This window comes from Anabas testudineus, chromosome 8 (genome assembly GCF_900324465.2).
Source record: "Anabas testudineus chromosome 8, fAnaTes1.2, whole genome shotgun sequence".
NCBI lineage: Eukaryota > Metazoa > Chordata > Actinopteri > Anabantiformes > Anabantidae > Anabas > Anabas testudineus.
This window is the reverse complement of record NC_046617.1, coordinates 10,951,466-11,012,413: the sequence shown is the minus strand read 5'-3', so window position 1 is coordinate 11,012,413 and position 60,948 is coordinate 10,951,466. Positions and strand designations below refer to the sequence as shown.

Below are 60,948 nucleotides of genomic sequence, written 5' to 3'. Positions count from 1 at the left end.
TCATTTCAGGCAAATTACACATATCTGCACTGTCCTGTTCTCAAGGAATCTTACTGAGTTCTGTCTTAAAGAAGCTTCTGTCAGAGTTCTGGTTTTAGAGGACCCAATTATAATGCCCAAAACGAAGAGCAAGAGAGTTTATTATAACGAAACTTACAAGAGCAAGGCTAAGGTACAATGTCCGTGATCCAAGGGGGAATCCAGAAGTGAGCAAAAAGGTCCAAATCATGGACAGACAGGAAAGGTCGTGGCTGGAAAGTGGAGCGAAAGCAGAATCAAAGCTGGCGAAATAACAAGGTGATGAAGACAGATGATGCGATCAAAGTGAGTGAGCAGATGACAGATGAGAGTGACGTTAATCGACATCGTAGAAGTGATTAGTGGCAGGAGAGTACAGGTACAATCCATGAGGGATGATGACGTGTGGCTGGAAAAGTGAGGACAGAGCTAGGAAATGAATAGAAAGTCCAAATAAAAGCATGGGCCAGGAAATGAGGAGGATCATGACAGCTTCAGTCATAATAAACAGTATCTAGTCCTTAAGGCATCTTCATATGCATTTAAAAACCATGTTGATCCTGAACTACTGGCATTTATTGAAATGAGGTTCAGCCTCAGTTTGCTCCGCATCTGTAATGACCACAAAACAATGGGAGTTTTGACTCGTATAAAGACCTCATTTTTATGAGCTCAAATACAAATAGTTAATAATTATTAATAATAATATTTTAATGTAGCTTCGCCCAAACTGGAGCTATGTCAAAATTTTGGATGAATTGGAACAAAATTATAAATGTTACAAACTGCCCTGAGATATTGCCAGTAAAGTTTGTAGAGCTGTGGTCTATGAACCCCAGGGTCAGTGGTTTGATTCACAGTTCCTCCAGCTATTTAGTGGATTTACTTGTTGTTTGATACATGTGCCCCCTTTAGGATCATTACAATATTCTCCAAGTTTAGATGAAGAAATGACTGATAAAGTAGACTTGACTTGCATCCGGAAAGCTTAGCTCATATCATGCATGATATCAAATATAGCCCACAGCACATACTGACTCAGCTCACATGTACTGAGGAAATGGCCCAGAGTGGGTTTCAGAGAAGTGCTGGGGGATTGAACGTTTCTCAACACTGTGGCATGCAGCCTGAACCCTTAGTGGGGAATCTGTGCAGTGTGAGGTCTACTGTGTTGAAACTACAATCAAACTTCATTTGATTACAGAGACAAGCTTTTGCGCAATGTGTGGAAATACAGTGTCGTATTACTATGAAATTCCTCTGAGTTTTTTGGCAAAGCCAGGAGGTGAAAAGCCTGGGATAAGAGATGTGGTTGTGAGGTAGATAAATCTATGTCAGCAGAAAAACAATGAAAGATATGTGTAAAAACTCATGAAATTCAGTCCACATAATGCTTCCAGTCTCTCTAACACTGGAATCATGTGTCTTGCACAAATTAAACAAAAGGGTCTTAAATGCCAGCAGAGACACAGAGAATCTGTGGACACAGAGGGACCTCTGTTAGACGCTTGCATTTTCCATGATCACATTACAGTAAGCTTTGGTCCAGTAAGTAAATGGACCACGCTCGTATTGATTCAAAGTGAATGTCTCATGCTGTTCTCCATTTTCTACTGGTTGTTTAAATTCCTGCTCAGTTTTGTGACACAGGTACAGAGAGAGTGAGAAATGGCATCTGTTCACCAAAGCAAACATTTCTAAAAGTACAAGGTCGCCTTATTTACTGTCCCAAAGAGTGATCGCGCTAGAGGGCACTAGGCCAACAATCATGTGGTTATATTTTCACAGCTATTTCCTCTTTGTTCCAGGAAAAGGTTTAAAGAAAATGCAATTTCTCTCCTCTAATCCCAGATATCCTTTTTGTCACTTGTCGTCCAGGCAACTCATTCCTTTCACTCAGCGCCCCATGAAATGTTTTGTATCCTGGCAAGTCCACAAAGAGCACATAGATAAGCATCGACCATTATTTACAAAGACTGAGTTACTCTCAGTTTTAAAAGAATGGTCTTGATTTAACCATTAGTATTTATCTTGCTTTCAGTTTTGTTTCTGTGATGAGCGGAGTTTCCATTCTTATGCAACTGCTCTCTTTAGCCTCACAGCAGACTTAAAGGCTGAGCAAGCACTGAGTGACAGAGGAGAGGAAAAACTCCCTTTAACAGAAGAAACCTTCAGCAGGACCAGGCTCGGGGAGGATGGCCATATGCCTTGACCGGTTGAGGGGAGTGGAAAGGGGAGGGAGAATAGAAGAGCACATGAGAACAAACAAACAAAAAAAAAACATGTTGTGTTCCACATATGACTCATAAATAATGTTTCTGCAAAAATCAAAGTTGTTCAGGTATTGTTATGTTTAATTAATGCGGATGTCTTCTCATTCTTCTGTGGCAAGGTTATTGCATTTATTCAAAAGGACAGAAAAGGAATATAAAGTATGTAAATTTATGTAAAGTCCACTGACTTTGGTACCTCAGCCTCAAAAACAACCTAAAACCATCTGTTCTGCTGGAAAAGTATCAACACTGTCACATCATCTCCACACATAGTGTGAGAAACCAGTGATCATGAAGGAAAAAATCCCGGCAGCAGACCTGCCATTTTTAACACCATTAATCATCCTGTGACTCACTTACATAACCATCGGTGCTCAGTAAATCCAAATAGGTGGAAATGCATTAAAGGTAACTGATAAAGCTTTTGCACCCTGCATGTCCATAGAGTACCTGTAGAAAGTGAAGTTAACTGTGATCACGGTGCAGACTGTGTTGTTTTAATGTGAGTCAAACACAAGTATTAGTCCTGTTTGGCGCCGGATTTGTTTAGTTTTCTGAATTTCCTTTCCTCTGAGAAGTACAGACCTCCGCTCAGAAGGGAAAAGCAGTCTACTGGCACCTAACCAGTAACAATTTATTGAAATTTTAATAGCGGCCCTTTATTTGATATAACCTCCTGAAGTGAGTCTGGAGAATAGTGCGTGTAGTGCCTGCTTGTATATTTTAGGAATAGGGAGTGTTTCAGCAACATGACTGGAATCTCCGTGCTTATTTTCTTAACTAAATCCCCCTGTTTGTCTTTCAGAGCCTCCCTTGCTGCGTATCTCTTCTGCTGCCATCTGATAGACTGTTCAAATAACCCTTGACCCTCACTGGATTAAAAGTGACTTGCTGTGTGCAGCTGTTTATTCTCAGCATTCACACTTTCACTTTTTTAAACTGCTAAGACATGGTTCTGGTTTCTATTCATCCTGCCTTTCTTTTTCTGGGAGGAGGAGACGATTATACTACGTGAGTCTTAACCTTCTTAGAGACATGTTTGTTCTCACATTCATCATTGCAAGATGACTCATCTTTAGCACTCCTACCTCTATTCTGCAGCTTCTGCCTTCTCAGGAATTCATTCCACATTCAGCAAAATGCTCCACTCCTGAAATTTTAAATTCAAAACAACTAAAACAGGATGTGATGGGATGCTGTGTTTTCTAGAAATTCAAATTGACTTCTTCCTGAAAGTGAAGAGTGTTACAATAATGGTGCCCAGGAATTTAAGGGCTTGACCGTTTCTATAGCCTTATCATTTATTACAGTGCTGACAGAACCTGGTGTCTAAAATCAATGCACGTCCTTAGTTTTAGTTACATTGAACTCAAGGAAGGATTCAGAGCACCATTTAATAACTTCATCCACCACGGGACAATGAGACGACTTGTTATTGCTCAGCAGGCTGACTATGACTGTGCAAATTTCAAGATAGGATTATATTTAAACCTGCTGATACCATCATTTGTGTATAAGATGTATGAGACAGGAGAGAGAACACAGCTCTGTGGTAAAGCAGCTGATATTGCAGTTTGGTCTGAGAAGTGTCCTGCAGTCCACAAACAGCAGTCTAGCATGATTTCCACTATTTCCAGCTGTTTATAGACGGAGTTAAGGAGCGTTATGCACTCTCTTATTGGTTCTACCTGCAAGGGGTCCAAAATGGGACCTGTGTGGCTTAATGTGACCTTTCTAATTAATTCCTCAAAGGATTTCATAACCAGACCTTCTAACTTTGCAGTGCTTGAAAGTCTGCACAACCTGTTGTTCCTCAAGGACAGGACTTGTGTGAAAAGAAGTGCTCAGATCATGTTTCGAAGCAGTTGTTTTCTTGCTGAAGTCATGCACATTAAAATTAATTGCACTCTTGGGCCAGTTCAGATGAAAACCCTTCCAGAGCCTCCTTCTTCCTATCGTTGTCGTTTGTTCCAACCATGGTCCTTATACTATCCCAGACAGACCCTAAGCTATTTATGCTGAGTTTATGTTTGCATTGCAGTTTGGCCTTGTGGATTTCAAATTTCATTCCTCTCTGCAGTATAACTCTGAAAAATGTCCCTACTTGAAAAGCAGTCTTTTCTTATTAAGCAGCACAAGCTGTTCTTTGCTCACACATGTTTACTGTCAGGATAGACCTTAGTCACCTTTTCAGGAACCATGGTTTACTCACAGTAAGACATCCACGAGCTGAGCACATCTGTTACTTCATCAATATCCCTGGATGATTCAATGAATTCATCCCACACAGTGCTGTCCAGGCAGCCTTCCAGTTCCAGCAGAGCTTCCTCTGACCAGATCTTTACTTTTCAAGTGGTCATCTTCCACCTCTGTAGACATGTGAGGTAGGCAGGGACGAGGTGCACGCAGTTGTGCGGTGGAAGAGGGACGAAGTTCTTTTTCATCTTTTATTACAAAGCTCCTTATATGGCTGACAGGATCATGACAGATCTTAATAAAACACATTATTCAGCTTACGCTTGAGTCATTGTTACATGAACAACTATCCAGAAATGAAAATAATGTTTTCAGATTTTAGCCAAACAACATCCTGTCTAAAATATGCAAACGCTGTGCTGGGCTGAGCTGAAAAAAATTCAATCTGTCTCCAAACGTGGGAGTGTGGGTGTGATTCTGTGCACTGGTGACCTTAAGTGTGGGCACGATAAAGTGATAAAGCCTGCCAGCACACACACAAAACATTTTTGACAGTTAAGCCTGAGACTGAGAAAAAGAACTCGACACTGTCACTGTTATCAAATCTGTTCTTTACTTTCGTGGCTTTGTTGTACAGTAAATATGTGTTTTAGTCGCATAGTGGAAATGCAGAAAACCCCTACTTAAATATGAGTTATAAATATGAGTTATAAATATGTGTTATAAATTGCTGCAAAGTCTACATTTAAGTTTACATTTCACATTAGGCTACTACTGACAAGTACAAACTGTGGCAGTGCATCAAACCTTATGAACTCATCTGTTTCGCTGTGACAACCCTATTCTGCAAACAAGCTGTTTTATTATAGTACATAATAATACATGTAGTGGAGTGCGTTAAGTACTCATAGGCTACTGTTTCCTCATATTTCAGAATATTTTTATTCTTTGAACTATGTTTGAAATAACCATCCATTTTGCAATATGATTTTTTTCTTAACTAACAATGCTTTTCTGATAAATGACATTGCATCTGTAACATTTCTTACCAGCTGTTAAACAAGGCAATGACTTTAACTGCAATAAGTTAAAAACCAAGTCAAGTTTGCTGGGTTGTTATATTTCAGATTACACTTTGACAATATAGTAAGAGAAATAGGCTTTGAAATAACACCAAGAATTACATCCTAGGGGTAAATCATAACACTGTCTGTTCTGTGGTATCCTAACTAATGAATAACTCCCACACAGAGAGTCACACACACACACACACACACACACACACACACTCACACACATAATGTGCTGGCTGTTTTCCTCTCTCCCTTTCGCTTCTTCAGATCGGGACAGAACAGACCCAGAAGAAGAGGAGCTGAACGGAGCTGGATCAAAACAGGGAGACACTGTTCAAACCAAATGAGTAAAAGAAGATCATTTGTCCGTCTTGTCGTGGGGTTCATTCTCACTGCGACAGGTAGGTGATGATCTGACTTAATTATGGATATGATGTATAATGCACATTTTCGTCTTGCCGTGTTTTTCCGCTGAACTCGTGTTTAAATGATAAACTCACATCTTCCATATGCTCTCACAATGTAATTTCGGTTTATTAACGTTTTCTTAATCAAGCGAGCGCGTCCTCATCAAACATTAACAAAAATTACGTCAAGTGAAACTGTTCAACATGCGAGGGAGCGGATTGGCCAGAAGGTGGCAGTGTAAGGTCTACATGAGAGCAGTCAGATCATCACCCCATGACTCAAGTAGTCAAGTATTATTAAAAAAGAAGAAATCATCTTTAAATAGACTGTAGGCTTCAAATGTGACACTCAAGCCTCAAAGTCAGAGGCTACTGCAAATGTAATGTTTCTTGTATGTAAATCTAACACGTGTCTGCCCTCTGTAGGTGCGCAAACCTTCTGTCCCATTGAGCTCAGCCCCTCCACTGTCGTGGTGAAATATGGAGACCCAGTCTCCATCAACTGCAGCACATCAGACAGCCTGGTTGAAACAATGGGCTGGGAGGTTTCACAAGGTGGCACCGGTATGCAGTCGGTCAACCATTTGACCTGGACCTTGGAGAGGCTAACAGAATGGACCATTGAACCCTCGTGCTTCATTAACCTATTACCAGGAGGTGCAACTGAACAGTGTGATAAGAAAGCAAAAGTTGTACTTTACAGTAAGTATTGTGAAGTGCAAGTACTCGCCTAAAAGCTACTACACTACAAGTAGAATTACCACTTCAAATACTTTACTACTGTGTCTTATAACCTCTGTTTTCTCCAGCATTCCCAGAAAACATCAGCATCAGCTCCAACAGTCCCTCTGATGGTGCCACTTTTGTTCTCAACGAAAACAAGACTTATAACTTTTCATGTAACGTCAAACAAGTAGCACCCGTTCAAAATCTCACTGTGAGATGGTACAAAGGCGATACGTTGATCTATACAGACACTTTTAAGGATCCTAATAGGAAACCCGTGAACCAGTCATCCTTCCTCAACTTTACAATGACTAGACGAGACAACGGAGTCACATTGAGATGTGAGGCACATATGGATCTGGAGCCAGAAGGGCCGCGACTTCATGTATCTTCACAGGAGTATGACATTACTGTTCAGTGTAAGTATTTTATATGTAGACTCATTTCTATTGTTTTAGTGTCTTCGCTGCTTTTCATCTGTTAAGAGAAGTTATACATTTTCTTTTCTTCATTGTAGTTGGACCAGATGTACAGTGTTCTCAGATAGAGGTATTGGAAGGGGAAACTTTGGAGAGTAAATGCCCTGTGGAAGGAAATCCTACCCCATTCGTCACTTGGCGGAAAGATGGAAAGTCCACAAACCTGAGCATCCCTCTGAGCAGGAAGGATGCAGGAGAGTACAGTGTCGAAGCTGAGGGCTTTTCAAGCATTCATGAGAAAGTCCAGGTTCTTGTTTTGTGTGAGTGTCATATTTAGTCAGTACTACTACAGTACTACCACAAGTGAACTTCAGATCCAGTGTTATGCACTTTGGTACCTTGCAAAACAAATGCCAAAACTATTACAATTAATGTGCCCTGTAGAGTTTCTTGTTTTTAAAATCCTGAATTACTTAGCTCTGTGTTTTAGGTCTTCTTTTCTGCCTTTGCTGGTACATGTATTTTTCTTCTTTCAATTCTTTAGGAGTATTTCCTTACTCACCTATAGACCAGGGAAATAGTGTAAACCATTGGTCAGATTGTGTACTCTGTTACCCACATGTGCACATGACATAGAAATACTTTAGTAAAGCACAACTATGTCAAAATTGTCTTTCACAAGTAGCTACAACGACTTTGTTTTACCATTGGACAAGCAATGTAGCGTTACGCCACTTAAAATCTTGACAGTGTGTCTTTGCTGTTAGACAAACCAGAGCTGAACTGTTCAAGCACTTACACTGCACCAGAGTACGCTCCTCACAACATCAGCTGCACTGTGGAAGGTTATCCTAAACCTGAGATAATCTGGTCCAAAGATGGCGAAGAGGTAGAATTTCCAAAGAACCTAACAAGAAGTGATGCTGGACAGTATGTGATCACAGTTTCAAACAAACTGGCAAATGTCAGTGCTACACTGGAGATTACAGTCACATGTAAGTTATTCTGATGATTGACACTCAGGATATTACATTCAGCATGAATTACTCAGTATGTTAAACAGGGTTTATTTGCTTTTTCTGACTTGCATTGTTAAATTTGTTGTCTTTAGATCCACCATCACAGATAGTTGAGCTCGAAGACTCTGAAGTTGACGCTGGGTCTGATGTTTGGCTGAAATGTTCCTCCATGGGTAATCCACGACCAAAATATATCTGGAGTTATTACCGTACGGACAACGTGAAGGAGGAAAGTGAAGATGGAGTGTCCCGTCTGCTCATCCACGATGCTAACGCATTCAACGTGGGCTCTTATACATGTCACGCCTCGAATGAAAGAGGACAAGTGTCCAAAACAGTCAGACTCACTGTAAGAGGTAAGTTCAACTTGTATCACATTAACATTATTACTTTACATAATTAATTATATCCTGTTGAATTGCAAATTTCAGCATCATTCATATGGAGGGGCTATATAGATGGCAAAATCAATTCAACCACATTAGTCCAGAGTGAAATGTGTCAGCAGCCATTAAATGGATTGCCATGAAAGATCTGATTAACCAGCTCACATTGCTGGTTGGATTTCCACTCTTTTTAAAAGTAGTCTTTAGAAAACACACACAAAATATACCAACAAATACATTAATGTGATATTCCCATTTCCTATTTTCAGTGACATTAAACGATGACAGAATAATGTAATGTTTCTTGTATGTAAATCTAACACGTGCCTGCCTTCTGTAGGTGCACAACCCTTCTGTCCCATTGAGCTCAACCCCTCTATTGTAGTTGTGAAATATGGAGACCCAGTCTCCATCAACTGCAGTACATCAAACAGCCTGGTTGAAACAATGGGCTGGGAAGCTCCACAAGGTGGCACAGGTATGAAGCCGACCAAGCATTTGACCTGGACCTTGGAGAGGCTAACAGAATGGACTATTGAACCCTCGTGCTTCATTAACCTATTACCAGGAGGTCCAACTGAACAGTGTGATAAGAAAGCAAAAGTTGTACTTTACAGTAAGTATTGTGAAGTGCAAGTACTCGCCTAAAAGCTACTACACTACAAGTAGAATTACCACTTCAAATACTTTACTACTGTGTCTTATAACCTCTGTTTTCTCCAGCATTCCCAGAAAACATCAGCATCAGCTCCAACAGTCTCTTTGATGGTGCCACTTTTGTTCTCAACGAAAACAAAACTTATAACTTTTCCTGTAACGTCAAACAAGTAGCACCCGTTCAAAATCTCACTGTGAGATGGTACAAAGGCGATACGTTGATCTATACAGACACTTTTAAGGATCCTAATATGAAACCAGTGAACCAGTCATCCTTCCTCAACTTTACAATGACTAGACGAGACAACGGAGTCACATTGAGATGTGAGGCACATATGGATCTGGAGCCAGAAGGGCCACAACTACTTGTATCTTCACAGGAGTATGACATTACTGTTCAGTGTAAGTATTTTATATGTAGACTCATTTCTAATGTTTTAGTGTCTTTGCTGCTTTTCATCTGTTAAGAGAAGTTATACATTTTCTTTTCTTCTTTATAGTTGGACCAGATGTACAGTGTTCTCAGATAGAGGTATTGGAAGGGGAAACTTTGGAGAGTAAATGCCCTGTGGAAGGAAATCCTACCCCATTCGTCACTTGGCGGAAAGATGGAAAGTCCACAAACCTGAGCATCCCTCTGAGCAGGAAGGATGCAGGAGAGTACAGTGTCGAAGCTGAGGGCTTTTCAAGCATTCATGAGAAAGTCCAGGTTCTTGTGTTGTGTGAGTGTCATATTTAGCCTTTATAACAGTACTACTACAGTACTACTACAAGTGAACTTCAGCGAAGTAAAACGATAATTATACATAATAAAAAACATCGATCCTCTGTTTTGAATGTAAATCTTAATCTGCAAAGTAACTAGAGCTGTAAGATAAATATAGAGAAGCACAAAGTGCATTTGCCACTGAAAAACAGTGGTGTGAAAATAGAAAGTAAGCTAAAATAGAAATACATCAGCAAAGTACGACTCCTTTGTTACATTTCATCGACACTCGTCAATGTAGTGCTATACCACTTGAAATCTTGACGGTGTGTCTTTGCTTTTAGACAAACCAGAGCTGAACTGTTCAAGCACTTACACTGCACCAGAGTACGCTCCTCACAACATCAGCTGCACTGTGGAAGGTTATCCTGAACCTGAGATAATCTGGTCCAAAGATGGCGAAGAGGTAGAATTTCCAAAGAACCTAACAAGAAGTGATGCTGGACAGTATGTGATCACAGTTTCAAACAAACTGGCAAATGTCAGTGCTACACTGGAGATTACAGTCACATGTAAGTTATTCTGATGATTGACACTCAGGATATTACATTCAGCATGAATTACTCAGTATGTTACACCAGGTTCATTTGCTTTTTCTGACTTGCATTGTTAAATTTGTTGTCTTTAGATCCACCATCACAGATAGTTGAGCTCGAAGACTCTGAAGTTGACGCTGGATCTGATGTTTGGCTGAAATGTTCCTCCATGGGTAATCCACGACCAAAATATATCTGGACTTATTACCGTATGGACAACGTGAAGGAGGAAAGTGAAGATGGAGTGTCCCGTCTGCTCATCCACGATGCTAACGCATTCAACGTGGGCTCTTATACATGTCACGCCTCGAATGAAAGAGGACAAGTGTCCAAAACAGTCAGACTCACTGTAAGAGGTAAGTTCAACTTGTATCACATTAATACCAAATTGATACAGATGTTCATATTCGTCTAGGTATGAGTGTGTTTTTGTGAAAACTGCTGATTACACACTCACACTACAATGTGGGAACTCCATTGGAGGTTAGGTTAAGGTTGTATGATGGTTAGAATTGCAACAAGTCCTCCATACATACATCATAGCAATAAATATAATAACAAGTTCATGTGTGCGTTTTATCCACACTCAGTCAAATTCCCACTCTCTCTAAACACTTTCAATAAGTGAAAAAGCAGAATGGTTACAGTTTTATATGAACATGTCCAGAAACAAAAAGTAGAAATAGCGACTCAAAAGTGACACAAATGTAAATGGAGCGTTTATTATTATAAAGTACCAGCAACTAGTTTAATACAAAACGACAGATGTTGGTTTTAGTGCGTTTGAGGTGGACAGTAGTTGTTAGTTTGAGGTAACCAGTGGTTATAGTTAAAGTTAATCTAATTCTCCAGGAGTTCTCCCAGAGGGAATAAAGACAAACGTGCGCGTACGTGCGCTGTGTTTTGGGGGAGGGCTGCGTTCCCGTTTCCTCTGCAGCCATGCAGCGCTGCCATAACCCAGCTCAGCTTCCTCCCAGAAAGTCAACAGGTCGCCTCGTCCCGTTTGCTGGAAGGACAGAAAGTTGCCCACAAGACTTTGTTCCGATGGAGGATTTAAACTCCCTTCGTCTCCTTTCAGTCTTTTTGGCTTTACAGTTGCTGTCGCTTTCTAACGGGACAGAGCCGAGTAAGTTGTGCCACTTGGAGACGCGTTGCAGCGCTCATGTTTTCTTTTTTTCGGTCGAGGTTAGGCCGTTAGACTTAAAGGTAAATAAAGAGCGGAACTGTATCAAGAAGTGTGGGTGGATTAGGAGGGAACTTAATGCAACGTGGTGCGTTCAATGAACCATTATAGCTGCGAGCTTTGAATGGGGATCAGAGGGTGACTGGGAGTGTGTGAACAGTTTGGAAGATCAGCAGGATTTCTGTGGTCCGCTAAAGTAGTAGCTGAAGTGTTGTGGCCTTTAAGATAAAACCTTTCCAAAATAGATCTATTCCTATTTAGTTTACGATAAACAAAATGAGATGGGTAGAAAGTGGTGCATTTTACATATAGCTACATTTTTCCCTAATGCCTGGCACAAAGAAAGGTGGGCAGCAAGTGCAGACCTTCCTAAGGGAGGGGTATATCCTTCCTGCGTCTTTTCCTGTTGCCTCTTGGAAAACAGCTTTTGTTCTGCAGGCCTGCGGCCTTTAAACACCACTTATCTACAGCACTGGGTGTGGAAATGTTAAGATCGTGGATTTGCAATTCGTTGAAATAACATTACTCACCCTCGCTCTGCATTCCACAGGTGCCAAGCCACAATGCCCTATTGAAATATCTCCAAACAGGATGGTGGTACGATACCAAAGCGCAAGACCGAATGCAACGTGCAAAGTGACTAATATCGACAGCAGAAACAAAATAAAAATCTCCTGGTGGGATAAGTCAGGCTTTACTATAGGGAATAGTGAAACCTGGCTTGTTGACACCCATAAGGAATGGGACCTGAGGCCTTTCTGTAAAGCAGAGTTTGTGGGAATGGAGCCATGTGAAAAACATTTGGACTTCACTCTCTACAGTATGTATTGGTAACTTTTTTTGTATTTTTCCTGGTCATCCATTTTAAACATGCTCCTCAGAAATTGTAACTATCCCAATTCCTCTTTTCCCCCATTAAAAATCACCTCTGCAGAAACACCAGACAGTGTCTCCATCTCTTCTAATGTGAGCTTAGTGATGGAGGACCAGTTGTTCCAGCTGCGCTGTGACATTACCAATGTTGCTCCTGCACGAAGTCTTGCTGTGTGGTGGTATCAGAGGAATGACACCTTCGAACAACGTATCAGTGGTGGGTACATGTCATTACACATGTTGTGCCTTGGCTGTGATGCCTTAATGTTTCAGTTTTAAAGCAGATGTGGTGACATCAAAGAATCATTCAATTTTCGTTAAGAGGAACCAAACTCACTACTCAATCTTGATTAGAGCCACTGGTTGGTCAGTTGTTATCAGCTGTCATCCACAAACCAAAGGGTCAGTGGTTCATTTCCTGGTTCATCTTGGCCACATGTTAACGTGTACCCTCAGCACGTTTCTTACCAGCTCGGCATCTTTGTTTGCCATTTTCATTATGTTTTTAGGTAAGGGGAAGGAATTTGTCACCAACGCTGAACTTTTTCTTGTCCCCTGCCACAACATTAAGACCAGAAGTTTCAACGATGTGATGAACAGATGTCAGCAGGGGCAACCCAAACACAAACTTCAGTGCACTGTGTGTTCTGAAATCTGATGATAATAACCAACATTAAATCTTTCCCACGCCTACCCCTGTTCACCACAAGATTGTGTGCAAACTAATGTGTCACGGCCACTACCAGTAGACTGGTAGCTTCCTGTGTCTGAGGAAGTTGATGTGGTGATAGCAAGTTTTTTTTTTTTTAATTCGTTTGTGGCTTAAAGCTGCTCGAATTTTCTTCTCTCCATCACTTTGAGTGTGAACTGGCACAGATGAATCACAAATAGTCATGCTAGTCTGCTTGATTTTTAAATATACAGGTTTTCCTTTTCAGTAGGTTACGGCCGGGTGAGGTTATAGTACAAAATACAACAACCACAAGAACAAGTGTTTAACCTCAAAAAAGTGCTTTAATCTCTGTCAACACTGACCAATACAGAAGGGAAATTCATACAAAATGAAACACTGTCTAATTGTTCTTTGATTTCTTTCATTTTATTTGTCCATCAGGGTCAATACAAGTGAGTGGCTGTCTGCCTGAGAAAAACACAAACTGCATCAGTATGATCCAATCTCCAGTTAATGTGTCGTCCACCATCAATATCACTCTGAACAGAAGCTACACCAATGTACAGTTCAGATGTGAGGCTGAGTTGAATCTAGGACTGGGGGGACCACAGCCTCCTCCCATCATGATATCCAGTCCTCTCAACATCACCGTTCACTGTGAGATCACATTTACTTTTTTTGTTAAGTTGTTGAAATAACACTGTAAGATAAAGTGATGACTCATTGAGATTATCAGACAAGAGCTTGTTACTTTCTCATACAGATATCAAAGGACAATACGTCCACACTGAATTAAAATATTAACAGTGTCACTGTAAATCGTCTCATACTGCTCTATTTGTCTCTGTCTCAACAGCTAAACCCGTCATTAATAGTAGTAAAATTCCAAAGACAATGCCAGTGTTCAGAGGTTATCCTGAGGAGCTGGTTTGTGAAGCGGATGGTCATCCGCATCCAGAGATTAAGTGGGTCTACAGCTCAGACAAAGTGGCCCGTGTGTCTGACAACATGCTTACTGTGTCTGAAGCAGGTCTCTACAACTGCACTGCCACGAATCCAGTTGGTTCAGACCACTATGTGGTCGAAGTGATTTTAAAAGGTACCAATCTCTTCTATCATCCTGTCTGAGTATTGGTTAAATTACATATGAAATGGTTGATTTTACCTGTGCACATCAAATTTTAATCATTAATGCATTGTCTTTTCTTATTTACAGAGGACTACCTGCCTCTGATAGCAGGATTTGTGGCCGTCACTGTAGTTGCCATCTCTGTCATCTTCCTCTTCATCTACTCGATCTACTACAAAAACACCAAGATGCGCCGCTACAGCCTTAAGAACCCCAGGTTCAGCAACCACACTGGGAATGTAGCTCACAACGGCTGGGACACCCAGTTTCCAATGACCAAACTGTCATAGCATCTGTGCATAGCACAGGATGGATCGCTGACCGCGCTGGACGAGCTGCATCTCTCTGCCAACAGAATCGACAGTATTTGAAAGTGTGACTATCGCTCAGCCGGCAGGCTCTCTCTGGAGTGTTTGGACGTCTGTAGTTCCTGGAAATTTCAGACACGGCATCTATTTCTCCACATATAACAGTATTTTATCCTTGATGAAGTAATCTAACTATAAAAATGAAGAGATGTACAACACTTCATTCACTACTGGATTTTCCTTTTACTGAACAAAATGAAGAGGTGGAGCAAGGAGCACAAACAACTCTAATGTAATTGTGAATGTTTTTGTTGGCCCTGGTTTTGTTACTCCACCCTGATATTCTGTTGAACCCTTCATCTGTCTTTCACAATATTTTTAGCAAGTATTTACAAAGTGGAGCCCCTGCGACTGCTGTGGTTTTACCACTCACAAACTAACAGGAACTAACTAACAGCGCAGTTATTGGCCTATGAAGTCGTGATGCCAAATGTGTGAAAACTAGACCAGCAGTGGTCAGTGTGTGTACACTGTCCATAGATCTATTGAGCCAGTTGTCTCTTCACTGTCTTCTTTCGCTTTGTAGCCTTCTCTCCGCCTGGCACTTTTCTGTGCCATACTGTGTCAGGCTCTCGCCTTTTGGGACAAATTGTCTTGTTCCACATTTATATGCTTTTGTATGAATGAATGAAGGCATTATAGCCTAATGCCTACCAGAACTCTATATTCAGGGTTTTTTTTTTTTGTTTTGTTTTTTGGTAAATGTAAAACTTATTTATTCATGAGAAAGAGTAAAGATGGAACAACCCAGTGTGGAGAATGGACTGGACACCTGTATGTATGGAATTGAAGTTCTACCTGTCTTTTAGTGACATGATTTTATTATAATGTATTTGTGAATACTGCTGTAAATATTTGTGACTGGTGTAAAACTATTTTATTATTAAAAAATATAAAAAGAAGATTTATCTTTAAACTTATTTAAAGTAATAGTATTTCTTTAAATTTCTTCAGTCAGTCAGTCAGATCTAACATGCAAACATCCAAACCAAGGTTACAATTACCCAAAATGAAACTGAAAAGCTTTATAAACTGAAAGTAAAATTAAAACTAAATTCAATAAAATTAATAATAAATTAAAATACAGAGGTAGCTTGTTTCAAAATGAAAAATAGTGTCTAAAAAAACACATGTGGGAGGAAAAGTAATTATTAATCCAGTCCTGGAGAGTAAGGGGGGAAATTTATTCCAAGTTAGTGCCTTAGTGGTAAAGTAAAATGTGGGTACTATGTAACAGAGTCTGTATAAGGTTTTGTTTGGTGGGTATTCCCTGAAAATAAATGAATCACACTAAGAAGGTAGACTGTGCTCTCACTGGCCACTTTACTAGCTTCACACATATGATACAACAGCACAACATTGTTTTGGCTAAAGAAGGGTGGCGGTGTTGGATTGCAGAGATGTTCCTAATAAGGTTGCCAGTGAGTGTAGTGTAAGCCCACATCCATGGGATATGTGGGGCATGCAATTCAGATTCCAGGCACTCAAGTAGATGTTTAAAAGTAAAAGGCCTTTATTAAATCTGGGCTAACACATCAAGAGAGTCGTTTATTTAACTCTCCAAGAGCACCAGTGTTTGTGAGTGATACAGAAACCTTGAATTCTCAAATGGTTTTTGCTTAAATAATGGTTTAATTTGAAGAACACGATGCATGATCACATAAAAACTAAACATGGGACTGTGCAGCAGGCATGAGGCCAAATGCTTGGGTTGTACAGGTTTTTCTAGAATAGCTTATGCTGCTTTTGAAACAGTTGGAAACATCACAGTTGTGGAAATTATTCTACATGTATAATGTAAACGGATGTATGCACATTTGTGTATCATATTAATATCCCAAGCATGTCGGACTATTGCTTTAAAGCCCGCTCTTGCTGAAGTCCAGCCTCCCCGTGGCTACAACAGACACGGTGAAGTGTATGAACAGAAGCTGAACAAGAGTTTACGGGAAACACTTTAACGCATCACTGTATCTTATTTTCACTTTCGGGACCTGTATGACGTCATTCACCAGGTGAAAAGGACGCGAGCTGCGGGAACAGGAGCGCTGGACCTGGAAAAGAAACTTTGAACCAGCTGGTTCCTTTTCTATGTGTTGAATTAAGTCTTGAGGTCGTTTTTCTGGTGAGAACAAGTCATGATGTGGCTTTTCATACTCAGCGGCTTCATAACGTGGACAGGTAAGCCTGTTTTCCGTCGTGCTCGTGGTTACAGTGCAGTTTACAGTGAGTCTCAGTGGCCGACGCCCAGTGTGTCCAACTGTATCCAACTTATCAGCTTCACTTTGGTTTTATCTTTGCTTTTATTTTCGCGTTACCGTTGCGTTGCAGCCATCTTCAGCCGATCTGTTGAATTGTTTATTATTGTGCACGCTTTACATTTTGAACTGTATTAAATTGTAACTGCACACCCGAGTAAAGGTGCACGTAGCTACTGAGAAGAACTGCGATTAAATACTTGTGTTTTTAGACAAACCAGTACGTTTGTCTTGTGGCTGCAACTAATTATGCAGCTTTATGGTTTTGCAGAAAAACATGGCAGCTAATGAAATTAATTAACTTGCACACGACTGCTGTGAAGATTTTCCGATACTTGGCTGCAGGATTGTACGAACATGTGCGCGACATGAGTCATGTCCTGGCTGTATAAATAGGCCCAATGCGTTTGTTCCCTTAATATCGAACTTTTCCTGTAAACCACTCTGTTTCTGTCCGGTTACAGTAACAAAAAGGGTGTTTGCCCCATAACCAGAACAACACGAATCTACTAATATAACAAGAGTTTACGAGCACCACGTTTGAAGTTGAAGTACTTGCTCTTTTCTGAATGGAGACACACCCCTCCTCTATTTTCGTATAGGAGACAAAGGGCGACCAAATGCAATCATAGTTTTTAATAGATTCTAGTAAATACATGTATAGATAACTGTGCTATGATCATATACAACTCATATTACTCATATCTCACCATAATCAATTTGTTGGCTGGATTTAAAGTTGAACATCTAGATTTACAGAGATGATTACAGATGCACATATGAAGTGTTGTCAACAGGAAACATATTTGCTTTTCTCACTATGGTGTTATATGTATTTTATGTATGACACAATAAGTCAGATACTCTTTTCAACTGGTTACTCCTCTGTAACTCTAGCACCACCACCGGGTCACAATACTAAAAATACAGTCAATCAGTGTTGTAATCCTGTGTGCAGTTTCGTACTGTGGGCTATAATCTGTACTGTTTGTAGTTCTAGGAAACGCTGAAGATGTCCCCTGTCCAATTCAGATGACCCCTCCTGCAATTGTGGTGAAATTTGGTGACGCCTTCTCAGTCAACTGCACCTCATTAGCCAGTAAGACAGAAGGAATAGGCTGGGAGTCTTCTGCTGGCGGAACAGGCATTATAGGAGGTGTCAGTTCTCTTCCCTTAAATATAAAGTCTGTAACAGATTGGAGCTTTTCCCCACAGTGCTTTGTCAACATCGACGGTCCTCCAGAGCAGTGTTCAGCAGATCTACCAGTCACAGTTTACAGTAAGTCACTCTTAATTTTACCAGGAGTTTCCAAGCAAAGCAAACTGATGAGGGAATCTGTTTAAGCGTGTTACTTCTTTCTACAGAAATGATGGACAGCGTGTCCCTGTCTCTGCCAAGTGACACAGGTCCGATGGTGGAGGGCAAAAAGTATCGCATGCAGTGTGATGTTGCTAACGTCGCACCAGCAAGTCACCTCACTGTCTACTGGCACAAAGGAAATAGCATAATTCACACCGAGACATTTAACGAATCCAGTATTACTCCAGTCAGTAAATTGTCTATCTATGAACTGACCGCGCACAGAGATGATGATGGAGCTCAGATCTGGTGTGAAGCTAAGCTGAATTTTTTGCAATCTGGACTAGATCTTCGCTCAATGCAAACAAGATCACATAAAATGACAGTATTGTGTGAGTTTTTAAGACAATCTTCCATGTAATCATCACAGTTTTTATAAACAACAGGATTCCTTTTTAAAAAGGGTACATTTTGCTTTTGTCTTACATTTCTCTCCACTTCTGTATCCTCAGACACACCAACCTTCAGCCAACCTGCAAATGTCACTGTGGAAATAACAGCTCAGAGCCAACTAATATTAAATTGCACTGCTAGAGGAAACCCAGTGCCAGTGTACAACTGGCAGTTCCCACATACAACCACACAGACGGCAGAGAATCAGATTGAGAATCAACCCACCTTCAAGCCATCTTTTCCTCTTCCGGGGACCTACATCTGCACAGCGACTAATAGCCAGGGCACCAGGGACAAATATTTCACTGTCATCCAAGATACAGGTAGGATATTGTTATTAAGTCATATGTTTTTTCAGCTTGTTTCCTGCAGTGTGAATCATTCCAGCCACTCTGAGACCACTGCAGGGATTTTAAGGGCTGTTCTCTTAGATTTCATTGTCTCATAACTAAGACCTGAGAAAGAAAATCTAACTAAAACTCTCATCTCCCACAGGGAATCGAACGACCTTTGTGGCCATTGTTGCAGTATTTGCGATTCTGGGGGTCCTGCTTGCCGCTGCTGGTTTATTTTTTGTGACGCCGAACGGTACATTTTCTTTCAACAGATGCAGCTACCAACCTACTTCATCTGGACCTGTATGAGGCTGGAGATGTTTTTTTTGTTTGTTTTGTTTTTAATTAAACTGCATTGAATTGGAACTACAGTTGTTTTGGTGCTTACAGAAACATGGCTGTTGAAGACCTAGAGGTATGGTCTGCTACTGTATATCTTAGAATGCATTTTCCTTCCTTATTTAGTTTCATTCATTTTAGTTTCTGTTTTAGCCTTGGTATGAATCTGCTTTCTGCTGTTGCTGTTTTTCCTTTCTGCAGCCTTTGTCCTGTTTGCACATGTAAAAACATACTGTAACGCATTCACTTACTTGCATGTAAACATACTGACAAAGTCTAAGAACACTGCAGCTGAACTTGAGATGTTCTTTTTAGATAAGTTTTGTGTTGATGATCAGACACACACTCTTTGTGTTACCTGTCCAACACCTGAACATGGATGAGAAATGTATTTTTTATCAAGAACCAGGTGACTGTAAAGAAGAATAGATTTAGGTAACATAAACAGGTTAACTAGACGCTTTCCTGATTTTTTGTATGATCATTAAAGGAATGTGGATTTGTCATTCTTGTGCTGTTAGTCTGCCTCCAAGTGGCCAGAAAGTTAGTACTTTGCACACAGAGTTAGAATTCCCTAAGATATTTCTATCCACTCAGGTATATTTTACACACAAACTAAGGTGCAGTAAAAACAATACAGCTGAGTTAATGCAGTGTTTCTGGTGAGTTTTTTTTAATTATAGGTCATTTTGATGTTTGAATTAAGCACAAGTTCTGTTGTTCATTTTTGTAAAATCGTTTTATTATTATTTTATTCTGTTTGCACTGAACGTATATGCTTTAAAAGAAAGGGAAAAATAATGTAAATAATGTGCGATGTGCCTCCGAGTTCATTTAACAGAAGCACAAATACAAGTTCAAAAAGCTCATTTGCATTTGTAAACACGATTGTTGTGTGAGAATGAACTGAAAATAAAATTAAAGTGAAAGACGTCATTTCAGAGGGGAATATGACAAATGATTGTGTGCATGTGCAACTTGTTCGTATATCAGTTGTTTAAAAAAAGCCAACGTCTCTGTCAGTGTGTTACTTAGGCAGAATACTGATTGAGGAAAAGTCAGACCAGCATCTTTCTTTACTATGTTTTCCTGCCACTCTGTGTCAACCGCCTTAACCTCACCCACCCCCATCCCCTCTCTCTTATTCGATCTGGCATACATTATACAGTGGTGACACCACCATACTAATTAGTACTGAACAAAGTGAATGTAAAGGAGTGTATTTGTCATCCTGCCTACAGGCCTATCTTTCTGAAACCATGTTCTTTATGTTCGGTTCCTGCTATTCCAACTAAATGTTTTGCCAGAAAGCACTGTTTGTGTATGCACTGACTGTGTTGCTATAACAACTTGGCAGAGTTGATACTGCTCAATTTGTCATGCAGTTAGAAAAAAAAAAAAAAAGTTTTGTTATACATACACAAGCTTAACATATTTCACTTGGGAACTTGAAGAAGGAGCAGGGTATTTACAATGAAGAGCGTACTTTCATTTCTGCATTAGGATTCCCAGCTGTGCGCTTTATAAATACACCAAAAAAGCATCCAGTTACTTGCACGGCAGTTGTGGCCAGAGCTGATATGCTGTACAGCATTCTGGTCACAGCGTGAGTCTTACAGGCTACATGCAGCACAACACCAATGCGCCTGCCTGCTGCGATTTCACAAGCAGAAGCAAAATGAGACAAGGGTTTAAGCAGAGCTGAAAACAGGAGGTAGTTCTGTGACATGAACCTAATAATGCTATACATTGTGGGTCATCTCAGTTATTGTAAATGTAATAAACTACATATTGCCTAAGCATGTTTCATCTGCTTAGACTGCAGTAAACCACATGTTGAAAATAAAAAGAGTTTAAGTTAATGCATTCATCACATGCTGGTGTTATTGTGCTGTGTGCCTTATTTATGTTGCAGCACAGTCTGTGGTATTTCTAGGCCTGTGACTGTATGAAGGTTGGTGCTGTGTTATTAGAGGCCTGCCACCTGTTAAATTTCCCTCTTTTCATTTTACCCCCCACCCCCAAAGTCAGCTGGGATGAGGGGGGGGGGGGCCTTTTGTCCCAGCATAGCTCCCTGCAGAGTTGCCAAAGCTTGTTCTTGTTGGAATTTTCTTTCTTTCGCCCCCTAATCGACGCCTCGGTGCACAGAATAACATGGCAAACAACTTTCTGAGATGGATTTTGACGTTTTGCATGATTTATTCAGGTAAGATGAAGCACAAATGCACTTTTTCTGTGCGTGGGATTATTGTTGATGTTCGGTGCACAAGCTGTAGTTGTGAAAAGCGTAGTTTTAGTTTAAATGAATAAACTTAAACTAGAAAAAAGGGCACATTTATAACACAATCACAGCATAAACACACATGATAATTATAGGTTAGATTAGTTCTATGAAGCCTAACAATGTAAATTAGCGCGTAGGGGCTCCGCTATATTCCGCAAATAAAACTATAACGAAGAAGCGACGGAGTGAACAGTGAAACAGAGCTATGTGAACTGTACATGTGTGTGTTGGGCTTTGTTGAGTGTTGAATAAACTTAGTAAATTTCTTAAATGATAAAAAATAAAGCGCAGCATTGTGAAGATGTCACTGCAGGCTGTGCGTTATAACATGGTTACATAATAAGTAGGCCTACTTAAAGCGCGTTTGTGCACAGTAAATATGAATGAATTGTACTGACTGTAATGATGCTGATTGCTGCGGCTGCTGTGTCTCAGTGTCAGGTGAAGGTTGCTCCCTAATCCTCAAACCCTCCAGGGTTGTGGTGGCCTTTGGGGAGCCGGTGTCAGTCAGCTGTGAAGCCGCTCGCCCAGTACGTGTCCTGGGTTGGGAATCGGCCATCAGTGCTGCTCACACCCAGCACGAAATGTCCGTCCAGTGGAAGGTGGACAGTCTCATCGACTGGATAGAGGAGCCAATCTGTTATGGGGTTTTCTTCACGGCTCCCAGGCAGTGTGAGGAGAAACTCAACCTTGTCCTCTACAGTGAGTCAACTCCTGTTTAATAGTCATTATAGAAATTGATGATTTATGTATTGGATTGACCTCAACTCCATTTATTATTCATTAAGAAACCCCAGATAGCGTCTCCATCAGGCCTGTGAACCACAATGGCCCCATGGTGGAAGGAAAGGAATACCAGCTGCTCTGTGAGGTTCAGAACATCGCTCCTGTTCAGTACCTCACCCTGAGGTGGTACAGAGGGCAGACCGAGGTGTATAACCACTCTTTCTCTGACCTCACGTCTTCCTCGCCTGTCCAAGTATCCTCTACACTCATCATCACCCCGACCAAAGCTGAGAATGGAGCACAGTACAGGTGCGTCGCAGAGCTAGATCTCGGTCCAGAGGGACCACAACCACCTCCCACGGTGACCTCGGAGCCTCTCAATGCGTCTGTGCACTGTGAGTTATGAAGCTTTTCCGAACTAAAAAGAAGTGTCATAAATTTAAAACACTGAAGCGCGATGTCAGCTGTATCTAATCCCCACGATCTTTTATTCTAGTTCCACCAGTGTTTCTGAGTCCTGAGACAGAAGTGTTGGACTTTATAGCAGGTGCTGAAATCACTTTGAACTGCACGGCCACAGGAAACCCCACACCTGTGTACAGCTGGCTATCATCCCATCCTGTTCACGAAAACAAGAGGTTAGAGGATGACTCTGTTCTTACCTCCTCCACACTGCTTCCAGGGACCTACACCTGCACGGCCTCTAATACACTGGAGAAGAAAAGCAAGCAGTTCATTGTCAAGGCCAAGAGCAAAGGTAGAGAAGATTGGCAAAGCATACACGTGCACGTTATTACCACACACTGCGCCCTAAACCATATATTTTTTTGCTTTTTCTTAGGTGTTTGAAACAAGCAATCTTGAGATGGATTCAGATGACAACACTGGACACATGAGGAGAAATCAACTAAAGGAATTTTACTGTTGCTGCTTTGCAGACAGAAATGACATGCATCAACAGATATTTATGAAGTTCTTGCTATTGTCTGAAATTAGATCTCAAAAAGAAAAAAGACCTGAATATATTATATTTGGTAACTGCCATTTAATTTGTCAGCATTTTAACATGAAAAAAGTCTCTGTGGTAGAATATTAGCTTGGAATATAGTTCTCTTCCTTTGCTTTCCATGTGATCCTGTATCTAATTTATATTTTTACTAGACTTATTTTCCAATTAATTAATTGATTTTGTACCATTGTAAATGTGTAGCTCATTTACTATAGCAATGGGACTACATTATTGTTAGTATGTGTTATAGAACCTTTACAGTGCAACTTTAGTACTGAATGTTAAAGCTCAGCTTGTCATTACTGTAAATAAGAACTGTTTCTCACTGTGCTTATCTTTATGAATAAATTTTAAATTAAAAACGTTGGTATATACACGGTTATCTATATTTTACTCATTATAATTTCCTTATAATTGTTCAATTTCCAAAAAACATGTATTTTCTGATTTAATCTAGTGGAAGTTGACAGTGTTATGGCGACCTTACACCACTAAGTGTCGCTGTTGCGCTTCGCAGAAATGATTTTATTGGCTATCGACGCGTCACGTGATCAAAACATTGCCTCACAAGAGGAAGTGGAGTTAGAGGCTAACATTAGCTTAACGACCTTCAATTCATGAACTGACTACTTATGCTTTCTATTTCAACTACTCTAAACCTACCGACAGATACTGGAGTAAGTCTTAATCCTTTGTGATTCTGTGCCTGATATGTAGTCGCCTTCTTCTGAAAATTGTCTGCTCTCTTTCAGGCATGCCACAAAAAGATCCGTGTCAAAAACAAGCATGTGCAATTCAAAAGTGTTTACAAGGTAACATAAAACAGCCACTCGGTGGACATGAGCTAGATGTTTTGGAGCAAATCCCACAATGTCCTTTAACTAACGCCAAATCCCTCCTGCAGCTAACAAATACGTGGAGAGCGTGTGTGCGGATGTGATCAAGGCGATGCGGCGGTGCTGTGAGACGCATGCTGCTAACTCGATTTGCTGCTCGGGATTCAAGAACTCAGAACCCACGGAGAACAAAAGTAGTACACATCCGAGTGGGATGCTTTGAGACAAACAGTAACAATGTGCCAATACTGTGATGATTGTATAATATATGTGTATTACAGACGTGAAAACAGTGGACTGTGTTTGAATTTGAATATGAATCTGTACAAATTAGGATTTGCTGAATTCACTCAAATGTAAAGGGCTGGACTAAACTCCCTGCTATAAGTATGAAGAGGCACACCTGTTTGGACATGTAAGCGGTGATATGACTTGTTAAAGCCTTTGCATACCAATGGTAAACAGATTAGACATCCGCCCACCGGTGCATTATTTCTTTCAGCTGTTAATTTGTCCATACGTAGGTTTTTGTTATCTCCTATAGGTTCATGTTGAGTTTCCAGCCCAATGATGGCAACCTTCATTTGCATTGAAATATATTTGTACTTTATATTGGTAGCTTCAGTCAAAATGCCAACTCAGTAACTGATAGCCACTCCAGACCTTTTATATGCTTCACTTGTAAGTAATGAGTGGATGGACAGCACCTGGTCAGTCGATTGTCCACATACTGCTGAGCCCCTGAAAATGGAGGTGCTTTGCATAATATGGCTTTAACTTCTAAATAGTAAATGCGTAATTTTGGTGAAACCAAAAATATGTGGTGAAGTAAAGCTGAAAGCACTGCACTTTTTAACCTTAAGCAGAAGTGTTACGTTTAAGAACTGAGAAGTTGCACTGCAAGAACGACTTGTTTTAAATAAACATGGTGTTTTATATTTGTGGTGTTCCACTCGATCTCTTCATAGTTGTAGCCATCTGTCTTATTTAGGCTATTTCAAGAAAGCAATGTGATATCTCTAATGCAGGATGTTGTCAATAACATTTATATGCAAAAGGTGAAAATACTACAGCTAGATGACTAGTGAGTTTAGAAACACACACTTTGCAGAATCTTCTCAGACCTCAAATGTAGCACAAAATGCACGTTATATATATATATATATATATAAAATTACAGTTTACATATGTAAACATAGTTTTATAAATGAAAGTGAATGTGGAACCATGTGAGGAGATGATCGCATGGTTGAAGTGCTTGTTTTAAACTTTTAAATGTCTTTTTCAAGTTTTATTGAATACATCAAGCTTCCTTAATGAACAAATTACTAGCAAGAGTAACATTAAAACTACAAAACCATCAGCAGGATTATAAAAAAAACATAAAGAGGGATAAAGAGAGGGATGAGAGGGATAAAATACATAAAAACATAGTATTCCAACAACAAATCCATGAATTAACTATTTCTACAGCCATTATTACAAGATTGTATAGACTGCAGTTAATAATTATATTCAACACTTTAAGATTAATAATGTAGGTCTGTTTAACATTGTTTCTGTTGAAATTCTAAAAAACCAAACCGATCTCACAAAAAAGCTAAATCATTTATTAATTTAGGATCAATAAAATCATTAAATACGTTGCTAAAGTATTTTAGAGTAGTGAGGATGCTAAGAGTAATGAGGTAAAGTTATAGACTGAGCAGATTAAACGATCATGAAACAACATGTCTCTCTTAATCTTTTAAAAAAGTGTTTGACATGATCCATTTTACGCACTATTTTAAATTAAACCTAATCTTAGTGGTGAATATTTATAATTGGTATTTATTTAATAAAAAAAATTAAACACATTTTCTTTATTTTTTTCTTCCTGCCGACGCAGTACGTCCATGTGGCGCACAGTAACGTGCTGACGTCAAGCGGAAATTTGCAGCAGTAGTTCTTTCTAGAATTCTGTAGCACTCTCTCGTTAGCCCGCGTTAGCTTGGATTATCTGAAGTAGTCTTGGAGAAACAGTCAGTTCCTGCGTTGAACGCAAATTCACATTGCTGAAAACAGCCGAGTCGTTTCGTTGCGTGTGTTTTCTATTCAGATTTGAGGTTCGCTCCGTTTATCTCACTAACTTAGTCGAGTCATAGTTCAAGCTAACGTTGTTAGCGTTAGATTCCTGGCATAATGTCTAGGATAGACTACAGCGTGTGGGACCACATTGAGGTCTCAGACGATGAAGATGACACCCACCCAAACATCGACACACCCAGCCTCTTCAGATGGAGACACCAGGTACAGCTCTGTTACACAGAAGTTACAAATATGCTTGTAGTTAGAAAAACTGGCGCACAGGACATTGTAGCCTTTAGCTGTTTAGCTTGTTTCCTGTGCCCACTTTGTTGTCTTATACCCTACAGTTACAGCTAAGAAATATTATAATAATATTTCACAGTAGGTAATAACTTAAAAAGTGTTAAACGTTTTGTAATTAGCCTTAGATTTGAGAAAAGTGCTACATGTTGGGGGTCCATTATAAACCACGATGGCCATAAAACTCAAGTAACAATGACTGATCGGCTGGTAGTGTAGTGGTTAGACCACCGCCCTCCATGCGGGAAACTGGGGTTCAAATTCTGCCTGTGGCCTACCTCCAGTGGGGGTCCTTATGCTTTCCCTGCCTTTGCCTTATAACTTGGAAGTAGCTTTGGATAAAAGCGTCTTCTAAATGTAAAGGATCTTGTAATTTTTGTACTTCAGGCACGTGTGGAACGAATGGAAGACTTTCAGAGAAAGGGTGAAGAACTGAACAAGGGACTTAAGGAATGCCAGCGTAGGCTGGCAGAGGCACAGAAGAAAGTACAAGAGCTGAGCATTTCAAAATCAGACGATGCCAAATCAGAGCTGACCAAGGCCCAGGCTGAAGAGAAGAAACTAAAAAAAGAAGAAAGAGAGTGGGACAAGAAGGTGGGCGACCATGCTCGGGAAGAGAAGAAGATGCCATGGAACGTAGACACGCTCAGCAAAGATGGTTTTAGCAAGGTGAGGTAGAATTGGGTGGCTGCAGGAGAACTATGGTTTCTGAAGCCATGCCCAAAAGTTTTCTTTTCTTTTAGACTATATATTGTGTAGCAAATTCTGGGAGTCATAATGTTTGTGTCTCTGACTTTCACTTTCACATTGTCTGTAATTATTATTCTTTGTCACCATCTATCTCATCCATAGAGCATTGTTAATGTCAAACCTGAGACTGAAGAGACTGAAGAAGAGAAGGAGCAAAAGCACAAAACCTTTGTCGAGAAATATGAGAAACAGATCAAACATTTCGGTAAAGATCGCCATCTTTTGTTAATTTACTGCATTTTGCTGTGTTGCTTTTTCAAAATAGTGATGGTCTGTCATTGCTGTCTTTGCTACAGGCATGTTGCGACGTTGGGATGACAGTCAGAAGTACCTTTCAGACAACCCTCATCTAGTATGTGAGGAGACTGCCAACTACCTGGTCATCATGTGCATTGACCTTGAAGTTGAGGAGGTGAACACAAAAATTTAGCTCTTTGTCTTATGAGAGTTCCCATTTTTCATGCTGCGTATTTATGAAAAACAAAATGTTGGCTTTATGAACTCCTGTTACTATAACTCCTGTTGAAACATATACAGTATTTTGAAACTGCTTCTTTCTTTTGTAGAAACACGCATTGATGGAGCAAGTGGCTCATCAGACCATCGTCATGCAGTTTATCCTAGAGCTGGCAAAAAGCCTCAAAATGGACCCTCGTGGTTGCTTTCGACAATTTTTCGCCAAGATTAAGGTAACAAACTTTAAAAACACAATATTAGTACTATATATAGTCCAATTATGCATTAAAAGGACATTGCAAGGTTACAACAGAGTAATCGTTTCTTTGTTTATGATGTGACTCTGATATATAAGTTGCATGGATTGAATTAATGGTCACCTGGGAAAAGTTCTGTGGTTGAGGCATCCTAATAAATGCATGTCTTCAAAATGTCTTCCCTCACAGACAGCAGATCAGCAATACCAGGAAGCCTTCAATGACGAGTTGGAGGCATTTAAGGAGCGAGTTCGTGGCAGGGCGAAGATCCGCATAGAAAAGGCCATGAAAGAATATGAGGAAGAAGAACGACAAAAGCGCATGGGACCTGGGGGCCTAGATCCTGTTGAGGTGTACGAGTCCCTGCCAGCTGTAAGTTGTTTAATTCTCAGGACAAGTCAGCACTCTCCTTTTCTTTTCTCTTGTGAGTTTAAATCACCTTACACCGTTTGTTCTCAATTGCAGGAGATGCAGAAGTGCTTTGATGAGAAGGATATCCAAATGTTACAGGATGTTATTAGTAAAATGGATCCAACGGTAGGTTTCTTCATTAAAAGCTATAGATTTTTTTCCTCTTAGTTAATATAAACCGTATTTCAGTAATATAAATGTATACATTGGTTATTTGATTTACTTGTATTTTGTCCTGTGTTGATACATGTTTTCCTCAATTTAGGAGGCAAAGGCTCACATGAAGAGGTGCATAGAATCGGGACTCTGGGTCCCCAACTCAAAGACAGATGATGGGGATGAAAAAGAGGAAGATGCTACTTATGCAGAGGTGAAACAGCAGCCGGAAGAAACTAAGACAGAGTGACATTGATCCAGTGTTGTGTTTTTTGTGCTAATGTACCTACCCACTGTATTGCAGCTCCACCATACATATGACTAGTTTGCCAATCAAGGAACTATGAAACTTTTTAAAATGTTTAGCTGAGATGTAAGGGATAAGCATTCACCTAACTACACAGCATTGCATCAGTAACTCCCGCTTGGAAGAGAAACTGCTGCATGTTTGTAGGTCTAATATTTGTTTCCACATCACTAAAGCTGTGTTCTTCCATTTATTTGTATACACCTGTTAATTTGTGTGGCTGTATAAGTAGCACATGCCCACCTTCTTCATCTTTCTTCATTTATGTTGGTGTATAGTTTAAAATAGTCTCTATATTTTCAGGTTATGCATTTAAGCATTTTTTTTTCCAGTTCAAAGATTTTTGTTTGACATGTTGGGCTTTAGCAAATGATATATTTGGACAGATATTTCACCTAAGTAACATTTTCTACAAACATGCTTAATTAAAGGTTGAAATATATCCAATTAATCAGAGCCAGCTAAGGTGTTGCGCTTGAATCTTTTGTGTCTGAGACGTTAAAATGTGGTTGACATGCACTTCGTAAAGTTAGACATCAGAAGTCTGAATCAAATCAGTATCTTAAACCCATTCTACAACACCTGTAGTTGTGGTATAGAAGATAAATAGATCGCTATGCTATGTTATGCTGTGATAAACATAGCAATTGTTCATTTCAGGCCTGAGGATGATTAGTGACATTGGCTCCGCTCATACTGTAGCATTATATGGTCCAACCGTTTATACAAAAATTAATACAAGTCATAGAGATGAGCTTTGTATGACTTTGATGTGATAGATCTGGTATATGGCCCCACTTTGTCACATCTAGTCTAAATTAAAGTCCTGATCTAATGAATAAAAGGCTTTGTGCAGGTTGTGAGAGTCATTGTTAGCCAATGTGACACAGTGTGAAATTGCTCAGTATGGCTGGATTCTGTACTTTTCTGTGCTTTTATAATGATATTGTGCTGCTAAAATAAAAAAAATGGAAGCAAGTGTTTGTGATACCAGGGCTATGTACCAGCTGAATTTAGAGTGGAAAAAAGGAGCTGACAAACTTAGTCCAACTGTGTTTGAAGACTTTCTTTAATTTTCTTCAACTGGAAGCATTCACACAGCTTATTATGTCAAGGAGCCGTTGCGGTAAGCATTATATGATTTATTTAATAGATGGACAACGAAGACGGAAGAAGTACTCACATCCCTCACCAAAGTAAAAGAAACAATACCAACAAACAAAAACAACAGAACAATAAACTTTAACAAAACAATACAGTGCAACCAATGAGCAACAAAAGTTACTCTTTAAAACTGGGTCATATAATGTAGGATTTGTCTGAGCAGAACTCTAGAAACTAAACTAAACCCACTCTTACCATGTATTTTACATCCACAATGTAAATATGACACTACTGATAACCAATTATCATCACTGCAAGCTGGCCAGGCCCTGATGCAGCAAAGCATCATGTTTCTCCCACTATACTTTTACGACTGTGATGATATGATGATGATACACTGTGCCCTTTTTATGCCAAATGTAGTGCTGTGTGTTTTTTCCATAAAGTTTAATCTTACTTTCACCAGTCCACAAAACATTTTGCTGCTTCAGTACTGCTGTGGAGTGTCAATGTGCTCTTTGACAAACTTCAGGCTTTCAGCAATGTTCTTTTTAGTAAGCAGCTTCCTTTGTGGTGTCCTGCCATAGACATCCTGCTTGTTCAATGTTTTACCTACTGTAGACTCATGAACACAGGTGTTAACCAGTTCCAAAGTAGACTGTTTGCCTGTGACTGATACATTTCTAAAGTATTTGACATCAATTTGTAACCCTTTCCAGCTTTATATGAATCACCAATTCTTGATTGTAGATTCTTTGGTGAGGCATAGCTCACATAAGTGTTGTGCTGAGCAAACTCAAAAAGTTAGTGGTTTTTGTCAGTTGAAGTAGCTCTAGTCCACACCCTTAAACAAATGTTCTTAACAAGATCCCAATTAAGTTAACACCTGACTCCTGTTGGCTTTTCTGAAGTCGTTATTCAAAGGTTTTTATGGTTTTTCTCAATAAAGACATGAAAGATCAGAATTTCGTTTGTTCACATACTTTTTTCTCTTTATGACAAATTGTTAACAAATGATATCATAGACAATACTATTATTTAGATATTTTAGGTTGCCCATCTAGCCCGTAAGGAAATCCACAATTGCATATTTATTTATAACCTAATTTGCCTCAAAGTGACAAGCAAGCTGAACAGGTCTGAACTGTAACATCTCACAATTTCCAGTACAACCATCATGTGATTTCCAAACGCTTTCACCGTCGTTTGTTATGAAAGCTCAGGTCGTGCGTCGTACGTAGCGTGTGCGCCGCGGCGCAGCGCTGCGCTCCTCTCCCCGGGTGGAGGGAGTGGTCTCGCTGGTTTCGGTCAGCAGCTGTCTTCCCTTCTCCTCCTCTGTGTGTGTGTCGACGCTCGCACACGGTTCGTGAGAACACACGAGAGGGGGCGATGGGGGAAATACGTTCACAAGAAAAAAGCCCGATCGTCACTTTATCTTATCGTGATAACTTTTGATGTAACATCCTCACAAGCTCGCTGCTGAACAGTAAGAGACGCGTCGCCGAGTTGACGGATCGGAGACCATAATAACATTTAACGCTCTTTAACCAGGCTTTTTATTTCCTCGTCGGGGAAATCGGATATATGGTGACATATTTGAGGACACATGTTTGTGGGCTGTTCGTGGACACAGTCGCTGTGTTTGTGTGTATAGGTTGGTATAAATTGTTGACCTGCTGTTGTGCTATGTAAATACTTTAATGTACTGTAAACAGGTTAGACGAGGTAAAATCCCCGGAAGGCCTTTTGACTAATAGACGCGAATTCCTGACGTCACTTTCTATGTTATTCACCCTTTTTTCGTTTGTTATTCTACAGACCTACATTTTCTAAAACTCATCATCGCGTATCGTTGGAAATATTGAGTATATTATTTTGGAGAGGTGTATCTTTAAAAGTTGCTCTTACGTTTGTCTGTGCGTAATGCGTACGTGACTGCAACCAACACAACAGCTGATTACAACAACACTCATATATCAAGATCACCTTTGGTGTGTGTATGTCTGTGTCTGTCTCAGTGTGTGTGTGTCAGTGATTTGACTGTCCTCGCCATGTCAAGAATTGGGTGGTCAAAGCGTTCAAGGAAGGGGGCATTTCCAGGCCTGAGTGACCCTCCTCAGGGTCAGGGCATCCATGTCTACCTCTTCTGGAGTAGGGAAGGGGAACGATATTTGTCCCACACAAGCGGAGATGTCACCGCTGAGGAGCTGTGCATTTCAGCTGGAGAGGCTGTAGGTGAGAGTGACAACCTGGACCAGATACACTCACACAGACCACAGTTATAGGACTTGGATATTTTGGTTTTTTTTTCATGTGGTATTTTTAAGTGGGTTTAACCTCAGTGTTTATTCCACAGGGATAACGCCTCTGTGCCATGTGCTGTTCGCACTGTACAACCCACTGTCGCACTGCTGGTACAGTCCAAATCACATTTTTAGTCCAGACGAGAAGTCGGGCCTTGTGTTGCAATATTGTATGAGGTTAGTGAGTGATTGTGTAACACTGAATTTGAAGGAAAGGCCGGGCATGTTCACATATGTTACGATGAATTGTTTTTTACGCAGGTTCTACTTCCAGAATTGGCATGGACTAAATGAAAAGGAGCCGACTGTATCCCGATATGTTCTCAGATCTGGGACAGATTTGGGTGGCTCCCCTCTGCTTGACATCACGTCCTTAGAGTATTTATTTTCTCAGGTCTGTATTTAAGAGTTTTATGCTTCATAGTGTATTAATGATATGACATTGCTGTATTTGTGACTCTCAAAACATTGCTAACCTATTTGCATCCTCTGTCTCCAAAAAGGCAAAGTATCAATTTGTCAATGAAGCAGTACCGATGGAGGAGATTCAGTCAGAGGAGGAGCTAAGCCGCTTCAAAAATGAGAGCCTGGGGATGGCTGTTCTTCACCTCTCACACCAGGCAATACAAACAGGCTGCAGCTTACAAGATGTGGCTGAAAAAATCAGGTAGTTACTTGGAGGGAGTAAGTATGAACTGAGAGCTATAGTTGGACAGTACAGTTGTGAATCGCTGTTGTAATTGCACCTAAATCTGTTCTGCTGCTATGTCAGTCCTCTTGACTGCTAAAACATCATTTAATTTCATTCAATAACTGGATCCTGGTAACATTGACATCCTCTTTTCCAGCTTCCAGCATTGCATTCCAAAGTCCTTTGCCAAACACATTTCCAAAGACAACTTCTTGACTAAAATTAGGATTCGCCGAGTGTTTGGAGACTTTGTGCGGACTTTCCAACAGCACACTGTGGATAAGGGGCGGCTGGGCACCCAGGAGATCATGTATAAGTACATCTCCACTCTTGAACACTTGGTGCCACGTTTTGGCACAGAGACTTTCCCAGTTTTTCACCTGGTACTGAGGGAAGATGGGGATGGAAGCAGCTCTTACTCCAACACCACCCATGCACAGGGTGATTCAAAAGATAGTTTCCGAGATCCTGCTACACATGAAATAATGGTGTCTGGCACCAAAGGGATTCAGTGGAGGAAGCTGTCCAGTCAGAAGGTTTGTCAGTCTGAAATGTCGAAATTGTACTGATTTGAATTCTGCTGGTGTTGCTTTTTTCTTCTTCTTCTTCTTAATTCAGCCTCTTTACTCAGGCACAGGCAAACACTTACTTCAGGAATGACTATATGAACTACATGGAGAAAACAAAGCAGCAGTCCAACCAACGAAATGCAGACTCTCCCAATAAATGGACCTCCTTCTGTTATTTCCCTGAAATAACTCACATAGCCATCACAGGAACTAATGTGTGCATTAGCACTCAGGACAATCACTGCATGGTGAGAGTTTATCCTTCTATGTAACAGCAGCAATACATTAATTTAATTGGTAAATGTGGTTGTGATGCATTAGTGCAATTGATATAATGTAGATTAGTCATTGTACTGATGAGATTGTGTCTGAATATACTAATAGTGTAACTAGACTCTCTTATATTATGTTATATTATTCTCTATGTGTGTGACAGTAAGAAATTCAGGTTTTGTTTTGTTATGCTTCTGGCATTTTATTGTGTTTTTAACTTGTGTTTATGTAGGTGGAAGTTCTGATTGTAAGATAGTGCTTCTGTTTGTGTATGTAGGTGGTTGAGATGCTCTCCAGCCAAGAGGCCCGTTCCTTCGTCTCCCTCCTAGATGGTTACTACCGGCTGACTGCAGACGCCCACCACTATCTTTGTCACGAAGTGGCTCCCCCAAGGGTAGTGCTGAGTGAAGCAAATGGACTGCATGGACCTATGCAGTGAGTTTTTCCTCTCACATGCACACATGCAGACACAAACAAAAGGTTATAAAAAGTATATTATATTGCATCTCTGGTATGTTTCCAGCGATGATTTTGTGCTACTGAAGCTGAAAAAAGAGGCAGCAGAGGATGGAGCTTTCCTGGTACGTTGGAGTGCTCTCGACTATCACCGCATCATCCTTGCAGTACTAAACAAAACGGAGGTAAGTGAACACCCACACCCCGCTCTGGGAATGATTGCAGTGCATTGATGCTGAACACAGTCAGCTACTGCGGGGACTCTATACCTGTACTTACGTGTACTTGTGGCCGACAGAATGGATCAACGCCAAGCCACAAACAATTTCGCATTCTGCACAAGGATTCGACGTTCTGTCTGGAGGGCTGGGATCAGGAATTCTCCAGTGTAAAGGAGCTCACAGACAGCCTCAAGACTTTTGTGCTGAAGTCTGGATCAGACAGCTTTACTGTGAAAAAGTGCTGTTTACCAAGACAAGCAGGTGTGTGTTCTTCTGACATTTCATGCTATATTACAGCTAAAATCCTGCAGTATTTTGTTCAGTTTGACACATCTTTTTGATCCAGTGGCTCATCTGTGGAATAGTTAGGTTTTTACAAAGGTTTGTTTATGTGTATTTGTGCGTTGTAGAGCTATCCAACCTTCTGGTGGTGAGGCAAGGCATCGATCATCGTGTTAACGCTGACTCCTTGTCTCTGAACATGACCCAGCTACGCTTCCACCAGATTAAGGACAAAGAGATCATACAGGTGAAGAAAGCCATGTGCCTCCTGTATTTTTCCCCATCACAAGTTTTGCATTTGCAGCTTTAGGACTGACTGGGTGTTGTGTTTATGAGCAGCAACAGCATTTGGGCCGTGGGACCAGAACTAACATCTATTCAGGACGTTTGCTGGTGCGGGGAGGAGGAGAGAATGATGACGATGAGTTCAACAACAACTTTGCTGACCGCAAAGGGATCCGAGTCATTCTGAAGATTCTGGACCGAAGCCATAAAGATATTGCACTAGTAAGTAAAAGAATAAGCGTGGGATAACACTGAATCCAAAATAATATTAAAATGTATGTTCACATACTGTGTCTCATATACAATTCAGTTGCTTGAAGAAGTCAGACCCCTTCATTTTTCTGCATGTTTTCTCTGAAATTGAAGTTCCCTATTTTTCCCCATAATCTACATGCAATAACCCACAGTGACTACATTTAAAAAACATATTCTTTTGAAATTTTAGCAAATTCTTTAAAAACCAAGAACTGAAAAATGTCTTTTGACAGTGCCTGGTGTTTGCCAGACATAATGCATGGAGTCCTGCCCAAAGAGTTTAATTTTTTCCTCATCAGATCACAAAATCTTCTTCCTTAAGCTCTCAAAGTTATTTCAATACAGTTTACTAAACTACAAATAGGCTGTGGCTTCTATCAAACTCCTCTCCCATAAACTCCTGATCGATAAAGTGCTCATTGGGGCAGTCGTCTTTGTGTCAGGTTTTCACATTCCTGCTGAGGACTTCTGAAGCTTTCTTAGTTGACTTTTGGTGTCTTGCTCACATCCCTGACCAAATCCTTTCTTGTGTGGTTACTAACTTCGGCCCAAGTGATGATAAGCACAAATTGCATTTTTCTTTTAAAGTAAAGGGGTGTTGTACTTTGTGAGATGACCATATTTGATGTTTACTTTTACGTTGGTCTTTCCTAGGCATTTTTTGAAACTGCAAGTCTGATGAGCCAGGTATCCCACAGCCACCTGGTGTTTGTACACGGCGTGTCTGTCAAAGGATCTGAAAGTAAGAGTTTTAACTTTATTTACCTTCACACACTCACTTCTTCTTTTTTACGTGTGTGACTTCCTTATTTGCTACTCCCCAATCACACATATGATTGGCGTTTGTAGTCAAATTTATTAATAAAGTACAGAGTGAACCATGAAGCAAATGCAAAACCACAGCCATTCTGTTCTGTTTTGAAGTGAGTGCTACTTGTTTATACCTGGTTTGTTGCTATATTAGACACTTGTCTCTACCTTTGCAGACATCATGGTGGAGGAATTTGTGGAGTTTGGGCCCTTGGATGTTTTCCTTCACAAAGAAAAGGCATCAGTAACCCCTCAGTGGAAGTTAATTGTTGCAAAGCAACTTGCCAGTGCCCTCAGTTATCTTGTGAGTTCCAACACTACTTTGTTTTTCTGTCTTCCACACAGTATAATACTATAGAACTCACTTTAATGGCTACACAGCTAAGTGGTCATTAAAGTACATTAAAGTAATATGACTGTTGTAGAATTTATCACCAGGGAGTCTTGCGGTCTATAATCAGCTGCCGTAGGTCAGTGTGTGAAATATTTTGAGTAACGGACACAAAGTATAGTTTGAGCTGCTGTACTCAGGAAATAAAAAAAAAATTAGAGCCTAAGCTGCAGGTTTTGTTCATTTATTACTCAAGTGATTGATTGTTAGTGTTAAACTTTACCACTCTTTAACATGTGGCCCTGCATCCAAAACGCATAAAACAAATGTACTTTTCATCATTATAGGAGACAAAGCGTCTGGTTCATGGAAATGTCTGTGCAAAAAATATTCTGGTGGCAAGACGAGGTCTCGAGCATGGTACTACTCCTTTTATCAAGCTGAGTGACCCAGGAATTGCCCTAAGTGTCCTTTCACGGGAAGGTTAGTACCAGAAACTCGTTTTACACAAACTCTCAGTTCAGTTCAGTTTTAAAGAAAGTCTCTCAGTTCAGTCAGCTTTAGGTTTTCAAGATTATGTACTGTTCTGCCTTATTTTGATCAGATTTAGGAAACAGGAAACTTTAACCAGACCATTTCCTTTGACTTATTTCCTGTTATCTTGCTGCTTTACATCTCAAGATATCATTAAAGATGGTCTAGAACTAAAAAACTCTCCTCAAAATGGAGCGAAGATATGATATAGTTAAGTACATTTTTGCAGCTGCGGTCATTGATTGCACATAGAAAACCAGCTGCAGATTTTTGCATTTGACTAATTCATTTTAATATAAATTACAGTAGAAGATTTTCTTTAACATTTGTGAATTCTTTTTTACCATTTTACCGGTTTAAAGCACCAGGAGTTAGAGGTCTTCTTTACATGATACATATAATGTCTGTCATTTTGAATGTTGCTTCATTCTACTGCAGAGCGTCTTGAGCGCATCCCGTGGATTGCTCCTGAGTGTATTGACAAAGGGGCTCCCATTGGCAGTGCTGCTGACCAGTGGAGCTTTGGTGCTACACTGCTTGAAATCTGCTACAACGGTGATCTTCCAATGAGCGGCAGCACATTGCCTGAGGTACCACATGTTTATCCTTTTCCACCTGCTCATTTATCCTTCAGATCTTCAGTAACAACAGACAACAGATGTAACAACAGAACCTTTCCCCCTCAACAGAAAGAACACTTTTATCAGCAAAAGGGCAGCTTAACTGCACCATCCTCCCAGGAACTCGCTAGCTTCATCAGCATGTGTTTGACCTACGAACCTGTGGAAAGGCCTTCGTTCCGCACCGTGCTCAGAAAGATCACAGAAATCATTATCAAAAGTGGGTTTTTAGATACTGAAATAGTTCATTTTGGTCTTTCTTTGCATCTATCTCTGTTCAAAACAGTTTTTTTTAATTCCTGCTCACAGATCCTGAGATATCTCCCAGTGAAACTCTCTGTAACACAGACCCTAGTGTGTATCATAAGCGCTACCTGAAAATGATCCGGCGCTTAGGAGAAGTAAGTTCTATTACCACATTATGAGTAGTTTTTGTTTTTATTAGCAAGTAATCCATGCTTTATTTTACTGTCTCCAGGGTCACTTTGGAGAGGTGACTCTCTGCAAGTACGACCCAGCCAATGATGGGACGGGAGAGTGTGTGGCAGTGAAGGCTTTAAAACAGGAAAACGGGCTCGTGCGTGATGGCTGGATGAAGGAAATTGAGATCCTGAAGTCCCTTTATCACGCTAACATTGTGAAGTACAAAGGTTGTTGTAGTGAACTGGGTAAGTACTCGGTTGTCTTCTGTCTGCTTCAAATATATTTAGTGACATTGATATACAGTCTGCATGTTGAAAGGAGTGTTTGCTCAGCTTTCTAACTTGCCTTGCTCAGTGGATGCTTCAAGGAATTGATTTTTGGTTCCTGCTATTCCACTGTAAATAATGAAAATCTATTCAAGGAGCAGCACTGTTTCCATTTTGTCGATATTTTGTGCTTTCAACACACAGAATGCTGAGCATCAATGCTTCTTCAGCACCACGATATACAACAGGCCCTTCGCACCTTTGAAAACCAATGGTAAAAGAGCAATAAAACACTTTTTTGTCCATTGACAGGAGGACAGGTGGTGCAACTGATAATGGAGTACCTGCCGCTGGGGAGTCTAAAAGATTACCTTCCTAAGCGTAAACAGGGTATGGCCCAATACCTGATGTTTGCTAAGCAAATCTGTCAGGTGGGTTGAGTGGTTTGGTAGTTCATGCTAATCATTTGCATTTGTTTTTTAATTATATAATATTGACAGATCTGTTGAGCTCTCCTTCCTATAGAAGCTTTTTTTTTTCATTCTATTTTATACAATATGAACTTTGCTCTCTCTCTTCTTCTCCATCCATTTAAGTTCAGTGGTTTATTTGAACTATTATTGCACACTTTTCTCTCAACAACAAGGAAAATGTCAACCAGGAAGTCAGTTTGCAATATTTGTCATTTGTTTCGCTTGTGACATTTTGATACATATTTTTATATTTAAAGTTTTTTTGTTTGAAATGTAGTCCTTCGCTGTAATTTTATTGGTATTTTCTTTCTGTTAAAGGGGATGGATTACTTGCACTCAAAGCGATACATCCATCGAGACCTAGCTGCCCGGAATGTCCTGGTGGAAAATGATAGTTTGGTAAAGATTGGAGACTTTGGCCTGACAAAATACATCCCTGAAGGTGACATCTACTATCGTGTTCGAGAAGATAGCCTCAGTCCAGTATACTGGTGAGTCCATGTATCATTTTTCCATGTTTTTCAGTGCTTTGTTCATGGCTTTGGCCATTAAAGAGTATTACTATAATGTTTATTCACTGTATAGGTATGCCATTGAGTGCCTGAAGGAGAGTAAATTTTCCTTTTCATCCGACATCTGGTCCTTTGGTATAACTTTGTATGAAATCTTTACCCACTGTGACTGGCACCAAAGTCCTCCAAGTGTAAGTTATTAACTTGCCTTCAACAATAAGCTCAAACCTGCATATATTTCCAAGTAAGGTTGAATTTGATTTAGATGCACAATATGTTTTATCCATGTTTTTTGTAGAAGTTTGATAAAATGATGGGGGATCAGAGGAGTGTGATGGAGCTCATAAAACTGTTGGAGAATAAAGTGCGTTTGCCGTGTCCCAAAGATTGCCCACATGAGGTAATATTACATGCTCATATAAAATATCTTTTTGACCTAATGAGTAGCTTGATAATGATTACTTCCTTTTATTTTTACCTACAGGTCAAGATATTGATGGAGCAGTGTTGGGCTGCAGATCCGGCACAACGGCCATCATTCAGCTTCCTCATTGAGAAGTTTGAGGCTATTCGCCAAACATTTGACTGGCAGTCAAACATAAACTTTTCCTTGGCTAAGATTTGCTGATGAGGATTCAACGAAGATCTGCTGTCTACATGTCATCATTATGTCCACTATATTACAGAGTAGCCATTAATGTGTGTTCTACTGTATAGTGCCGGCTGCCTCCATTTACATAGGCTTTATAGGCTCTTTTTGATAAAGGTAAACTGTTATCCTCTCATACTATCTCAATATTAACCTCAGAGCTGTGTATTTTTTCCTGGCTGATTGGTGTGCATATATCACAGTGAGTATTAAGAATTTCTGTAAGGTTGGGAAGTTACAGGTTTTCATTACATGTTTAATAGTTGTATGTTTCTGAGTATATGTTAATTTTGTGTTTTATTTTGTATAACTCGAAAGAACAGATTCAAAATCTAATAAAACATGCTCCTTTTTTTAAGACTGAGAAAAAAAACTGGCTGTGTCATAAAAAAAGTATTTAAAGATGCATTACCAAATTGGAGTCTTACGAGGTGTCATATATTTATATGGGAATTTGTTGATCACTATTCTATGGTTGTACTTGACGATGAAAGTAGCCTCGGCACCAGTTGTCACTAATCTAGGGAATAATCTTTCTTTCAATTGTGTCCTCCTTGTGAAAATGAAACAAGCTACATCACAGAGCAGCACGACCGATCAGTTATTGCTAATTATGCACCTGCTGTTCGTGCAGCAGAATGACATAAAATCAAGTCCTGACATTCTGATATTGGAGCAGTTTAATTTGTATGTTTGTGTACCTTGGGCCCAGTGATTTCGATGAGACTATAGTACTATTTGATCTACCTACGTATCATCATGTCAGGCAGAAGGTGAGAACCAGCTGAATGCATAAAATTAAATAAGTGGTCTTACTTTCTCAGTACTCAGAGACTTAGTCACAAAACCCCTGCAGCCATTTATTCCATGCATGACGCACTACAGTGAACAGGACCCTGCCTGCACTGTGGAGTCCCTTAGAGGAGCAAAAGGTTGTCAGTGGTCAAACATGACAATATTTCTGTAGAATAACTGCAAGTGGAAATTTTTACTGTCATGCCTATTATCCAATATGCTTTGAATTTATCTTGCATATTGGAGAAGCCTATTCAACTACCAAAATTAAATCTACAATAAACTAACATGTAGTTTCTTGTGAAGAACTGAATATCTGATTCTCTACCTAAGAGGCTATGGATAGAAAGAATATATAAACAGGGTATAAACACATTTCTGGTAGGGTGTTTCTATAATTGAACAGAAGCAATACTTCAGGGACTTGTTATTCTTTCGTTTCATCCAGGGTAGAAAATATTAATTTGCTGGTTTGGTATAGTTTCCATCGATCATAGTTGTATTGTTGATGTAGATGTAGTTCAACATTGTATGAACTACATCTGTTAACTAATCTGTTAATATATATTGTACAGTGGAAGAAGAAGTTACTGATAAAGTAGTAATTTTCTTTTTATTTTTACTTTCATTGATTAATTAATTACTTTTAGGTACTCGCAGAATAAATTTCTACTATAAGCAGATTTCACCCATCAAGCATCAAACTTTAGGCTTTCAACATTCTGTGCAGTGAAGTTTAAACATTTAAAAGTAGGCATACAATGACAAAAGACATTTTTGAGCAGAAGGGGACTAAATATAAAGGCTAAATAAACAAATATCTTAAACTCATAATTTATAACAGTGAACAAGATGAATATCTAAATATATAGCATATTTACATTTTTAATAGTATTTTTAAATGTATTTTCTCTGTGTCTATTCTATTAATCTAGTCAGATACTTGTGATGCTCTTAAACACGGGTTAAGAATGATTTAACTTCATATCCAGCGTCCAAACACCCGTGGCCCCGCCTCCAGCCTCCGTTACGTCGTAGTCATGGTGAATGCGACCGCTCTCGTCCAATGAGAAGCGTCGCTGCGGCCATGTGTGTATTGTTTAAACTGCTCAAATCAGCCCGAGTTTCCAGACCGAGTAAACTTCCACCAAGTCGAGTGATGGCGGCCGCCGTGTCTGTTAGTGCAGCCTCCAGAGATGAAAGCACAGACACAGAGCTCGGTGTCGCCTCTCGTCCGCTTCACGAAAACTACGACCTCGCTGCGGATCAGGAAAACTGGATGGCCGCTGACCGACGGCATTCCGAGCTCCAGCCCGGTGAGGAGGAGTCGGCACCGGGTCGCGAGTACCAGCGAAGGGGCGAGGAGGACTTGACATCGCTGAGCCCCGAAGAGATCGAGAGCCGCTTGGAACGAACCCGACGGGAGTTTTACAACCGCAGAAAAATTATTATAAAAAATCTGCCCTCCGACGTCAGCAATCAGGTATGGGTGTAGACTATCATCCAACGGGCGGTCTAAATTGTTGGATGATTGATTGATTGATTGATTGGGTCAGACTTGGCTAACGTTAGCCTAGCTCCAAAATGCCTGCCATGCTACCTGTGTTAGCCTGCTAGCAATTTAAGCCCTTAGTTGTCTTTAAGTTCGGCTCTACGATGTTTTCCTTTGAATGTATATAGGGATTTAAAGCGGGCACAGCTTTAATTGACATGCCGCTGAACGCCATGTTGAGCTACTTTGTTTGGATTAGCTGACTAGCACAGCTGACTCAACTGCTGTGCTCACATTAGTAACTGTCACTAGTGGTCCTCTGTGGCCTGTGTGACCTGCCAGTCCGGCCTCGTTGGTACCAATTGATTAACTTTGATATTCGTTGTGTAACTTTACAACTGAAGGTGCCAAGCCAAAGGTGGCAGGTAGGTGAGTCTACTGTGTGCGTGTTTTTTTTTTTTTTTCCAGGTACCTTGTCCAGCAGCCAGTGTGTTTATTAAAGCTGGCCTCTGCTCGTGTCCACCAGCCTCTGATTTTCCTCATGACGCCACATTTTTTTGGAACGTGCCTGACTCGTGGGGAGCGGTGGGCCTGCGGGCGCTACCATTGTTCAGAGTGGGGGTGGTGGTGGCGGCGGTGGCGGTTCGAGATGCGAGTTGCAGCATAACAAAAGGGGGAAGGCGTGCAGACAAAACGTTTCAGAAAATGCTGGACAGCATCGCCATTCGTTTGTGAATGGCCAAAAGCAGCATAGAACAATTTCTCCTTTCTCCCAACAATGAGTCACCCCCCACTCTCTCTCCCCACAGGTGCACTTGTTACTAGTTTCCCACTAGACATTAATGAGTTAATTACATGACGAGCAAAATCTGCAATTAAGCAGTTTACAATTCCATGATGGACACAGTCTACAACTTGGCAAAATATTTGATGTTTCATGTATATGCCTGGACATAATTATTGTCCTTTCTTATTTACAGGAGGTCCATGAGCTGTTGGGCAACTATGACCTGAAGTACTGCTTTGTTGACAAATACAAGGGCACAGGTTGGTCCTCTTGTCCACCATGTTAGGCATTGTCTGACCTCTCTGAAACAGTAAAGCTTATATGACAGATAATGCATAACTTAACAAAACATCTAGAAACATTGCTTCTTTGCACACAATTATGTTCCTCAAAAGGTGAAGTTTCCTGACTAAAACAATTCGGAACATTCTTACATTATTTTTAGTCATTTATTTTAAAATGGTTTTGCACATGCACCATATCCTTCTAAAATGTGAAAATGCTTGAGCCAACCATTAAATTCAAGGTTGCAGTGTTATTTACCAAACTGTTGGCAGATATAAAGTAATTTAGCGACACTTAAACGGGTAAACACATTACCTTTTTTATTGTGGTGTTCAGACATTACTGCAAAAGCCTGCCCCTCCTTCTGCTTCGCTTTCATAAACATGCGTAACAGGATGTTGGCTTCACATGTCACAGCACATTATTGGTAATGTCTGACCCACTGGTAGACAGTGGGTGCCAGTAACCTTCAAACTCAAAGGTCTAGATGTGACAAAGTGAAACACTGTCTGAAAAAGTGCCTTTGATTCTTGTGAGCCAACCAGGTATTACTCTAATACCTGGTTGGCTCACTACTCACTTTGCTCTCTATAAAATGTATCCATACTGAACAAATGCCACTACCTCTGTTTATTGTCTTTGCTTCTCTTCCTCCCTCTGTCCCCCATCGCTCAGCATTTGTGACACTGCTCAATGGGGAACAGGCACAGTGTGCCATCAAAGAGTTCCACCAGCATATGCTACGAGACAGGGAGATCTCTGTGCAGCTGCAGCCGACGGATGCCCTGCTGTGCATCGCCAACTTGCCCCGTGCTTTCACCCAGCAGCAGTTTGAGGATCTGGTTCGACCCTTCGGTAACCTCGAGCGATGCTTTCTGGTGTACAGCCCCTCCACTGGGCATTCAAAGGGCTATGGCTTTGTGGAGTACATGAAGAAGGACTCAGCAGCCAGGGCCAAGTCAGAGCTCTTAGGAAAGCAGCTGGGTTCCCGCATGCTGTATGTGCACTGGACTGAGGTGGGCTCCCTCACATACCCACTGCTCCACTCAAAGTGTCTGTGTGTGGACTGCCTTCCTCCAACCCTGCTGACTGCCCAAGATCTCCGCAGTGCTCTGGCTGACACCCATGCGCCAGTCTTCTGCCAGGTCAAATTCACCACACAGAAACACTGCTGCTTGTCAAATTAATTTGGTATCCAATATAGATTTAAACCAAGAATTATGTGTACAACTTTTCCATCTTCATTGATTTACAAGAACCATTTTGGTGGCTTCTTAATTGAATACTGCTATGTAAGGCCACAATAAAACTTTAAAAAGATTAACTAGATTGAGGGTTATTTGATGCCACATGTGGGTAAAGGAAATTATTTATTAATGTTACAGATGACAGGAATCACTAAGCAAAACTGTATTCCATATTTGTTTTTTGCTTTTGTTTATTTTTTTGTTTTTTCTGTACTTATCACCTTTTAGTCCAGTTTTCCTGGGCCATTCAAAGTTTCTATAGCAATGAGCATTGCTGGTTTCTATGGTGATGACCACCTGACTCCCCCAGGTGGTGTCATTCAGTAGGTTTTTCTGGAACCAGAGAGGGTTTTCCTTTTAGCATGACATGCACACTAGCATTTATCTGCTGGTTTAAGGGCTCTTTCTGTTTTTTTGGATGACGTGATAATTAAAAAAAAACAGTTCTCTCAACACTAATGTCAACAAGATACTTCACAAGATAGTACTTTATTAGTAAATGAGAGAACATTAAAGAGATGGTGTAAGTTCTGATTTGAAATGGACTTCTCATGTTCCCTTGTCTTCAGTGTATATTGCATCTGCTGGCAAGAGAGCATGGACTAATTGTGTGATCTTACAATGAGGTGCTTTTCCTCTCTACAGTTGGCTCAGGGACAAGATGGAAGTTTTCGGCGGTTTGCTGTTTTAGAGTTTGCCACTGCAGAGATGGCTGAGGAGGCACAGCGACTCAGTGATGGCAGGTTGCTGGGCGGGACACACATCAGGGTGTCCTTCTGTGCGCCTGGCCCCCCTGGAAGAAGCATGTTGGCTGCTCTGATTGCTGCCCAAACCATGGTATCTATGTCGGAACAATTTTGTTTTCACATGTCCAAAGTTGCCATTGACTTTGCCTTGAGTCTTGTGCTGATTGCCTTTCTTGTGTCTCTTTCCTTCAAGGCTGTGAATAGGGGTAAAGGTCTTCTCCCTGATCCCACAGCCATGCAAATACTCACAGGCCTCAGTAATCCTACCACCCTCAAAATGCTGCTCAACCCACTCTCCCAGGGACACAAACAAGGTGAAGAGGTTTTACAAGCTATTAATGTTAATTAGTGATTCTTTATAGAATCTGCTACAGTGCCTTATGTTGCATCCTTATGTTCTCTCTGTTTGCAGGCCTCCTCGGGGCGGCCCCTACAATGCCACTGCTGGCCAACCCTGCCCTCTCTGCCGCCCTGCTTCAGCTGCTAATTCAGAACCAGGCCAAGGCTCAGCAGGTACTGCTGCTTTATACCTTTTCTCTTGCATGTTTCTTGTAGCCCCTTGGTCTATTTTGATTCATCTTATCCTACTCATAAACCCTCAACCACTCTGCTCTTTCCTTCTTCACCATTAGCAAGCCTTTTTGGGAAATCATCTTCTGTGGGCTCAGGTGTTGCACAATAAAGAAAACCCTCTAGTGCCTTGTGTGAGTGATAATGGTGTTTGTTTGACTACTGGTGTGTGAAGTGGTAGTGAAGTTAAATGGATCTCGGCCTTTTTATTTTTATGTGATCAGTGATGGAAAACACAAAGCCTGAATGGGTAAACTCTTGGTAGGAAGCTGAGGTTTCTTTCTTGTGTGTGTGTGGCTGTTGTGTGCTAAAATTGTACATACTCGTTGTGTAAGAAAATCACACATGGTGAGTAAACCTTGTTGCTGATCAAGTGTGCTCGTGCAGTTCTGCAGTGTTGTACCACTCAAGTGCTGCATCCAGGCCGTGTGACCCTCCTGCGACACTGAACTCTGCTCTCTCTTTTGGCCAGCAGGTAGGACTAACTGGGGAGAATCCTCTGGCTGCTCTGCCTGTCCAGCAGGGAGTCCATCTGCTCGGAGACGTGCCCCAAGGTTTGGCATCCACTGGCTCCAGCCGTGGCTCCTTAGGACTGCATGTTTTTGCTTTATTTATGATAAGAAACATCTGTAGCCCTGTTAATCATGCTTCCTGCTCTTTACAGTAGTCGTGATATTTTGGTCAAGACGCTAATGTTATGTAGTAGAATTCCATGGTACAAATGTTGTTCAGTTATTAGGTGTGATTTGACATTTACATACAAAAAAATATATGGAAAACCTGAGTTGGAGAAGTACAAATATACCACAAAGGTAACATTTTCAAATGCTGAATTTACAATCATGTTTATCTAATTTCTGTAGGTGGTGTAGTCTCAGGTCTTGGTCTGCAGACTGATCCTCTGGCCCCCCTGAAGCCAGTGCCACTTGGCAGAGTCCTTGCAAGGGAACAGGACTCTCCCACAGCAGCATGCACGTTCCCTCAGACTTCCTCTCCCACCCTGCAGGGCATCTCCATGCCCATAATGGGTGGCATGATGGGTGCAGATGGCCTCCCAGCACAAGGGGTGAGATCCCAAGTCATTTCCACAATATGCTCTCTGCCTCATGTATGTATTTTTTGTTTGTTTTTTTTTTTTAGTTTAAATGAGACTTGGATGTAAATCTTTCCACCTCTTGTCAGGTATCCATTTTAGGAGACCCTCCAAAAGATGTGAATCTTTCTCAGAGTGCCTTCCTCGGTGCCAACAACATTTTTCCATCAGGTGAGTGATTATTTGCACTGTACGGTTCTGACTTTGTTTTTGTTTGCTGCATCTATTCAGGTAAAAGAAAATCTAGTGTATAGCATCTGTTTGCCCTCTTCTAGGAGCAAGTTGCAGACCTCACCCCTGTAGGAAGAGGCCTACACTAAGTAATGTGTCCAACCAACATATACAGCCAAATTACAACCTGCGCTACCAAGACTCCTACAGCCCTGAATATCCTCTACATCAGGTTTTTATCATTTATATATGTTCTTTTGACATTAATTGGTGCTATTTTATTGGATATGTAATCTGTTAATTTACTACACAGTGCTGTTCAAGTTCATCATTTGCTGCTGATTCTCTGAGCTTTAAAATGTGATTTAACCTAATTGGCAAATCTAACATTTCTTGTCAGGATCCCCTGGCCCACTTGTATGAACAGGAGAACCTTGATACTGGGGTCATGGCTGGGTTTGGACAGCAGGTAGTGTTTAGTTATCAATTATGTGGACCATGTGCAGATGAAACAAAAGGTTATTTTAAATATGTATTGCCCTGCTAATAAAACTGTTTTGTATATTTGTTTGTCTCTTCAGCTCTCCCGTCAGCCTGACTACAGCGAGCAGTTTTCCCACTACAGTTACCCTCCCAGCCCAACCTTGTCTTCATACTTTACTTCAGGGCACGAGGATTCTAGTAACAGGAGCCTTCCTACCACTCAACTCAACAGGGTAAGCCTTTGACTCGATGGGTTATCAACCACTAATTAACTGTCAATACATAAACGTCAAGTTAGCATTGAAAAAGAGGGGGGAATAAGTGGAGAGTTTGGTTCCAAGAATAAACACACATTCAATAATTGTTACACTGAGTGCATGAGCCTCAATTGAAGTCACAGAGAGTTGGTTGTTTCTCAGGCTGTGGGAATGCCTCCTGTTAGCCTCACTACTAACTACCCTCCAGGCTTGGGAAATGCTATGAAGGTAAATTTGAGTTTTTTTTTTTTTTTCTATGCTTTTACTTTTTTACACCAAGCAACCTTTATTTATCCATTTTATTTTTGCCAATTTTAGACTCCCATTGGTAGCCACAAACGCGTGTTCTCCCGGCTGATCCCTTCTCCAGAGCCGAGTCCTGAGGGCGGGTATGTGGGACAGCACTCCCAAGGCCTTGGTGGCCACTATGCAGACTCCTACCTTAAACGAAAGCGTATATTCTAAAAGCATTTGAATATTTCTCGCTGTATGAGTAGCCATTCAACAGCCAGGACACAATGGCATCTCCTCCAATAACTGTTAAAGCTTGGCAGTTCATGGATTTGTCTCCTGTGTGCTCCTACGAGTGACCCCTGGAGGGCACGAAGGAGTGCAGTCTGTCACTATCTGGACATTTGTTGCTCCATGGGAATTCTGTGTTTTTTGTTTTTTCTTTTTTCTTTTGTGTATGTATATATGATTTTAGTTTGTTGGTAAATTAAGTTTTTACTTTGACTTTTAATTTTCTGTTGAAAAACTTGTACAATGAGGGAAAAAATGGTTAATTGGCTAATTAAGTATTTTCTCTTAAGCATTTTTTTAATGCTTGTGTTGAGTGGGGTTTATCCGCGGAGCTACAGAGAGTTTAGCCACTTTTCAGTAGCAGCTATAGGCTGCATTTTATATGTTCAAACATCTCACTAAAGATGCTGTCCACAACTTCAGGCAAAGGGACTTGAATAGCATAAAAACAGCTTTATTTCAGAGGCTTTACTTTTTAAATAGTCTTCCTTATTCCATGTAAAAAGTTCAGTAGTTTAACGAGATGGTGCTTTTGTGTTGTTTTTTTTTTTTTTTTTTTTTTTTTTTCTCCTTCTCCCCCCTTCCTTTCACAGGGCTGTATACTTTGCTGTATGTCTCTAGGCATTTCCTCATTGGTTAACATTTAGCTTTCCATCCACCAATGATGGCTCTATGTAACTGCCTGTGTGTTCATGGTGAAGCATTTTGCCACTCTGGCATATTTTCTTGAGCCTCAACTTTTCCACGTTGTTTGTCTTCTGATCAACACCCTCCAACTTGTTTACGGAGTATGTTCTCTACACTGGTTATTGAGTGATGCCCTCGAAGGGCACAGGTCACAATCCTAATCTGTTCTCACCTGTGTAAGACGTCAAGTCTCCCTCACTCATATGTCCAGGAGCTGAATATTCTGTGTTTGTGAGTTTTGTTTGATAAGTTAAATTTTGAATGTCTGAACACCACACCTCAAGTTATTGTTTGGGTGGGTGGGGTGGTGGAGCTGAGCTAGATGCCATCTCTCAAGCTGCCAGTAGATGGTGAATATAAGAACATTTACCATTGCTCCTCAGCAAGAGCCATGACTCTCAGTTGAATTAGGTTCTCTTGATGAGTAGATGGCAGCTGGAATGATGGACACAGCTTGTGTTCAAAGTTTTTCAGTAATGGCTGGAGTGAAATCTACCTGGGGAGTTCCTAATGGAAGGTACTGGCATGTAATTGGTCAGTTCTATTTTTTTTTTTTTTTTTTTTTTTTTGAATCATTATCTGGTTGACAGTTTGATTGTGAAAACCCATTACCTCTGACTTCTGCTAGAAAATGCAGCTACACTTGAGCCTTAACAGTGTTTTCTGTGATCTCATCCTGCCCTGTGTTGGCTTCTATCTACATTTACCATTTCTGTGTTATTTGCGGTGTAAATAGTTAAAGCGTGATCTCTTTTCCTGAGTCCAAAACTTTTGTTTTCTTTAATCATACCTGCCTCTGGTCTGGTGTTTTGAATGAACTTGCTGCGCCTTTGTGTTTCTGTTGTTTGTATGTTTGAAAACTGATGTGACCAAGAGTGGCGCTATAGCAGACTGCTCATGTTGTGTATGGACCAAGAGTTGCAGTTGTACTGTATGATCATCACTCATTTTGATTGATTTGACTCTGAGCTGCAACCCTCTCATCTGTACCGCCATGGTCGTCTCTGTGTGTGATGTGAGAAAGTAAATGTTATTTAAACTTGCGTCGTTGTAATGTCCTTATTTTAACAACAGACTGCAACGCTGCCCTGGATATTTTGGACATTTAACGTGAAAATCTCTGTTTGACCTCAACACTTTAAGAGCACATCAGTAATTTTCTGTTTAGCATAACTGTACAGTAAAAATGGAAAACAAAAGAGCCTGCGGTCTAGTGCAAGATGATGAATTTGCCTTTAGCCAGGATTTTATTGTTTGACCTTTTTAAATACAGAAATGTCACACCTCTTGCTGCTGGTATTAAAGTAATGGAACCTTTGGAATTAAAGGGGAAAAAAAAAAAATAAAGGCAAACCTACATTTATTAGACATGCAAACTGTTCAAAATTGTATAGGTCAATAATGTGCTTTTGATTAATGGAGTAAATGCATGATAGGGTTCGCGCTGATTCTATTGTAGCTCGACTTTTGTAAATTATAAACCTGAATCAATGCACCTCTTTCAAGCTGACTGTCTGCATGCACAGCCAGCAAATGTTTTGCTTTATTGGATAGGTAACTAGCCATAAAACGTAATGCTTCTGCACACGTGCAGACAGATATTGGAGAGCGGATATTGTAGGCAGAAACCATGAAGTAAACAAAAGGAGGGTACATCAAAACCTTTGCTAATAAACGTGCTGCTTGTAAATTCAACTAAAGGTGTCGTTTTCTTTCCTAGTATGTGGGGAGGGGGGGAAACTATCTAGAGGCTAATAACATCAAACAACAGTTGTATTAGCATTTTTTTTTTTTTTTTTTTTTTTTTACAGCATGCTAATAATTGTTAACCAAACTTGCCTCTGCAGCTACTGCTGGGCTGCACTTATCCTTTGTGCTTGGGCTCTAGATTCTATCAGTGCTGTGTTGCTGTGAATATGATTGGTATGAATATTAAACAAGTTACGACTGAGAAGATAATTTGTTCTTTGGATGAATAATAATTTAACAGCAAAGTCGGTCTGTTATCAGCCATCAAGTTGAAGAACAGGTTGATCCAAAAAAAAAAAAGAGGAATACAAAGAGTGAAATGCATTTCACTGTGATAAGACTGGAGCCCAGTGATATTAAAGCTTAACTAAACAAACTAAAGAATAACCTGAAATGTCAGATGTGTTCTTTATAAGCCTGGTATTGTCAGGCTCTCTGTTAAGCAGACCCTGGAGGTAATGCCAGGTCAATTGTGCTCTTATCTGTCAGAAATTGAGCTTACAGTCATCTGTCCAGATGATTGACTGCGTGGCAGTGCCGAGCCTTTTGCATTAGTGTCCTGGAGGAACAGGGCTGCTGATGGAGCTTTACCCTGACAGACAAAAACACACATGCAGAACATTGGTCATAAAACTCAGAGCAACTTTTAAAGCACGAACATTGCAACACTTCTGAGAGAGAGTAAAAATTTGACTTCATGTTTGGGCTGTTATGGTATGCCACTTAAGAAATAAGTGTGGGTGGGATTCTACTGTTTTTATCATCAATCTGTAAAAGGCCAATGGAAATGAGAACATTGTGAAGAAATGATGGGGTTGTTTTTTAGACCTACTGACATTATATTAATGTGTTTTTCCCAGCCGCTGGGTTTATTTCTGTAATATTTGTCTGTAATGCTTCACACACCCCTGAATTATGTTCTCATACCTGCAGCCAGTCTACCCAGAGTTCTCAGAGGGATCCACCGAGGCTCAGTGGACGCTGTGTCAGACACATTTAGATTTCTGCCTTTCATATTTCCACCCACACAGTCACCCTGCACAGTTGCTGGTGAATGCTGCTGAAACCTGCGATTTTCCCAAATATAGAGAGGAAGGAGGAAGAGCTCCGAAGGCAGATCACCGCAGCGTCGTTTAACACAAATAACAAACGCATACATAAATGGAGAAGTTGCATTTCTGGCGTCTTTGTGTGTGTGCTGCACAACTAAAAAACATAACCACTTCATCTCACTTTAGTGCCCGTGTGAGCGGAATGAAAATGGGCGTATTTAAATATATGGATTCACTATAACATGTCAAACACAGTTTAAAGTCACATGTGCAATGGTTTATGATGCTTTTATTGCTGTATACGATCAACATAGTGTACCCAAATAGGGTATGTCACAAGAGCTGTTTATAGCAGGATTAGTCATAGAAAACAGCCCACTCCCCCCTGTGACAAACAGTCTATAAAACAGTAAAACATCTCGGTAACCCAGGAGAAAGCTACTAGTCTGCCTTTTGCTTGGATGGTACTCCTGCTTATACACCCAAACAAGATTATATTATAGCACAGATTTAAATTTCAATCCAGAACACACACTCCTTATCTCCCTGAAATAAGCTTGGGTTTTTGTTACACTCTTCATTTTGATCCTTTTCAGCTGATCCTCTGTGTAACTGTTTATCAAAGTGGCACTACAAAATGAGATAACCATCTCTTCTCTTCTTATGAGAAATAAAAGCAATGTTTCCCCATGCAAGGTTATTGTTCTAATACACTGAGATAGCAGCGATATGCCGAAACAAAATGTTCAGTTTCAGCTTCTTGTCAGTATTAGATAGTCGGTCTCTCTTTTTTTAAATCTAGAGACACCCCCAATATCTGAAGTCACATGCTGTGACAGGGAAATGAAGGTTTCACATTTAAAGCAAGGTACCAGGATAATACATGAACATGAGCATCAAAATCTTTTCTCAATACAACAAAACCCTCATCTCATCAAGAGGTGTTGTCCTCAGTGTTGTCTTCAACATTAATAGCCCACACTTTTATCTCGAAGCACAGCTCTCGTTTCTCTTATTTCCTTTGCTGCCGCTGGTCTCTTATGTGATCGCTAATAAATTACAAGATCATGCAAGAACATTTTACCTTTGATGGCTGTGTTCTCTCCTTTCTCTCTGCTTTTGATCCTTGTGCGTTGCTTAAAGCACCTGTGATCCAAAAGTAAAAAATGCATGTTTTTAAAAGCACAGGCTCAATAATGTAAAATATAAACCAAAGCCACTAAATTCAATAACACCACCTATTTCTCTTGTTGACAGGTCTTTTGAGACAGGGGACACTAAGTGCAGCTAAAAGTATGAATGTTTTCTGTAGCTGTAAAACAACAACAAACAAAAATGATGCTTTTAATTTGATATTTGATTCATTTGAATATCTGCATGATAATATTAAAAACTATTGGCTAATCAGTTTCCTTTATTCCATTTCCTGGCAGCCTGTAAATTTCCATTTGTGTTCAATGTTTCACCATCAATATATTTCACACCAGTGGCTGGGAAATTGCACTGAGAAGCACATATGGAGCACAAGAAGAACCGTGTGGTCATTCTGACAATTGATTCCCATCTGCAGTTGCCATTACAGCTCCACAATGTCATTAGCAGAAGTTTTTAGAAGCTCTGAAATCTGGTTATCGCGTCATTTGAGGTCTCACTGGTCTGCAGCTTGTCCCTAAAGTGAAATACTGCCTCACATCCCTGATGCAAGATTATATCCTTTCCCATCTAAACCCTCCTCTGCCTTCAGCTGAATCGCCAGTTGAGCAAGATCTGACTGATTTCGAAAGAGAGAGAGAGAGAGAGAGAGAGAGAGAGAGAAACATGAAAACACTTTAGTGAAAATGAGGTGAAAAGTGGCGGCTCGCTGCGCTGTGTGCGAGCACATCCCACGGTCACTTCTGAATGATTGGGCTTTTTCATGTTGTTCAGCGTGTGGAGAAATTCTGCATTTTTTACTCCAGCTTTGATTCAGCCTAAGTCAGTGAGTCTTTATGCATCCAGCATGGGCAGGAGGACAGCTCGCCCCCACTGCTGCACCTCCACAGAAAAAGAAAAAGACAAGCTGAAGTTATTTCAGGAATCCTTTTAACACTTAATAGAAATGACCCCATAGCCCGAAACACTGTTATATACCACTGCAGTTCGGCCACGTCTACGCAAAGCTTCTATTTCAAGGACTCCTCACAGAAACACCCACATTCTAGCACGTTCACGCATTGTCATGGTTCTACATACTGTACATGCAAACACATACTTGGACATGCACACATGCACATGCTGCCAGACTATTGCTCAATGTCAGGAAAGAGGTGTTGATTAATATTTCATGTCCCTCCACTGGCAGAAAGTGGATCCATTTCCTAGCATTCCCTGATGCCCAGCGTGTAGACTCCGTGTGGGCAAGAGGCCAGACAGGCTGCTGATGGTCTTTCTGCTGTGATTGGTTGTTGGCCATAATGCAGAAATTATTCACAACTTCAGATCCTCATGGATTGTATTGAGTAAGAAAGACTGCTTGGCATTTCAATTATTCCTCACAATATAAATGCATAACGTGGAGAGCCATTTGGCAAGATTGGCCATAATAAATCAGATGCTTACTAAATGAACTGTGCGGCTGACTCAAGCACGAGGGACTTTTTTTTTTTTCTTCCGCACCACAATGGCACAGTCCGGTTACGACTGGGAGTTTGTCATCTGCTTCATCCCTCTTGTATTCTTTTCATTATGTGGGGAATATAAAAAATACAAGGAGTACTTCAGACAGGATATCTTAACATAATCTTTCCTGTTCAATGTCATATATTCACACATTAGAACAGTTTTATGCTGCTAATCTTACCCACACTGGAGATGTTTTGCGCAGTGAGTGGAATAATATTGTTCTTGCATTCCAGTGAAAATTATTGCCCCAGTTACTTTTCCATGAAGTGCATGTTTTTGGCCAAGATGTTCTGCATATAAAGGTAACGTGTCCAAAAGCCTGGGTATTTAATAAAGTTGAACACAGTGCGGTGTGTGGGGAATTCTTTTTCCTTCATGCTTGGACAAGGTTTTTTGTCAAGCACGTTTATTTTGTTATGCACGGAAGAATTAAGAAAAAGACCACGGTACTAATTGTACCAATTGTTGTTGCGTGCTCCTTCACACTGTGATGAAGCTACTGAATCAAATGTTTAATTGTGCTGAAAGTGTTCTTCAGAGATGAAATCCTTACAGAGCAATTCAGCTTCAACTGAAAATGCATATTTCTGTTTTAAAGGCCTTGGTGTTTCCCAGAGAAACAGTACTCCAATCTGTGATTCTGATAAACAGCCTGGAGTTGCTCATTTTTCTGATAACTAAAGAGCCGTGCGAGTATAACTGTGGTTTTTTGAGACAAGAAAAAGTATATGAACCTGGAATTTTGTGATTTTCTGCATTAATTAATAATATTATTAAAAAAATATAATAATAAATAATATTTGTTAATACTCTTAAATTAGACAAAGATCAGATCAGATTTTATGAGAAATAACTGGAGAAAACCATGAAATTCTGAAAGGTTCACATACTTTTTCTTGCCACTTCCTATTCATTACCTAAGGACGTTTGCTACAACTCACAATTTTCTCTCAGGGAGACGGGATTGAATGTACAGTAGTTTTTAAGGTGCAATCAGAGAATATGATCATTCCAAATTAAAATTCAATGGCACATTTATTCTAGGTAAGAAATACTAGACCCCATATTGAAATGGAATTACACAAAGACATATGTGCACTATGCTGCCGTAAAATGCAACAAGTAAGCGGTGATTTTTTATTTTTTACTGAGCTGACAAAGCAGATGTTGTGTTGAGCTTGAACTATAGGTGGAGGAGTTCTGCAGATTTTCTCCAGCAAACTACTGCAGTGCTTCAGTGTGAGCATTCGCCAAACGTCTTAGCTGTAGTTCATCATGCTGCTGCTTTTCCCTGAAGGGATAACACACATTTTCCAGATCAGTTTAAATCACTTTGAGCTTTGTGAAAATCAAACATCATTGTGTTTGAGTGCTTTTAAGCTCTTGAGACAAGAGTTGTTGGTCATTCCCAGGACCAGGTCAAACCAGAGGGGCTTTATTGTACTATAAGCTACGATCCAAAAGATATGTGTTCATATTGGGATGTGATTATCTAATGGAGTCCTATAGGCAACATAAATCTAAATCTGACCATGTGGTTCAACACACACACACACACACACACACACACACACACACACATGCAGATGTCTTTAATTGGTACCATGGGCTAATGTGTACAGACAACCATGCCAGACTTCATGACTGTATTAGACCTGCATCCTGTTGTCCTCAGTCATTAGATTCTCCTTAAAGCTAGAGAACAAAACACATGGATGTGTGTGCTCGGCCTTTGCATCAGCCATTCACATCAACACGTAGACTCTCTGACTCTTAAAATAAATTTCCATAATGCAGCCACGAGACTCTCAGTGATTTGACATTTTCACCTTGCCATATTTGACCCATTTTTAAAAATGCAACAAGCAAAAAAGCCATTAGATTTTTTTTATTATTATTTTTTTAATTCAGCTGAGAAAATGTGTCTAAAATTAGTGCTGCCCTGGCAAGACGGACAAAATGATTAATGCTTTTCTGTTGAGCACGAACTGCTGCAGTGCTTCTGTGCACTGCATATGTTCATTAAGCTTCTCAGCTCCAGTTTATTATGCTGCTGCTTTTCTCTCAAGGATACCACAAATTTTTTATTAGTTTTAAACTCTGTGAAAATTGTTTCATGACAAAGCATCAAAGTCTGTGTTTAAATACTTTTAATCCCACGAGACAAGAGTTGTTGATGATTCCCAGGACCGAGCTAAAGCAGATGGTCATTGTGGTAATTAACGTCTGATCCAGGGTCACGTCTGAGAGAAATCCAGTTTTGATGCTATTCAACAATCAGTGGAATGTTATTGTTCATCTATTTATATATCTTTCTATATTTCTGTATCATGTACCATGTTGTTGCTAATCTGATATATTGGTTTTGAGTTTAAAATCATAGCCTATAGCCATATTTCATCACATTGAACACATCTAAAAAGGAGTATTTTTATTCTTCCTGTACTATTTGCTATTTACTCTTTAAAAAAAAAAGAGTGAAAAAACATGTGGACAAGAGGGAAACAACCCTTTAGAGTGTCAGTGTATTTCTACAGCCAGTAATTACAGTGTATTGTAGATAGAAACCAGACAAAGTCCATAACTCTATAACTGTGCTCAGTACCCTGTGAGGCTGTGAGGCTCATTACAGAAAATAAAATGGACGGTTTGGTGGTTATGCACGTGTTTCTCCAAAAACAACAAGATATGTGAGCGTTTCCAATCTAAAGATGTTATATTTTATCAGAATACAAGCAGCGGTTTGACATTAAATGTAGGAAGAGATATAAAACGTGATTTTCCTGAGAGTTTAACATTAGTGCTCACTGGAAAAATCCCTCACATGCACCTGCATTTCTTTCTGGTCATGTCCTTCCCTTCTGTTTCAATCATAGTGGAAACACCCCCACTGGGGAGAAGTGAGGGAACGCTTGCAGGAAAAAAAAAAAGAAAAAGAGGACTTTTCATTAATTCGTAGTGGCACCATCACTTCCCTCGTACAGGTTTTCACCTGCTACAATATAGTGTGTGGCACATGGAGGGTGGCAGCCGTTTGTCTCTGGTGGCCTCCAAATAATAAACTCGACTTGCCTGAGGTGTGAGGCCCGAGGTGAAAACTGGATGTGCTGTAGGTCGACCAGTCAGCATACACACAACTTCACACACATAACCTCCACAGTTAGCACTATCAAAGATATTACAGTCCGGAGTCGACTCTGTTTACCTTCCTGGTTTGGTGTCACTTTTTCATTCCTAGCTGTACATGCCTCTAATGTGAGTGTCCACAAATTCTTTCTGAGCATCAGCATTGTTTCATTCAACAATTACCACTATTCATATTTCTTATAATGCAGCAGCAACTTTCAGAAGTTTACAGTGCATCCACAAATCTGTCTGTCTATTTTTAATTCGTGGTTGTTTTAGTTCCTTATCAGTGTCAGGGTCACTATTGGCAGCACGCAGCGCAGCAGAAATGTCTTCCCAGCAGCCTCCTCCAGCTCCTCTAAAGGAACCTGAAGGTGCTTCCAAGTCAGCTGAGCCTGAAGCGTGGTGCTTTCTAGTGGGCTGTGTTGCAAACAGGAAATGTCTGAGAGATTTTTTTTTTAGTGCCCAAAACACATAATCTTAACTCTTTGATGCTTGACAGCCGTGTCTCAACTTTAAGGTTATTGACCTGTTACAGGGTGCGAGGTGTGATTTTCTTTGCTTGATCTTTCTGTTATAATACTTATTCTAGGGAAATGTGATCTATTTTTCTGTTCTTGAACCACAGCAGCCCAAACTTATTAATGTGAGGAGCTAATGCTTCCCATAGAGAATTAATGTTTCACTAATACAAGAAAAGAAACAAATGTGGGCAAGTCATACTCAGCCGAACCTTTCCAACGTAGTGCACACACCAAATATGCACCTTAATGTCACTAAACCAAACACTGTCTAGACTGCAGCTGCATCTTGATTACAGCTTGACTCAGGTGTTTGACATCTGTAAGTAACAACAAGCTTGATTTAACACCAAGAACAGAAAGGCAGCTCTGACTTGATTGGATTTAAATGGAAGCGAAATACCGACAAACTAACCGTCAAAAACAGAGAAAGAAGCAAAGACTGCATTTCTGCAGAGGGCAAATCCAAAGTCAAGTCAAGTTTAATAGCAAAGGATCATGTTCTTTTCGATTTCCTACATGTAAATTATTTACATATTTATTTAAATAATTGATGCCACATATCACAGACTGAGCGAACATCACGTCTGCTGTTATTGTGCCAAAGTCACATTGCTGGTGAGTGTGTGACAAGCAAGCTTCCCTGAAGATGGTAAAATAGAAATGATTTAATGTACTTAAATGTGCCATACAGTACAATAAACGACCTTAAACACAGATAAAGAGTGTGGTCCTTTACAATACCCAAATAATAGAGGTTTCTACTAGTGTCAGCATTGGTACACCAGCCAGTAGCAGCTGATGAGATGTGAAACGACTTGAAGTCATTTAAAATGCACTGCAGGACACTGGACATTGATCCCAGACTGACAGGTCAGCACACTGCCCTGAATGTCACCAGTCACATGCAGGTGTTTCAAATTACCATTAGCTGCAGTGATGATGAATTTGATTAGATTAAGAGCTTTTGTCCAACACTGAGAATCTCCTGTGCATCTTGCAGATCTACTTGTTTTTTTTTTTTTTTTTACTTTTGTTCCTCATCAAAAACTTGGAGGTCACTGAGGAGCCTCAAGCTTGGCCAAGGTAAGTTACAGTGACAATGTTCAGCCACAAATGGGCAAAATGATGGACAGTGGCGTTTTAGATGCTTCGCCTGGTGTCATAAGCTTCTCGCCTCAAACCGACATCATTTGCGCAATTTGTTGTGTTTGTTTTCTGTCAAGAAAAAGTGACTGCACGCATGGGGCAAAACATAATGGATGAGCACACAGGAGGTTCAAAAGCCTCCAGTGCTGACAAATCACTGACGAGAACAACCACCCAACCACCATGAAGGTAGACTGGACTTGGCGAGAGAGAGAGGGAGAGAGAGAGGAGAGAGAGAGAGAGGAGAGAGAGAGAGAGAGAGAGAGAGGAGAGAGATGGTGCGTTGTGGTGAAGCCAATGTTTGCCGTCGAACTCCAGCAAATATGAGGATGGAAAGATAATGGCCCACACTGAACAGGATGACTGAACATCCGCAATTATCAATTCGTGTCCTTTTATGATGCATTCTGACAAAACAAAAGCTGAAGAAGATATTCTGGACAACAAAGAACAAAGGACTGTATCTGTTTTTGGACCGTTCTTCAGACCATCCTGATTTATTGAAAAAGGGGTGGTTATTGAGCCCAGTTTCACATCTTATTGACATTATTGGCTCAAACATGTCCATGGAGGAATGACTGGAGACTTCTGATGTGTGTGTGTGCGCGCAGAGATGCCGTAACTCTACATGAACCGTGTGAGATACAGTACTTTTATGGAAATTGCTTGGAAATCTCAGCTCAGCTGAAAGACATACGGCAGCAATAATACCACACCACACGCACAGAAAAAAAAGAAAAAAAAGAAAAAGAAAAGAGCCAGCGCCGGGGATCTGTGTGTCTCTGCAATAAGTGGTTGATAAAAAGCAATAAATTCTCTAAAATAAATACAGTCATCCGGTTGTGTGCCATGGGCGACGAGGCGTCAAACTTCAGGACAAGCAGCAGGAACGGTGTCTCATCACCAAAAGCCAGGACTGGTGAGGATCACGGCAGAGCGCAGATTCTTGGCTAAATAAAAACTGACCACGGGGAAAACAATGAGATTAACGATCCTGGACGACTTGTCAGATCACCACTGTGACAGTTTTTGATGGTCTTCAGAAAACAAGATTTCAATCTGGGCTGTGCTGGACTTGGTCACTTTGATTTGTGCGCTAAGAGATCAAGTGGCAAGGAGGGACATGAAACGTTTGGTTTTGTGCTTGAAATAGACGAATACAGCCATATTATTGAATCAATAAGTTAGAAAAAGGGATCTTTAATTTTTTCTGATTTTGCACTATGATGGAACCACCACCATGCTCGAAGAAGAGCCTGTCCCTGTCTCTCCCGGTTCCCCGGGAAGGACAGGCGACTCTGAAGCCGCCGCAGCATCTTTGGAGACAACCCCGCACCCCGATCAAAATCAAACACCGGGGGTACTCCGACACCGACCGGCACCATCACCGGCACATGGAGCGCTCAGACGCCGTGGACACGAGCGACCGACCAGGACTGAAAAAGTCTCGAATGTCCTGGCCGTCCTCCTTCCACGGGACCACAAACACATCCATCGGAAATTGTGTCGGGAATAAACGGTAGGCGAGAGTGCATTCCAAACATCCCAATAA

At 40.5% G+C, this 60,948-nt stretch overlaps 7 protein-coding genes across 15 annotated transcripts; all 7 read left to right on the top strand.

Annotated features, from left to right (window-relative positions):
• The first annotated feature begins 5,807 nt into the window (after positions 1 to 5,807).
• LOC113159624 (hemicentin-2-like) lies at positions 5,808 to 15,622 on the top strand. Its single transcript, XM_026356423.1, has 16 exons — positions 5,808 to 5,961; positions 6,394 to 6,669; positions 6,777 to 7,112; positions 7,211 to 7,432; positions 7,880 to 8,107; positions 8,224 to 8,487; positions 8,858 to 9,133; positions 9,241 to 9,576; positions 9,675 to 9,896; positions 10,225 to 10,452; positions 10,569 to 10,832; positions 12,210 to 12,479; positions 12,594 to 12,749; positions 13,647 to 13,862; positions 14,062 to 14,304; positions 14,422 to 15,622. The coding sequence occupies exons 1-16, from the start codon at positions 5,904 to 5,906 to the stop codon at positions 14,622 to 14,624; spliced, it is 3,798 nt and encodes a 1,265-aa protein (XP_026212208.1). The 5' UTR covers positions 5,808 to 5,903; the 3' UTR covers positions 14,625 to 15,622.
• A 1,009-nt stretch (positions 15,623 to 16,631) lies between these two features.
• LOC113163080 (intercellular adhesion molecule 2-like) lies at positions 16,632 to 20,341 on the top strand. The gene is made up of 5 exons (XM_026361405.1): positions 16,632 to 16,883; positions 17,955 to 18,239; positions 18,326 to 18,652; positions 18,773 to 19,036; positions 19,209 to 20,341. The coding sequence occupies exons 1-5, from the start codon at positions 16,841 to 16,843 to the stop codon at positions 19,355 to 19,357; spliced, it is 1,068 nt and encodes a 355-aa protein (XP_026217190.1). The 5' UTR covers positions 16,632 to 16,840; the 3' UTR covers positions 19,358 to 20,341.
• Positions 20,342 to 21,407: 1,066 nt separating this feature from the next.
• On the top strand, positions 21,408 to 23,760 carry LOC113163087 (hemicentin-1). 2 transcript variants are annotated; one of them, XM_026361415.1, is made up of 4 exons: positions 21,408 to 21,593; positions 22,107 to 22,373; positions 22,460 to 22,792; positions 22,894 to 23,760. In XM_026361415.1, the coding sequence occupies exons 1-4, from the start codon at positions 21,542 to 21,544 to the stop codon at positions 23,244 to 23,246; spliced, it is 1,005 nt and encodes a 334-aa protein (XP_026217200.1). In that variant the 5' UTR covers positions 21,408 to 21,541; the 3' UTR covers positions 23,247 to 23,760. The 2 variants fall into 2 exon arrangements, with proteins under 2 accessions (XP_026217200.1, XP_026217208.1); XM_026361423.1 differs by having other exon boundaries at positions 21,408 to 22,373; positions 22,894 to 23,154; positions 23,239 to 23,760.
• Positions 23,761 to 23,948: 188 nt separating this feature from the next.
• Positions 23,949 to 25,180, top strand: cmc4 (C-x(9)-C motif containing 4 homolog (S. cerevisiae)). 2 transcript variants are annotated; one of them, XM_026356153.1, is made up of 3 exons: positions 23,951 to 24,083; positions 24,159 to 24,218; positions 24,311 to 24,534. In XM_026356153.1, the coding sequence occupies exons 2-3, from the start codon at positions 24,161 to 24,163 to the stop codon at positions 24,463 to 24,465; spliced, it is 213 nt and encodes a 70-aa protein (XP_026211938.1). In that variant the 5' UTR covers positions 23,951 to 24,083; positions 24,159 to 24,160; the 3' UTR covers positions 24,466 to 24,534. The 2 variants fall into 2 exon arrangements, with proteins under 2 accessions (XP_026211946.1, XP_026211938.1); XM_026356161.2 differs by having other exon boundaries at positions 23,949 to 24,218; positions 24,311 to 25,180.
• A 995-nt stretch (positions 25,181 to 26,175) lies between these two features.
• On the top strand, positions 26,176 to 29,924 carry LOC113163063 (cell division cycle 37, HSP90 cochaperone). Its single transcript, XM_026361383.1, has 8 exons — positions 26,176 to 26,531; positions 26,997 to 27,278; positions 27,462 to 27,564; positions 27,656 to 27,771; positions 27,926 to 28,048; positions 28,262 to 28,444; positions 28,538 to 28,609; positions 28,749 to 29,924. The coding sequence occupies exons 1-8, from the start codon at positions 26,424 to 26,426 to the stop codon at positions 28,887 to 28,889; spliced, it is 1,128 nt and encodes a 375-aa protein (XP_026217168.1). The 5' UTR covers positions 26,176 to 26,423; the 3' UTR covers positions 28,890 to 29,924.
• Positions 29,925 to 31,355: 1,431 nt separating this feature from the next.
• Positions 31,356 to 40,361, top strand: tyk2 (tyrosine kinase 2). 2 transcript variants are annotated; one of them, XM_026351631.1, is made up of 24 exons: positions 31,356 to 31,704; positions 32,069 to 32,285; positions 32,407 to 32,530; positions 32,615 to 32,747; positions 32,857 to 33,020; positions 33,202 to 33,580; positions 33,676 to 33,861; positions 34,164 to 34,321; positions 34,410 to 34,527; positions 34,641 to 34,824; positions 34,974 to 35,092; positions 35,185 to 35,352; positions 36,040 to 36,127; positions 36,372 to 36,499; positions 36,874 to 37,009; positions 37,499 to 37,650; positions 37,750 to 37,900; positions 37,990 to 38,081; positions 38,159 to 38,348; positions 38,682 to 38,800; positions 39,161 to 39,333; positions 39,428 to 39,545; positions 39,653 to 39,754; positions 39,839 to 40,361. In XM_026351631.1, the coding sequence occupies exons 2-24, from the start codon at positions 32,102 to 32,104 to the stop codon at positions 39,980 to 39,982; spliced, it is 3,510 nt and encodes a 1,169-aa protein (XP_026207416.1). In that variant the 5' UTR covers positions 31,356 to 31,704; positions 32,069 to 32,101; the 3' UTR covers positions 39,983 to 40,361. The 2 variants fall into 2 exon arrangements, with proteins under 2 accessions (XP_026207416.1, XP_026207424.1); XM_026351639.1 differs by having other exon boundaries at positions 31,356 to 32,285.
• Positions 40,362 to 41,902: 1,541 nt separating this feature from the next.
• Positions 41,903 to 50,181, top strand: raver1 (ribonucleoprotein, PTB-binding 1). Of its 6 annotated transcripts, none has more exons than XM_026362549.1 (15): positions 41,903 to 42,281; positions 43,271 to 43,337; positions 44,038 to 44,507; positions 45,255 to 45,446; positions 45,549 to 45,669; positions 45,768 to 45,868; positions 45,988 to 46,059; positions 46,401 to 46,479; positions 46,789 to 46,991; positions 47,108 to 47,189; positions 47,294 to 47,421; positions 47,590 to 47,658; positions 47,771 to 47,905; positions 48,092 to 48,157; positions 48,248 to 50,181. In XM_026362549.1, exons 1-15 carry the CDS (start codon positions 41,958 to 41,960, stop codon positions 48,392 to 48,394), a joined length of 2,256 nt encoding a protein of 751 aa, XP_026218334.1. In that variant the 5' UTR covers positions 41,903 to 41,957; the 3' UTR covers positions 48,395 to 50,181. The 6 variants fall into 6 exon arrangements, with proteins under 6 accessions (XP_026218334.1, XP_026218326.1, XP_026218370.1 ...); XM_026362541.1 differs by having other exon boundaries at positions 46,398 to 46,479; XM_026362585.1 differs by lacking the exon at positions 45,988 to 46,059.
• Positions 50,182 to 60,948: the final 10,767 nt, after the last annotated feature.

Excerpts from the sequence above, each read along its gene's own strand:
- tyk2 (XM_026351631.1), top strand. The coding sequence starts at position 32,102 with ATGTCAAGAATTGGGTGGTCAAAGCGTTCAAGGAAGGGGGCATTTCCA. Across the intron at positions 32,286-32,406 it reads TTCAGCTGGAGAGGCTGTAG|GGATAACGCCTCTGTGCCAT; the intron begins GTGAGAGTGACA and ends TTTATTCCACAG. Across the intron at positions 38,349-38,681 it reads AGGTTGTTGTAGTGAACTGG|GAGGACAGGTGGTGCAACTG; the intron begins GTAAGTACTCGG and ends GTCCATTGACAG.
- raver1 (XM_026362541.1), top strand. The coding sequence starts at position 41,958 with ATGGCGGCCGCCGTGTCTGTTAGTGCAGCCTCCAGAGATGAAAGCACA. Across the intron at positions 46,060-46,397 it reads AAAACCCTCTAGTGCCTTGT|CAGGTAGGACTAACTGGGGA; the intron begins GTGAGTGATAAT and ends TCTTTTGGCCAG. Across the intron at positions 47,422-47,589 it reads CTGAATATCCTCTACATCAG|GATCCCCTGGCCCACTTGTA; the intron begins GTTTTTATCATT and ends ATTTCTTGTCAG.
- cmc4 (XM_026356161.2), top strand. The coding sequence starts at position 24,161 with ATGCCACAAAAAGATCCGTGTCAAAAACAAGCATGTGCAATTCAAAAG. Across the intron at positions 24,219-24,310 it reads AATTCAAAAGTGTTTACAAG|CTAACAAATACGTGGAGAGC; the intron begins GTAACATAAAAC and ends TCCCTCCTGCAG.
- LOC113159624 (XM_026356423.1), top strand. The coding sequence starts at position 5,904 with ATGAGTAAAAGAAGATCATTTGTCCGTCTTGTCGTGGGGTTCATTCTC. Across the intron at positions 8,488-8,857 it reads AGTCAGACTCACTGTAAGAG|GTGCACAACCCTTCTGTCCC; the intron begins GTAAGTTCAACT and ends TGCCTTCTGTAG. Across the intron at positions 10,453-10,568 it reads ACTGGAGATTACAGTCACAT|ATCCACCATCACAGATAGTT; the intron begins GTAAGTTATTCT and ends TGTTGTCTTTAG.
- LOC113163063 (XM_026361383.1), top strand. The coding sequence starts at position 26,424 with ATGTCTAGGATAGACTACAGCGTGTGGGACCACATTGAGGTCTCAGAC. Across the intron at positions 27,279-27,461 it reads GCAAAGATGGTTTTAGCAAG|AGCATTGTTAATGTCAAACC; the intron begins GTGAGGTAGAAT and ends TCTCATCCATAG. Across the intron at positions 27,565-27,655 it reads GAAACAGATCAAACATTTCG|GCATGTTGCGACGTTGGGAT; the intron begins GTAAAGATCGCC and ends TCTTTGCTACAG.
- LOC113163080 (XM_026361405.1), top strand. The coding sequence starts at position 16,841 with ATGATGTGGCTTTTCATACTCAGCGGCTTCATAACGTGGACAG. Across the intron at positions 16,884-17,954 it reads CGGCTTCATAACGTGGACAG|TTCTAGGAAACGCTGAAGAT; the intron begins GTAAGCCTGTTT and ends TACTGTTTGTAG. Across the intron at positions 18,240-18,325 it reads TCTACCAGTCACAGTTTACA|AAATGATGGACAGCGTGTCC; the intron begins GTAAGTCACTCT and ends TTCTTTCTACAG.
- LOC113163087 (XM_026361415.1), top strand. The coding sequence starts at position 21,542 with ATGGCAAACAACTTTCTGAGATGGATTTTGACGTTTTGCATGATTTAT. Across the intron at positions 21,594-22,106 it reads GTTTTGCATGATTTATTCAG|TGTCAGGTGAAGGTTGCTCC; the intron begins GTAAGATGAAGC and ends GCTGTGTCTCAG. Across the intron at positions 22,793-22,893 it reads TCTCAATGCGTCTGTGCACT|TTCCACCAGTGTTTCTGAGT; the intron begins GTGAGTTATGAA and ends CTTTTATTCTAG.